Source organism: Musa acuminata, chromosome BXJ2-7 (genome assembly GCF_036884655.1).
Source record: "Musa acuminata AAA Group cultivar baxijiao chromosome BXJ2-7, Cavendish_Baxijiao_AAA, whole genome shotgun sequence".
Classification (NCBI taxonomy): Eukaryota; Viridiplantae; Streptophyta; class Magnoliopsida; order Zingiberales; family Musaceae; genus Musa; species Musa acuminata.
The window spans coordinates 32074757-32146430 of NC_088344.1; the positions used below are offsets into that span (position 1 = coordinate 32074757).

Sequence of the window (71674 nt, forward strand, 5' to 3'; positions counted from 1 at the left end):
GAAGTCGTTAAGCCTGTAAAATAATTGAAATGTTGGATATGGATCGATATTTCGGATTCATATTCGGATTTAAAGCATAGGCGGATCTGGATCCGTTACCCGATGCTTGGCAATTGCGCCTCCAATCAATTATACGACGGTTCGATAAAAGCCTCTCGTGTCGTGCAATATAAATGCATGGCTCGTCGTTTTGACTCAAAGATGGAATGGTCATTCATGACATTCCAAGTTGATGATTGGTCGAGCTTGTATCAATCAACCTGGCCGGGTGAATGTTATATAGAGTTGAACCGGGTTCAGAAACAGTCGATACGAACCGGTCCAAGGACGAGAGAATATATATATATGTCTTTGGTGTCGCCGCCTTCTCATTCTCCGCAAAACCCTAGCACCAAAGCTCAGGTTCTCTGCCGTCGCCGCCGTCGAGATGCCGCCCAAGTTCGATCCGACCCAGGTCGTCGACGTCTACGTGCGGGTTACAGGCGGCGAGGTCGGCGCGGCGAGTTCTCTCGCGCCAAAAATCGGTCCCCTGGGGCTGTCCCCGAAGAAGATCGGAGAGGACATCGCCAAAGAGACGGCCAAGGACTGGAAGGGCCTCCGCGTCACCGTCAAACTCACGGTCCAGAACCGGCAGGCCAAGGTCACCGTCGTCCCCTCCGCCGCCGCCCTCGTCATCAAGGCCCTCAAGGAGCCGGAGCGCGACCGCAAGAAAACCAAAAACATCAAGCACAACGGAAACATCTCCCTCGACGACGTCGTCGAGATCGCCAGGGTCATGAGTCCCAGGTCCATGGCCAAGGACCTCAGCGGCACCGTCAAGGAGATCCTCGGCACCTGCGTCTCTGTCGGCTGCACCGTCGACGGGAAGGATCCCAAGGATCTCCAGCAGGAGATCTCCGATGGCGACGTCGAGGTGCCGCTCGAGTAAGCCTTAATTATCTTCGCATTCGGGTCAGTATGCTTTGAATTGATGCTTGTCATCTTTATATTGCTCGTTTATGAGACTTCAAGATTTCTGCATGTAGTTTAGATGCACTATATTAGCTTGATCGAGTCTTGATCTGGTTAAGTATGAAAACATTACGGCTATGTTTGTAATCAAAATGACATTTTTTAGCAAATAACAATATGCTTATGTTTGCCACTTCGCTTGAATCTATAAATCTATAACATACTCAATGCTGTTTGTTAATGATTGCTTTGTGAAATTAGAATTTTGTATCAGACATTGCTCTTTAGCTAACATGATGTTTTTGAGCTATTCTAATGCCAAGCATGTGTGAAAGATGCATAACATCTTGCCCACAATATGATGGATGGAAAAGCTTCTTGCTTAACAAAAATTGGATCTATTTAGTGCTTTCATGCAAAATCTGATATTAGAATTTTGTATCAGACGATGCTCTTTTGGTAACATGATGTTGTTACTTGTTCTATCAATGGATTTGAGCTATTCTAATGCCAAGCATGTGCGAAAGATGTATAACATCTTGCCTACAATATGATGGATGGAAAAGCTTCTTGCTTAACAAAAATTGGATCTATTTAGTGCTTTCATGCAAAATCAAAAGTTGAACTGCTATTGGTTAGATGAAGCAGTGAGATCAAACTGTGGTGTGTCTCAGATTTATGCTGTTCCTTTATCCTTCCGGTTATAGCTTTATGTTGAGGAATTGAGGAGAACTCTCACTGATCTTGGTCAATTACAAAAGTGATCCTTGTTCGTGACTCCGAAAGAAATCACCTTCTTTTCTCTAGCAAATTATCAGCAATGTTAACTAGCTCACTTCTTTCTTAACTCTTTGGTGTTGTCAAGAACTTCTTATTCACATATCTTTTCTATTTCCCTTGCAACATGTTGTTTCAATTTGCAACAGATTCATTATATCTCCCTTGCTGTATGTGCTTGCTTTTGTTCTACTCTCAAGCACTTTGGCTTTCCACTCACTGTCAATTGAATTGATCCAGTTTGCGAATTCCGCACTACCTTTGCTTACACGTATACAAATATGTACATGGCAGACACATGACATACAGATGTAGTAAGTCAATGATTCTGTGTGTTGTCATCATCCTGTTCTTTGATCCGGAGGAAAAAAGAAATAGGTAACGAGTCCAACAAGATCGTCTTCTTTAGAGTACGAGAAGAAAGGTTTTTTTCTTCGTGTTCTATGAACAACGATGGATTGGGCCGATGATAATATCTTCTCTCTCAAAGTTTACGTGTCCCGTAATGTTTTTTATGTCCTTGGTAATTTTTCTTCGACTAGACGAGAACTCAAGAATGATGTGTGTCATTTGCTCATTATTCAATTAGCAGAATGATGTGCGTCATTTGTTCAAGCAAACGCTGTCATGCTTGCATAGAAAATGTTAGAAAGCTCTTGTTCTTGAAACTGATCGAGAGAACTTGAAAGGAGATTGAGTTTCCACTCGGGAGGGTTTCCATCTCACTTTATGTGCTTCTCAACCCTTTATTTAGTTAGCACTCCACCAGTGTCATCTAAATCTTTATTTACATTGCATCGATTAATCAATTGGAGGAGTTTAGTGCCTCAATTTGTTTTTTTCTAGCTTATTTCCGAGTTTTTTAGTGGTTAGTGGTGGTAGAATAAAATGTGAATACGGGGGGAACTCAGAAGAGAAGTATTTGTCGGAACTTAACTAATGATAAAGAACAAACTCTATTATGTTTGTTTTTGTTGCTCCTGCAACCCATAGGAAGTCTGTCGCTTTCACGAGCGTTCCGCGGCTTCTCCCTTCATCCCCACCGCAGGGCTGTGCGCGTCTTCCTTGGGAGCCTCGTACAGCGTCACTGGTGCCTCCGATCCCGTCAGCGGAAGGCTTGCTTCGTCGCGGAGCACCGTTGTGAGGACGGCCACCACCTCGCTCATTGCCGGCCTCGCCTTGGGGTTCTGGTTCAGGCAGTCGTAGGCCAATCTCGCCACCCTTTCCGCGTTGGCATTGGAATACTGGCCTCCGATTCTGGGGTCGATGACGCTGAACAGCCTCTTGCGACGGACGAGCAGAGGGCGAGCCCACTCGACCAGGTTGTGCTCTCGGCTCGGCCTGCTCCGGTCCAACGCTTTGCGTCCGACGAGCAGCTCCAAGAGCACGACTCCAAACCCATACACGTCGCTTCTCGCGGTTAGATGGCCTGCCAAATCACAATCAATGAAAATTATAATACGAAATCCTAAATAGTAAATTAGAAGGAAAGATATTACACAATATTAACTGAAAATTAGATGAAATGAAGAGAGATGCCGCGACAAATGTCTTTATTGAGTTAAAACATTTAGAAAAGAGTTCAATTTATATTAAGTTTTAATAAAATATTACCATAGTTTATACTGTAATACTAACATTATTTTTAATTTTCATTCTGCTTTTTTCCTTTGCGGTGTAACATTTGACATACAAACAGATAATGTGCAATCTCTATGCATAATTTACTGGCAATTAATGGCCAAAACGAATGGCGTTTAAGATGTAAAGAGCGAAATACCACATGGTATGGATTAATGGAAGGTAATGCCGAGCTCAATTTATTGCTTACCAGTCATTATGTACTCGGGAGCTGCATAACCAAAGGTTCCCATCACCCTGGTGGAAACATGTGTTTGCTCTCCCATAGGTCCCTCCTTCGCAAGGCCGAAGTCGGAAAGCTTTCCATTATACTCCTGCATAAAGAAAGGGTCTTCAAATAATCTGAAAACTCACTTCAGAGTTGAAATGCATGACTATTTCATTATGATCAGTTGTCTTTAATTAAACAGAAACTGACTGTGTTCTCACAAACACCATCACAATCTTTTGCATATTTCCAGTACATATGTTTTATCATTTCTTCACTAATTCATCTGTTACAAATCAATTTAAAATAATTTTGATAAGAACATAAAGGAATAGCTTCAAGTTTAAATTGAACATACAGTTTCTAGATGTGGCACCATCTTTTTTGGATACTTGAATTCTTATACCAAGAGACAAACCTGACTTGCCAACTTACTATAATCGAAGCTTGCTTAATTGTATAACGAGCTAACTGGTTAGATTCTCGAAACATGAAGGCCTTTTTATGCTCCTTTTGCAAGAACAAAAACTGTATACAGAGAAACATAGTTAAGAGAGGGTGGAAGAAGACAAACCGAATCAAGCAAGATGTTTGATGTCTTGAAATCACGATAGATGATGGGTCTTTCAGCTCCATGAAGAAAGGCAAGCCCATTTGCAGCATCCAGAGCTATCTTCATCCGAGTCAACCATGTCATGGTAGTGCACCCCTCTGACGATGAAGTTTAAGATGATACAATAGTCAATTATCTTCGTCCTGACTTTGAGAACTTGGGAAAATTCATTCAGTATCTAAAAATAGGACATTTAGCTATATGTTTCATCCTTGACCTAATTAATAGTCACTGTTTTCTCAGAACTAAGTGAATTTGTGAATACCAAAAGCATGCCAAGTCAAACATGGTACCTATTAGACAAAGAAATCAACTTAACGACGGAAAATGTATATAAGAGCATATGAGATCGTCATCATACTTTTGAAGAGTTTACATTCTAGGCTCCCACAGATCATATACTCATAAACCAGAAGCCTATGTTCATCCTCACAGCAGTAGCCAATAAGCTTGACAAGGTTTGCATGACTGAAGTGCCCAAGATAGTTGACTTCTGCCTGACAAACAAGGAAGAAGCTGATGAACTACAAACCCTCCGAATAGACCATTCAAACTCATCATATAAATTGGTTTACTGTCTGAAACTATATATATATATATATATATATATATATATATATATATATATATATATATATATATATACTTTTTCTTTCAAGATCAGACATAGAGAAAAAACTTTATCAGCTAGAAGTAAATGAAATGATGATTTGCCAAGGACTCCTATTGGTAATTGAGAAGTGGAGCGACGGCTCAAATTTTCTCTATGGTAATGGCAGAGTCTATGCTAAAGCATGGAGTAAACTTGAGGATCAATTATCAGGGACCCTATTGCTGAAGCATACATGAAATGATAGTAAATAGAATTAATGTTCATGAGAAGTGAAAGAAATGATATTTACCAGCCATTCCTTGTCTCCCTGGTGTCCATCTGGATTAAGCCTTTTAACAGCAACCTGAGTGTACTCAAAACCTGGCCTGACATTATCATCTATAGTACCTTTGTAGACAAGGCCAAACCCGCCCTCACCAAGTACTAAATCTGGACGAAAGTTCTTGGTAGCCAGCCTCAATTCTTCATATGTAAATGTTTGGACATTGCCATAGCCAGGCATCTGTCGGAAGTCTTCCACGTCTTTGATTGTCACAGGCAAACTCACAACATTGTTGGTCGCCTCTGCAACATTCTGTTCTCGGGTAGGAGCTGATGCTAAAGAAGCATTACCAATTTGAACCGAGGAAGGTTTCAGTTGATTAGTACTTGCAGTTACAACTATTTGCAGCCAAAAAAATATGGTCATCGTTGAGTCCACTCATACTAAAATCCTTTAAATAATTGGAAGCGTTGATCGAATTCTATCTAAGTCTGAACAGCCTAAACTTCAGGATGCTCATAACATAATAACTACAAAGAGTCAGCCATGAAGGAACGAAACATTTTGTTTATTCAGTCTTTCATGGTGAAATGTAAGTAGTTGTAGATACAAGAAGTACAGCTACCAGACTTGCAGAAGCAATACATATGTAACACATCTACTTAGAAAAGTTACTTATTTATCCAGAGATACAACATTTGTTACCAGATATTGCACCATAATCTGTACCTTAACATATATATAGAGATTGACTAGACTAAGTGATGTTCTTTATTTCTCCTTTAGAAAAGCAGTAATCACCATATTAAAGCTCGGAATAGCTGTGCTGAAGGGTTTATGTATTGTATCCCTATAATACTAAGTAATCTCCCTTACCAATTAGGTTGTATGTCCATTGTTCATGGGATTTCTTCAAGTAGAATGACACTACAAATCAGGTTGTGTGCAGATTATTGAGATTAATGGTTGCTTTTCATGTTAACTTGATAACATATACGCTTTGGTTTATATCAATAAAAAATTCATTATATATTGAATCGTTAAGATAGTAACAAAATACCTCCTCTCATTACTAGCTAGTTCAGGATCAACTCGAACTGGCTCCATAGTAGCTCAAATACAAACAAACAAGTTGAGTTTGAATTTGCTTTTCATGTTAATTTGATACATACATACATATATATATTGTTTGTATTCCAATAGAATAATCGAGTTTTTACTTGACGAATTCAAGTTATTCGTAAATTGACCCACAATGAGAACAGAAATCTTGCTACTATCTTAACTATCAAATATATATTAAATAGTATATCATCTATTAATGTAAACAAAAGCTTATCAAGTTAACATGAAAGGCAATCATTAACCACACAACCTAAGTTCGTAATGCCGTGTTTCAGATTCTACGATGGACTAAGAACGAAAAGGAATTGATGTGTGATTAAAGAGGGGAAGATCACCTGATCCGGCCTGGTTAGGGGAATAGGGGTCTATCGAGCTAAGGCAGCTCCCCATGATCCCCCCCCCCCCCCCCCCCCCGGCTCCCTCCTTCCCCTGGGAGCGGAGAGAGAAAGAGAGCCTCAACCCCGTAGGTCCATTCGCCCGTCCCTGATCCGATGGCCTGCCTTCGACGAACCCCGGAAATCCCCTGCTGCAGCGGCGTCGGCGTCGGCGAAGGCAGTTACGGTGGAACTCGGAGGCGATTCGGTCCCTTCTAATCGACGCGGCAAAAGAGGCTCTCCGGGTCGCGAGGATTGTGGGAAGGGAAGGGAAGGGAAGGGAGAGAGAGCAAGAGAGGATAGAGGAGAGGAGCGAAGCGGGAAATATGATTCGTTTCGTTTCGTTTGGTATTTATTTCGAGGAGGAGGAGGATACGAGCAAGAGTCGGCGCCGGAAACGGTAAAACCTGGTAATAAACACCCCCCTTCGGAGGACCTGCATGTCGTTTACCCGTACATCTGATTGCGTTTTCTATGTGGGACCCACGCGTAATCACATTAGCCTCTGTCCAGGCAAGCATCCAACCTCGTAATACGGCAATGCCCATAGACATTCAACGACACCACGAAAAAGCCTCGCCCAGTGTATATTTTTTGCTGGGACGTATAAGTTATCATCTTATGTCACAGAATGCGATCAGGGATGACATTGATATCTTATTGGCTTCTTCGTCTTCTGAGAGGAGATGCCATCGACGGTGGAGAATCCAAAGCACGTCTTGGAATGCCATGCCGCTTGTCTCGGTCTCTTCGCCCCAGCTCGGAGATCGCTGTCCAAGGTTTGCTTCTGTATTGACATTATGAGCATCACAACGACATGGATCGCAACCAGAGAGCGGTCGAGAAGTTGCTACGGCTGATACTCGGCGAAGAGCACGACATAATGTTTTTATTATATAAAAATTTTAATATTAAAAATTAAAATGTAATAATATTATATTTAAATTTATGATGTATATTTTTCATATTATTTAGTAAGTTTTTATTTGATCTATGGACATATTGTTGTCGGATTATAATAATGTCGACATGCAAAGAGAATTAAACTCGTTTACTCTTCTCTATATATTATCACACGATCGTTAGAAAGAAGATTTGTAATATCTCATTAATATTAGTTAGTTCATGTGATAGTCATGTATCCTCATCTCATATTATCTATGTATCCGTATATCCATATATTATATTTTTAGTTCTTAAGTTAACTATTTATAGGTGAGAGCAGAGGGTTGAGATAAGTAATTAGATGAGTCCCTCCGATCAAGATCAACTCATAAGAAATCCTATCATAATTGAACTTTCTTTCTATTGATCAATAATTATAGTCAAAATTCAATCAAATTTATAATATATCTTGCCTAATTAGATATAGTAATATAATATAATATTTTTCCATTTGACTAATTAATTAGTAAGATATAAAAAAAATAAAATCAAAATAAATAAAATAAAATTTTATTTAAAAATAATTTTATTTATTTGGATTCTAAAACTTTGAAAAACTATTTTACATATACATATTAATTTTATGAAATAGTTCAATAAGTTCAATAAGCATAATACTATATTAAATCTTACTATCAATGTAAGTTATAACGATTGTATGTCATCAATATCATACTTCTTTTGTACCATAACACTATAAACCATTTATAATATAGTCCAGAATGACCCATGTAATTTATCTTATCAAGATAATTATATTAACATATTCAACCATTATATATATATACATAAATATAAATAAGATAGTAAAAATAAATAACTTTAATTACATAAATAAGAATATCAATTATAATGTCCACTTATATATGCATCATCATATCGTGTTACTCACAAACCCAATTATAACAATGGATATAATCTTGAATTCCTCAAATTCTATATTTTGATCGGTTCTTTCATTAATATATTAACTAATGATTTATTAACAAATTTAAATTAATCTTAAAATATTTCAATACACTAGTTGTATAATATAATGAAGTCTAAATATTATTAACAATTATCATAAAATTGAGTCTTGTAAACCTTTTTGGATCATTTATCTGAATTATTTATTCTACATAATTTTTCAATAATTAAGTATGTGATCCTTTCGACTAGTTTAAGTAAGATCTAATATACACAATGTAAATTACATATGATCAAACAATTTATAATAATTTAATCTAAAAAATATATGAACACTTATCAATATACAAGGAAGAAAGTATCACTATAATAAAATAATATAATATTAATACTTTGAGATTTTTAATAAATATTAAACTATCAATATCATCTCTGTTTCACCTTTAGATAAAATTTCAAGATATCTAATGTTCACATATAAAAATATTTATAAAGAACTGATACCATCCCTATGGAATAGTATTACTACAATTGGATATATAACCATAAACTATAAAGTTATCAAAAATAGTATCATTTCTCTCATCACATAATTATTCGAATTAGATTTTTTTAAAATTATTTAAATATTTTAATTATGTATGCCATTATGAATATTATTTTTTAATATAATTTAAGATTAATTTCTTAATATAATTTTATAAGTTATTGGTCTAGGCTATTTTGACAATTACAAGATCAATACAATAATATAAAATATAATTTAAAATATCTTATAAATGATAAAATCTTTATTGTAATTCACATCCAAGTTTACCATCTTAAGCTTCTGTAGCAACTACCAATTAGATAAAATATACAGATATGAGTTACAAATAATATTCACCAAAAAATTTTAATCTAATTTATATTAAAATTATTCAATCATAATAAAAAATAATAACTGTAATAATTATCAAACATTAATCAACATAAAAAACTCATATGATAACTATAATCATGGTAAAACATAAATAATATATTTATGTGAAAATAAATACTATTTTATAATTTCAAGCATATGCATGTGAATGATCAAATAAATATCTAAGAATAATAATTTTTTATTTATTATATGCAAAATATTATCAATATGTCATATAAGAAAATCATAAAAAATATAATTTATATAACTTTTAATTTTGTATGGAACCTTTATACCAGTTAACCCTATTAAATTGGATAGATCCAAAATGAAACTACTCAAATTGGACTCATAGATTTGGGTCAACCATTCGCCCAATTAGGCTCATTAATATTAAAATTGATTAAAATTAAAAATTAATTAAAAATTAATTTTTCTTTGAATTTGATCAAGACTTAATTAATCGAATCTAAATCTAATCAAATAATCACAATAAAGTCATGATCAAAGCATTCGATTAAAATAAATCAAATTAATTAATTTTATAATTAAGGATATGAGTCAAGAATTTTTAATTTCTAAAGGGTAAAACTATACTTTTAATTAGGATTATATTAATTTTTTTTATTTTTTAATGGCATAATTGGAAAGTAAACTTGGGGACACATATTGAAATTATTTGATTTATAAGGGATAAAACTATCCTTTTAATTAAAAACCCTAATTGTTACTCTCTTTCTGTGATCGTTGTGCGAGGCATAGTCATTGCCACCGTGGACAACCATCGCTTGCGTGTGGCCTCCTCTACCCACATGCGACTATGTGCATATGTCGCTCATCGATCCCCATGATTGCCACGATGTGGCTATACATACACACGTCGCCTAGCAACCCCGTTGGCCTTTGGCATTCAGTGACGTTGACTACAGCCAGTAAATGCCATCGCAATGGCATTATTGCAATCGTTAAACGCAACAATAGTGGCCAAAGCTATCACACATACAATAATTGCATTTAGACTAGTGATCACGAAAGGCCATTGCCTTTAATAATATTATTATCAATAGAAAGCTGTCGATGGTGGTCCATCAGTCAAGCACAATAAACCTCGCATTGCCCATAAGCAAGTGACATGACAGATTAAATAGAAAAGTAAATCGATAATGTAGATGAATCATTCATGTATAGTAAATAAAAACCAAATAATACCTTTTTACAAGCAAAAAGTACTAACAAATAGATCTAAAATATTTGATTTCATAAACTTAGCTCTAATACCAAATGTGATCATAAAAACTATCCTTATGCTTTAGTTATGTGAAAAATTTTATTGTCAAAATCTGAAATAAAACAACAATAAATCTAAATTTATGTGGTTTAAAAAACTTTTATTTGACATGCGGACGTGTCGTCATCGGATCTGAAAACTATAATGATGTTGATCTGCAAGGAGTAGATTCATATTTTCTTATCTTTCTATCTTTTATAGGACTATTGTGAGTAATGGATTAGGGATAAAGGAGAGATGAAAGAAAATACGTAATCTCTCATTGATTGATTCACGTGACTAAGGGGAGACGAGAGAAGATATATAATCTCTCAATAATGTCATGCATCCTTATATCTTCTTATCCGTGTATTTGCATATTCACATATCCACACATTGTATTTTTAGTCCTTAGGAGATTTTATTTATTTATAGATAAAAATAGAGGGTTTAGGATAAGAAATTAGAAGAGACCTTATCAAATAATAGATGGGACCTATAATCTAATATGAACTGCTGCGGTTCCTTCTGCTGTTGGCTTCCTTAAGTTGGATTAAATCTACGTAGCATAAAAATGATGGGTGGAATTCAGAGTCATTTTTCCATGTTGACAGTTCCAAACCAACTAGAAATTTATTAGAAAAGGCTCGCGGCTTTGATGCTGGATGATCTAAAAATGTCCTTGCAAAGGAAAGGCAATGTGTAACAGTACATTAACCTAACCAAGGCCTCTCTACCAGAGGCAGGTTCAGGAAACAAAGACTCATCTGTGGCATAATGCACCAAATCTAATTGACCAACTCATTGCTGTTGATCCAAGTTTGTGAAGGTCAATAAGTTTAAATAATAAATCTTTAAATCTTTGGTACATGACTAAAGGAAAAAAAAGAACAATTAGGAAAACATTTATATGATCTCAATAATACATCTTTAGATCCTTGTTGCATTGTTGGTGCATCACAGTGCACTATAGTTAATTTTGTCATCTGGATGATTAACCATCCCAAAACAAATGACTGATTGCCGTACCAATCAAGGCAGTGCATTCATCAATCACACTATTAACAACTACACGACCTTTTAAGAAAATACACGACTGCTTCCTTTTTACATTCGAGGAAAAACAAAAATAAAACATGCATCAGGACAGCATGGAGATTACACAAACAACTGAACACTGGAGCAGTTAGATGTCCTGAGAGACCGGACTTTATAGCAGGCTGAAGAAGGTTTATTGATGAAAATCAACCAATATGTCTGGTCTTTCGATGATCTGGTCTAAGTTGGGCAGACTCAACTTGGCTTGACTCTGCTCCATTGTTTATAAGCTTCTTTAAAATGCATGCCATGGCCAGCTGGGTGCCAATGTTAGGGCGGCGTCGAGAAAGGCAAATGATGCCACCAAGAAGCAAAAGCCCGTTTGCTATCCATTTCTTTGAAGATCTAGATGGGTTTTTCTGTGAAATATCCACTCTACTTTGACTGCCGAAGTCACTGCCTGATCTCTCTTTAACTTTCTGAGTACTTGTCTCAGTAGCATTCGTTTCCAACTCTGGTGGGACCTGAGTCAGGAAAAAACATCGACTTCAGTTTTAAAAAATTAGGTTCTTTTATGATTTCATCAACTTGGAACTTAAGGAAATTGTTTACAGATGCATAAAGCAGCATGTCTACATAGACCAACAAACCCATCTGTCTTCATTACAGCGGACAAGACAGAAGAACTCAGTGGTGGTGCTAACAGGTTTGACCATGTCTTGACATTGCATGGCACGAATCTTTGTAAAAGGGTTTTGAAAAACGTCTAAGCCTTTTAAACAACTGCAGTGGTATTCTGATGAACTGAACAATTGGCATAGGTGCTAGCAAATAAAAGCCACCACAGAGATGGTCAAGCATGAGCCTTCAAAGCATGCAGCTTATTAGGCAGGAGTTCATGTTAATAGGGGAAAAAAGGGAACCACATGGATTCCAACAATTGCTAGTCATATTTATCTTATTGAAACATGATGAGGAAGGCATTTTGCTAGAAGCAAGAATATCAAACAATACCCACCTGTTGTCAAGGATGCCAAAGAATCAATTTATTGCATCATATATTACAGATAATTAGCTGCAACTGAATTTTAGAATTTCAGATAAACATAGATCTATTCAAATGCCCTTTTCTAGACAATATGAGAGACCAGGGAAAACTTCTGATTATTTACAACAAGTAACACTAATTCAAAAAGAAACTTGCACATAGATGACCTAAACATTATCTAGGTAAAGCCACATAACAATGCAGACAGCAAAGACCAGCTGCATTTGAGAAATATATCTATCTTCCTTGCTTACATCTACACACACCCTTATTTTGCTAAGATTAAATGGAAGACTTAAATGGTGAGAATCTGATTCTCTTTTATCCCTTTCCATCAAAGAACTATTAAGCAACTTGAAGTTGGACTACTAATGCTGACCTTTTTAGTAAGTCTAAGAAGAATGGGGACCAATATTGAACGACAAGGATGGGAAGAATATTGATGCAGTGCACTATTCATCTTAGACACATAGCTCCATATTCCCTTGGCAAATGCCAGTTTTGCCATCTCAATATTGAGTCCAGCATCTTCTTGGTGCACCATTGTTATCTCACATGCATCCCTACCAGGAACTGCAACCGAAAGCTTCATCCAGTCACCACCAGAGATAAAAAGATGAGAGATGACAAAAAAGGATATACAATTGACAAAGAGCTATGCTGATGAATAATTCATGTTCTTTGAACTTTATATAACTGCTAAAATCAGATTTGTAGTGTTTTATCTTTATCAACTATTAAAAGAAGATTTAATATAATCAACTAATAATCTGAATGCATAGAATTCAGAACCAAGCTCAGGTAAAAAATAATACACTACTGTTTTCAGGCTGTTTTGATTATTCTATTGAAGTATCAGATGTTACCATATACTGATGATTTTGATATCAAGAGGGAGCTTGATTTTGTACAGCCGATCACAAGTAAACTTTTCCAACTTGTTTTACAACCGTGACACAACAACAACAATAACAATAATAATAACAAAGCCGTAAGTCTCAACTATTTGGGGTTGGCTACATAGATCTTTTACCACCATTGAGATCTATAAAAAATCATATGTTTAGTTAAGTTCAAAGTACTTAAATATTTATTTATATTAAAACTTTTTAGGTCTTTTTCTGCCTCTCTATGTACCATTAATATTAATTATTTTACTTCTTTTGGCTATCACATCCTGCGGTCTCCTCAGCACATGCTCATACCATCTTAAACAATTTTCTCTCATCTTATCTTCTATCAAAGTGATGCATAGTTGTTCACAAATAAAAATATTTCTTTTCTATTTTTTCTAGTAGCTCTATATATCCATCTCAATATTCTCATCTTGGTAACATAAACTTTTTATATATGTTTTTTCTTGACTACCCAACACTCATATCCATAAAACATTGTTAGTCTCACAACTGTCATATAAAATTTTTCTTTTAATCTTAAAGGTATCTGATGATCACACAAAACTTCTGACTTCCCTTGTCATTTTAACCATACTGTTTTTACTCTATGAATAATATCTTCAGCAATCTCTCCATTTTATTAGATAATTGATTCAAGATACCTAAAGTCTTTTCTTAAAAAGACTTCTTGTCTATCCAATTTAACTATATTATCTTATCTATTTCTAGAATCACTAAAATTATATTTTATATATTTGGTTTTAGTCATAGTTAATTTAAAACCTTTGATTTTTAAGGTTTGCCTCCATAGCTTAAGTTTATAATTGATTTCACTTAGGCTCTCATCAAGTAAGATAATATCACCAGCAAATAAAATACACCAGAGAGGTCTATCATGTAAGTGACTAGTAAGTTCATCAATTATCAATGTGAAAAGATTGAGACTTAATGCAAATCTTTGATGTAATTCTATGTTAATAGGAAACTCACTAGACACACTCCCTATAGTTCTAACACTAGTAGCTATATTACCATACATATATTTAATAACATCAATATAATTAGTGGATACATCTTCCTTTTCTAAAACCTACCATAATAAATCTCTACGAACCCTATCATATGTTTTCTCTAAGTTAATAAAAACCTTACATAAGTCTTTCTTTTTCTCCTTATATTTTTTCATTAATTATCATAATAAATAAATAACTTCTATGGTTGATTTTCCAAGCATAAAACTAAATTAATTTTTAAATATTTTTGTTTCAAGCCTTATCCTACTTTTGATAACTCTTTCCTAAAGTTATATAGTATGGCTCAAGATTTTAATTCCTCTATAAACAATTTTATATGTCATTCTTATTTTTGTAAATTAATACTAAAAAACTCTTTCTTCATTCATCAAAATATTTTCAAATCTCATAATTTTGTTAAATAAGCTATTTAACCAAGCTACTCCCTCGTCCCTTAAACTTTTTCAGGCCTCAATAGGGATATCATTAGGTCTCACACTTTTAGTTATTTTCATCTTCTTTAATGCGGCCTTTACTTCATTAGCTCTAATTTTATGAATAAATATATGATTATTAAATCTATTACTTTATTTATTGTTAATTCTAAGTCCTAGTTTGAGATTGGAGATAATCTTTCAATTGTGATAGGATAATAGAAATATTTCATGCAAGCATGGTTTGAGATTGGAGATAATCTTTTAGTAGAATTTGAAGGCAAGGGTTTCATTGCACATTAACTGACATTAATGGTAAATTTAAAGATTATAAAATTTTATTATCATAGACTACAACTATATAATAACAACGAACCAACATTATGTATATTGGAAACCATGAACCTAGTCAAACCATGCCTTCCAAAAAAGCAAGAGTAGTTGATGCTAGCAACTAGTAGAGCAATTGTTAGATGACACGTTACTCAACAACAATGTTATCATAAACTTGATAAGAGAAGTTTCTTGCCTTCTCTTATACACCAACCCGATCTGAAAAAAACAACACGAACATACTTCTTTTCCCGTGGAGCTAGAGGATGTTCACAATCCTACAAAAACAATAAAAAATATTTTAAGTTTTAGAGAAAAAAGACATCAGAGCAAAGTTAGAAAATTAAAAAAGCGATAATTCTCAATTTTTTTCTTTCTTTCTTTCTGATGAAAGTTAAGCTACGAAAGCAAAATTTGATCCCAAGACATTGAGATGTATTATTAAGTTCTTCATAGCTAACACCCTCATAATTCTTGAAAGGCTGCGAGATATATAAGAATAAGTCTTCAGAACTTGACTACTTTGGGTCAACTATTTCCATCATTTTGTTTTTAGCAAAGACAATGTCCTCAATTGATGAGCACAGCCATTTGAGATGACTCTGCATGCCTCATTTACAAAACCGTGCACTTGAATAATTCTATTGTTGGCCATATCCTGATGATTGAAAATGAGTATCCGAGATTCAGAAACTCTGAGTGGTAAAATAAGATATTTCTATTTCACATCTATTTTCTGTAATAACATCCGCTACTATCAGTTTGCCCACCCTATTTGCAACAACATTAGCAATAGGCACTAAATTCATTTATCAGATAGGTGACAATACCTTGAAATGTGGTTCATCTTCAGTTATCATTATTTCAGTTGTAAGATACAATATCTGGGTTTCTTTCATTAAACTAATGTGTATCCTCAAGTTTGATGTATTATCAGAAAAAAAAAATTTGATGCCATAGACCTAATGGATGAACCTAGCAGTATCTCTTACTCTAAATTGTCAGTTTAAAAGCAAAGCTTGGACGATAATAATAAAAGATATATTATGCTGCATAAACTCCAAAAGATTTCAGAAATAGAAGATATACCATCAATTGAGAATGATAAAGCCACTATATATGTGTACAATTATCTCTGCAAGCTTGCTGGCTGATAAATATTTGTTTACATTACCTTAATAAGGCAAAAGAAAGTTTTGTCTTTTCCTTCCCACACACGCCATGCTAACACATATTCTCTTGGGGTCAGGAATGGAAACTTTTTTACAGAACGCCCAATTTCTGTCCCACTATTTTCATCAACTTGCAGTTGGTCATGCTGAATCAAAATCTTGTCCCACTCTTTTCTGTACTCATTATCCATATAGAAATCTCTTAATAACTCTGCCGAACATTTCTCGAATGTTGTAACACTAAGGTATTTAAGGGGACCATCCTGTGAAACCATGACAGTAAAATTCAGATGAAAGTTTTGAAGTACATGTCTTCCACAATTTGCTTAAATAGAAGATTGGATTGCTCTACAAACACTACATTGGCTGAAGTCTCTGCAGTAGTCCACCCTTAAAATAAAGAACACTAAGATACAAATTAAAGAATGTGACATTTAGGCAACGCTAAAGTGCAAGAGTTGAACTAGACTTGATTTACAAGAGCTGTTTGAATCTTGGAATTGCATGAAAAATCAGGAAAAGTATCTAAGGAGGCACAATTTTTTTCATCCCTTGAGCTATACTGCAGACCAGGGAGTTGAACACAGTTACGTACAAAAACAATCAAGTGTTATAGCTGGTTAAGGTTATCGATGCAACAAAACAATCAAGCATGAGAAAGAAGATAATCTCTTGCAATTAAGCAGGTGTCAGTTCTGACTAGATTTCACAAATAATTTCTATAAAACAGAGGGAAGCAATGATCATGAGCATCTGATTGATGCTTTAAGCAAGAGATGTAGCCAGTTCCCCTGCCAAGAGAGGGGGGAAAAGGGACCATAATGCCATCATGAAGTCATTTGATATATCACTATCCCTGTTAAAACAGAACGCATTACAAGCCAACATGCCACTATCCCTGTTAATTTTATATATCGCTTCTAACAAAATAAATAAATAAATAAAATAAACATAATGCCATCATGAAGTCATGAACAATTGATAAAGCCGTTCAAGCATTCATAAGAATTAAGTGTCTAGCTTGTCACATTAGAAGCTTTAAAGAAATACCATATTGAGATTCGATGAGTCCATTTTGATGTCTGAAAAAAATGATGCTGTAGCAACTGGTTTATATGACTGAATTAGTGAATGATCAAACGCTTAAAATCGCACTTTATGACAAAACAATAAAGTGCCAAAAGCCCAAAATTCATGCGTGCGTAACAGTTTCGTCTTAACAAATTAGTCAGAAGCATACTTTTGGCCGGCAGCACTTCGCTTTGTAGGATACAAGATCACTGCATTTCTCAATCACATCTTCCCATCTCTCATTTTCTTCGAGATTCCCCTCCAAACTAACCATCAAGTCTCTCAGATCAGCATCAGTTATGAGCTTAGATATCCTGCAGAAAGATCCACGCGAACCTTATTAATCTAAAATAACACTTTTATCAGTGTCAAACCGATACCAACCGCAACAAAACAAAAAAAGAGGGATCGAAATCATGAGATCCTGGACAAACCCTGCCGAAGGACCTCCTTCCAAACTGCCCATCGTGGTCGAGGCCGGCGACGATCCCGCAGCTACGGAGGCCGCCCGGTGGCGACGGGAGAAGAAGAGCCGCAGGAGCTGCCACGAGAGAAGGAGGAGCATGACGACCGCCGTCGCCCAACCGCCGCCGGGGTTCTCCCGCCAGAACTCGTCTGAATCGGGCAGTGCCCTCGCCGAATTGGGTGGTAGGGTTCGGGGCTCGGCCATCTAGTCGGCAGAGATGGGAAGGAGAACGAAGCGGAGAGGCGTGCAAGCGAGTGAGAGATGGATTGGATTCGTCGCTTCATACTCGGACAAGAAACAGTGGGCGGGTAATTTTGGAGTTTTGTCATATTAGTCCTCATGGCATTCATTATTCGGCGATTTTCCTAAAAAATACCTATCTCTTCTCGCTTTATTATTTTTTAAAACCGTACTCTTAATTAAAAAATATCCAAAATATTTCTAAAAAATTTCTCATTAAATTTTCACTCTTATTTTTTTTTTTACAAATTTTAAACTATTATAATTTTTTATTTGGCTTGTTTACCGTTTATAGTATTTTTATTGAGACACTAAAAATACTATAAGTGAAAATATATTAGGTTTTTTTCGTTTAATCATCAAAATATCATATTTTTAGGTTTGTAATTGGCTTAATAGAGATTAAGAGTTTATTTTTATTATTTAAAAATATTTTTTAAATAGATTTTATAATATTTTTTATTATGATGATCAAAGCACTATAATAAACTAAAATTTTATTTTTATTTGGGTGATATTAGTCGTAAAATACTTATTTAAATATGATATATCAAATGGTTTCTAACATATTTTAATTCTATTTGACTCCTTTATTAGTATTTTTAAGAAGGTTTTATAATGCTTTAGTTACCATAATAAAAACATTATAAAATAAAAAAATTATAAGAATTTTTTTTTGAGAAATAATTTAGATATTTTTTGAATTAGTATTGATTGAGAAAAACTAAAGATGAGATATTATTTAAAAATACGTAAAATATGAATTTTTTAAAGAAAAATCGTCCTTTACTATTTACAAATATCAGAAAACATAATACACATAAGAAATCAGTAATAATTAATTTATCAGTTCTCATGGAAAAGAATAGCCTCAAACATGTCACGTGAAAGTGCTGCATATATCACCATGTCCTATCGTGATATATCTCCGTCTTTGTTCAATTAGATTTTTTATGGAAAAATATGTACAACACAAAAAGTCTAGTCTTCTTTAATTATTATAGATTATATTGAAATTTATGCGGCATAAGAAGATAAGATCCGGTGAGTCATGGTCTTTGTCTTCTATTTCTTTATGAGGGTGGATATGGTTTTTGATGCTGTATCAAGACTTTGTCAAGAACAAGACAGACAATGAACACTACTTTTTTTTTTGGTCAGAGATTTGTATTTAGGTGGACTGATTCAATCCTGCAGAAATGAATGAGATTTATAGATGCACATCTTTCCATATCAAATTCGTGAAAAAATAATTCCACTGGGAATGGTTTTTTAGGAACAATTTGATCCACCTGAAAGACATATATCTTACCCTCGTCATCTAGCATCGTGTGAATTGGGTTACTGGTCAAGTCAACCGTTGTGATTAACAAGACCCCATAGATCAATAAGTATCATGAATTTTAATTCCGGTGATATAATCTTCATGCATAAGATCAATGATGCGAATAAAAAAGATGCACACCAAATGAAATCATGTCGAAGAACATTTGGCTAGGTAACATCATGGAAGCCCCAAGACATGATGCAGTATGGAAAAGATTGACATTATAAAACCTTCACATCATCAGCATAATCAATTTTAAGCACAAAATTGAAGCTTGAGCCAATTATGTGAATGTTGACTAACCATTATAAGGTGCAAATAACCAAACTCTTGTTATCAAAACTAGTTTTCAAGCAACACAACAGGGTATCTCAAACAATTTGTCTACTAAGAAATTGACAAATCACAATGTGCTAATTAAAGAAAACTGAACTTTGAACCGCATGATGATGTAGACTTCCCAGGCAACAAATGACAATTAGCTCACTCGTCCTCCTGACTACGCAACCTTGCTAACTTGTTGGTGACAACAATGTCAAGCTGTGCGGCACGCTCAACAATATGCTTGCGCTTCTTTGTCGAGATGTTGTGAGCAATTTCAGCACAATAAGTCCTGAAAGAGAAATTAAAAACGATAATTAGAACAAAGGAAGTGACAAATAATGCATTTGAATTGCCATATGAATATCTAACCCAGATGCGAGATTCGTAGGGGTTTACCTGTTGTGCATCATGAGCAACTCCAACTCAGCAACATTGTGAACCACAAATTTCTTAAATCCATTTGGCAGGTAGTGGCGTGTCTTCTTGTCGGAACCATACCCAATATTTGGCATTAAGATACATCCTTTAAACTTTCTTCTTACACGGCTATCAATACCCTTAGGTCTACGCCAATTTGTCTGTCACCATAATATTCAAATTGTGAGGCAAAAGGAAAATAACCAATCAATGCAAGCATTAAAGAAAGTAGAAGACTCTGAAGATAGCTCAAATTTATAGGTACTACCACAGCCACAGAGAGAGGGATCTGAAGATGCTAGCAACATTGGGTAATGTTACGAGAAAATACTATCATTTTCTGACTAAAATCAAAGCATTTGAAATCTGCTGGCTAAAGCTGGCCTAACTAAAGCACAAATCAAAATTCTCAATCATAACACTTTTGCACTAGTGAAATTACAAGACTGACCATCAGTTCCTTCAGTAAGAGAGAGAGAGAGAGAGAGAGGAGGGAAGAATATAAAAGCATGACAAAATTGTACACCTCCTTGGGAACAATAATTTAACCACGTAGAAGACTGTTTGATAGATAATTTCACAACAACTGTAATCCTTAACAATCACAATTCTTACATCAGCACACTGAAGTGACTATTAACCCACGCACGTTACAGTTTTCACTTTGTCTATGGATACAGAATGAACATGTTTTAAAACAAATGTAACTCGATACAAATGAAATTGGAATTCTAACTCCTAGGACATTTTACATGTTTCTTGAAGGCCACCTGTTCAATCTGACATCTATAGTTATAACTAGGACTCCAAGACCTTTACAAAATATAGCAATCTTCCTAATCAGTCACATGCATCTACATTAAACTCAGTAATTTATTTTGTGCTTACAATATTTATAGATTAATTATGAGAAGTAAATCTTCAATATTGCTCCAAAAATTATTGTTCAGATTACTGCAACTATCAACTTCATTTAAAATTTAATATCACTATGCTGAATTCAGGCATTAAGAAAAGGAGAAGAATAAGTTAATCCTAGCAATTATCTATAATTCGATGAAGCATTTGGATGATGGTGAAGCAACTTATAAAGTATTACAAAAGATGATGTCAATTTTTTTCAATTTGAATAAAACAGTCTCTTATTAGTCAAATGGTAATCTATGTGGATAAATGTTCACAGAAGCCTCTCTTCAGTCAAACAACTCAGCCAAAATTTAAGAATCCAAACTAAACTTCCATAATCATTTTGTGGATGATCGACAAAACTTAACAAGTATGCATAGAACAAGAGCGAGTTTTCACCAAACCCGGCTGACTCACATTTTCATCAGTCTACTTAACTTAAGAGCATCGTGATCAATCGATCTAATGTAACTATGCATAAACTTACATATTTTACCACATATCATCATTAAATATCATCTGCTGTGAAAACACTAGGAAAGAACGTATACAAGTGACAATAACAAGACATAGAAACAAAGACAAAGGCAGTACCCCTTACGACAGAAGAATCAACCTAAGAGGGCGACCTATGAATCGACTACAATGTCAACAGCTTACAGCAAAACCAAGTACCCAACCATCAACAAATGTAGCATAAGAACCAAACCTGTATAATACATTTAGGAAACCAGGAGTAACAAATCAATCCTACCTTCACGCAGATCTTGCGGTCGCTCTGGGGCCTCTTGAACTTCTTGACGCGCTTCTTCACGATCCTCTTCGTGAGCAATGGAACCGCCATTTGTTCTTTGCGAGCACCAAAAAATAAAGAACCGTTTTTTCAGAAAAAAAAAACCACCATTATAATTCTTTTTCCACAAAGCATCACAAGAAGCAGAAAGACAACAGGACATTCAGCGTCAAGAATCGGGCAGAATTACCTCACAACGGCTCGAAGACCACCGGATAGAGAGGCGGACTGCACACAGAGAGATCAATCGGATGAAATGTAGTATTAATACAACCGATATCGAGAACCCTAACCCTCAAACGAGAAAGGGCAAAAGAAGGGCGGCTTACCTCGGCGTTCTATCTTATCAACCCGCAGCCAAAGTCCTAACCCTAAGAGACCGACGTTTATATAGGGACGCATCTGGTGTGAGTTCGATCCACCGTTGATTCACTGCCGCGGCTTCCATCATCGGACCCTGGACTTGAGCGGATGCGTCAACCGAGGAAAGTTTCTGGGTGATGTGGCCTGCACGTCACGCTATCTATCTGTTATATTTCAATGTATTAGTTAGTATAATATTTTAAAAACAATCCCCGTGTTAATGTTATGGGTGAGTCACCAATTAGTTGTCAAAGGCATCGTCTTCGGGTTAGGCTCATCCGGATCAATCTCGATCCGGTTCTCGATACTGAAGCGTAAGTAATTGGATCATTATTGCGTCAATTTCGATCCGAGTCCGCTACGAACTTGATCCGATCGATCAGTAACATGATAAGTCGAGTTCCCATCAGAGAACGCAGCAGTAGATCTCGGCCGTCCAAAAGACCCAAGCGAAAAAAGTAATTAATATCCACCTGCAAACAAAGAATCCTATTTCCTCTCTCTCTCTCTCTCTCTCTCTCTCTCTCGCGTCAAGAACGAAACCCTCGAGTCTCTGATGATCTCCTCGCTCATAGATCTATCTTCTCGTTGCCTTGGCTTTGATTTGCTTTTGTCTATTAGATCGAGAAGAGAAGTTGCACTGTGGGATAATTAAGCGGGCATTTGAATGTTTCTACAAACTTAGATTTGTTGTCGTCTTCTGATCAACAGGGAAACAGGATGAAGCTAGCGGGAATTGTAGCACAGTGATGCATGGTATCACCCGAGACATAGGAAAGATGAGCTTACGTCAACAGTTACTGTACAAGTAGAGTTGCATTCACACAATAGACTGTTGACTAGGAAGAAAGATGAAGTGGACAACGACGACCGCAAAAGCAATCGGTGGCGACGATGGCATTTTCTCACGGCTTTTTCTTCATAATATATGGATTACTTAAGAAGAATAGGATTGAGTTGGACTTTCTAAGGGGTTATTCATGGGCAGCTCGCTATAGAATGGCGGGTAGATAGGAAAGGACAAAGGAATTGCACACCCCACGGACAACACTCTTCTCGTTTCATCCATCGTATGGTCCAAATCAACGTCATAGTCCTCGTCGATCGATGTAAAAGTAAGTTGTTGGAAGATTTGGAATTGCAACTCCATCCTCAACAAGATGATGTGCCTCGCCTGCTGCATGGTATAACTCACCAAAGCATTCAAATGCTAAAATAAAGAACCGTAGATGTTAATAATTGGTTGATGATAATTATGTTGTTATGTTTTAGATAGTTATCATGTTCTAGTTCTAAATAGTGACTCATGATCTAAGAGTTAAGGGGGTAGTATTTACACTTCCTCAATATTGAGGTGATATGATTCTATAAATAGGATCATAATTCATGAAACGAAATAGATTAAGGATCGGACCCCTCTCGACATTAACCCCCCGGCCAATGTTAAGGGATCGGACTTCGGACATAAAAAATACCCTCAAGTCGGGAATCCCCCTCTTGACATTAACCTTTTGTACAAGAAGGCGGCACTAAAGCAAGAATCCAAGCCCCTGCTCTATCTCGGGACGATCCAATGAATGATGCTTCGACCTGACCCGACATCGACCCTCTTGCCTCAAAAATCCACGTGGATGATCTTGTGTTACATGGATCAATCGAGCTGAGCCATGCTGACTCCTCGACCGTGACATGAAGTTGCACAATAGTAGGTAACGATGAAGACTTCGATATGAGCATCCTAGGTAATTTCCAATAGAAGGGCATCCTCGTAGCTTTTGATAAATCAAACCGATGTTTATATGGATTTTGATATGGAGGATGTTAGATCCAAAGGTTTGGAAAAATAAATGTATAATAAATAGTAAGAGACATTAATAGTTGGCTTTGAAGAAATTTGTATCAGGCTTAGTGTAATGGTTAATGGATTTCAATTTAATATTTTTAATCATGAAGTAAATGCTTTCTCTTTTATTGTTATGATGTTGTATTTTTCATTCGGTTTTCAAGAACGTTTGATATCCAATCTTCATGATCTTTGTAAGAATTATACAGTCATCATACGTACCTATCAATTAGAAATTAGAAGCAGCATTTCAAGAATTTAACTTCAGGAAGCAAATCCACATTTATAAATTTCTTTAACTACAGGGAAGTTTGGAGAAAGAAAAAACATGTCATCACTATCATTGCCGGTATACATTTACATCAAAATGATGATTTAGAACTACTATCTGTCGAACCAAAAAAAAAGAAAAAAAGAAAACTCATAGAGCTTTACAAGAGGGAACGATACTGCTGTAGGCGATGATCTCAGGTATTCTTCTCCAGAACAGACAAAGCTGGTGTCAGGTAGTTGTTTGCTTTGTCAGGCAAATGTGCTACCTGCAAAAGCAGCAAACACTTGAAATGATACCCGAACCACAGACTAAACAGTCTCATCAAATTAACAGGGTTAGATTGAGATCCATTACCAGTTCGTAAAGCTCATTCCCTTGCTCTGCAACATACTCATAGCACACCTGTATGTAATAAGAATGTCAATGTAAGCCACTCATCCAACAACAACAATAATAATAATAATAAGATAATTTGAGAGGTTATTAAATGAGTCTCACATCAAAACTCTTGTTTCTTGCCGTTGAATCATGCAATGCCTTGACACAGATATCTGCTACATCAGCACAGCTGATACCCTGTGTCACAAATCAATGTCAGGGAATTCTTGTGGCAATGGCATCGTGAAGTTATCAGTGTCGTGGCATGTTGGGCTCACCTGAGAGATCCTGTTCCCTTGATCAAAGATCAGTGCACGCTGGCCACCAGGTTCTTCCTGAGACACAACTTTATAATTGGTCAGGAGGTATTTGCTAGGAAGTAGATAGATTTAAATACCATTCTTTCATAAACAAACTAGGGGAAGCTTATGACCTAATGCAACAAAATCTAATTGTATTAAGAATGCAGAGTGGTGTAGACTACGTGTGACGGGGGGTATATGCTGACATGCTTAAATTCATAAAAGATAAGAACATGAACATGAACATCAAGATACTGATGGTTACCTGCAAAGGACCGGGGCGAATGATCGTATACCCGAGGCCTGATCGTCTTAATGCATCCTCGCCAGCCTGAAAAGGAAAAGACTGAGAAACAAGTTGAGCTGATGGTACAAATGGCAGCAATATGAAGTACCTTCTTGGCTTTGAGGACCTGGTCTCTTCTGCTTGATTCAATACCAGATCCTGTGCATGAAACCAATATGAAGTCGGTTTCAATGCCAGTCTGCACAAATCAAGGATTAAACTCTTTGATGATGACATTCATAAATTAGTTTATTTAAAGAAGATATGAATCAACTTATAGAAAGAACAATTACTTCTAAAAGAGAGTGTTGTTGGATGCATAATGAATGGCCTTGCAGATTCTTTTGAAAAATGGTAAAAATCTATGCAACATCTCACTGTCTGGTCATAATTCAGTTCCCTTTAAACATTTTACTGCCTAAGTAGATTAGGCAGCTTACGGTTTTGAATTCAAGTCTCGTTAATGATACTGAGAGAAATTTAGCTAAATCCTCCTTTAAAGGATTGCAGTGCAGCATATTCATATGATATGGGAACTCACAGGTAAGGCTTTTATGTATTCCATTATCAATTTGAAGCTTCTGGGATCCTGCTTATTTGTTCCAGGTGCTTCAACAAGTTTCTGCAGGATGCATTATTGCATACACCTCAGAAGAAAGATTCCATCACATGACTACAGAAAAATGAAATAACATTGAGCTCTAAACTGATTCAAAGTTCAATATTAAAGTTAAACCTGTCTTCTTGGCTCAAATCGGATTGTCAATGTATGCACAAGGAAAGGGTCTAGTGGAGGATCATCTGGTTTTACTGGACGAAAAGATGAAAAGGGTACTCTTACCTGCAAATTGCAGTGATGATGAGGTACTTAAACACTATTATTCCCAACTGACGTAAAAGATGAGTTAGAAAAAATCTTAGAGACAAAGTTAAGCTAATCCTCACCCTGCAGAAACCCACTTTTGTGTTTATTCGAGCAAAATACAATTTGCTTTGAGAAGTATCAGCTAGTGGGCCAGTCTCAAGTATCAATATATATGACTTCCCATTTCCACCAACAGATAGAAGCAAACCATCATATCTGACCATGTGATTGAACAAGATTAAGTAGTGGATTGTGTTTAAGCAATACCATCGATACAGAAAACAATGTAATGCATCAAACCACACTAGTGGGAGATATAAAGCACCTGTCAAGGGTTGAACCCAATGGAAGAGAGAACTTTTTTGAAAGTTCAACATATCCACCTCTAGTGAAAACATATCCTGCAAAAGGAAAGGAATTAGAGAAGATACTAAAGATTTTTTTTTTACGCCATTCAATATGAGGATGAAATTTCATTGTTCCAGTAGGGATATTATAGTCAAAATGGAAGATTAATTGCTTGATTTTGAATTCAAGGAAACGGATAGATGAGTGGTACTTCATTACTACCAGAAAAGACAGCATCACCAGTCTCTGTAAATTCAAATTTTGCATCCATTCCTCCGTCATATTTGGCAGCAACTACATCCTGAAAGTAGGTTCCCTTGCGAACTTCCCAACCTTCTAGTGACTCAGCAGATTTAAACTTAGCAAGCAAGAGTTTGCTTTTGCTGCTCTTACCAGCTCTTAGCTGTGCTAGCTGGTTGTTATAATCCTGCAAGCATAAGAACTCCAATGACCTGAGACCTCTGCTGCACTACCTATGAATATGTAAGGCAAGAAAGCCACTATGACAAGTGAAAGATGAGCAAGTAAAGATGATCAACAGAAAAGTACCTGAAATGCTTTGGTGACATTGCAGACTCCTTGGTAGTCAACTCTGTTTAGGTCCCCAGTAATAGCAGAGCGTGCAGTTGCACAGTATATTATTTTATTGCAACCTTGGACAGCTGCTCTCAGTGTTGAAGGTTCACCCACGTCACCAACCACTATGGATACAGATCTTGGAAGCATATCTATCACTTCGGGATCAGCTTTTCTTACTAAAGCCTGATAAATGATTCAAACAAATAAGATGACTTTCAACCTAGATGGCAAGTAAATCAAGCAAATTCTGATTTAGCTTCTTAGTAGGAATGTATCTATGAGACTAGCTTCCTCCAATTGTTACCATTCTTCAAGAGAAATCTCCCATGTGCAGCCAAAGTAACATAAGTATTAGTATCTCAATAAGATAATTATGTACTATTGGAAATAAAATTGCAGCAGCCTTTCCTTTTTCAAGATTTCTGGAAATTAGAGGAGCATTGATTATGATGAAAATATTGTATCTTGCAAAGATTATAATATCAGCACTAAGGAGGTGAACTCACTTGATATATTGCTGATATGTAACTTCCTTAATTGCTCTAGTAATTGATGGCTATATTTATGAAAGCATGTCATGTGTATATGTTTATATGAAAATGTTAGTTCTGAGTATATATCTTAAGTCCAGATTTTGGAAACTTTACATCACTAAAGGCTTTCTTTGAGACTATCAATGATACATTACATTGATTTTTTGGCAACTAAATTAGCACCAAATCATTTAGCTACTACGGCAACAATACACAATTGATTACCAAAAATTAGTCAAATTTAAAAAAGCTTAGACCAAGAGTTTCCATGGTAAAGTTCCATTTCTAAGATATTAGTCATTTTCTAATTAAAAGAAAGCATAGAACACATTGCCACAAAAGTATTGTCATTCTTACTAATTGGAAAACACACACTTCAACTTTTAATGGGTTGATATGAAGACTGTAACTTAAGTCAGGCACTTAGCAGGTTGAAATCTACAAACCTTTTGATAATTGTGCTTTGTTGTATTTAGTAGGTTCATTTAGTAACATGTTTTGTGAAACATACAATTTTTTAATCAAAATATGAAGAATATCCATAAGCGATATTCTTCAATAAATTTATGTTATACCAATTGAAACATGAAATAATAATTATTTTCAAATTTAAGGTCCGTGGTAGGAAGGTGCTAATGCTTGTCATTTAGTAAGGCCATGGTCATCCACATGATGTTGAAGATACCCTAAACTAATTTTCTGTAAGAATTTGTCAATTACATGTATACACACACATGATAACTTGCCTGGTATAAAATTTTAAATATTCTCTTATATATTTTTGTTGAGACATCTGAGTTACTTAGTGCATTGTTGCACAAATGATAAGTCTCAAGTTTCTCTATGTCAGCGTCATATACATCATTTGATATAATAAAAATTTCTTTCGATTTTTGAAAAAAATTTCTCTTATACAATTAAATGGAGTCAAATATCATTTGGCATTTACTAGAAACATTTTCATGGGAATTTTGAACTTTCAAGATAAATGTTCAATGTGGCAACTATCTACCTAACAAAAGAAGAACTGCCAATTGACAAAGTGTTGACATACAAGCAACTATTGATCTTAGAATCACAACATGGTAAGTCTTCCGTAATTGCAGCAAGAGATAATCCAATGGCCATGCCATTCCCTATCTTTGTTTATCTTACGAAACTGTTTTCCGATTTAGTCCCACAGGAAGTGGGTCAAGAGTAAGATATTTGAATCAGGACTGCTGTGTGGAGTAATAACGGGTTTTTATTGTGATTGATTTCATAGAATGCTTGTTGACCCATCAAGAAATCCTCCATTTTGTATCCACCATAAAGTTACTTTTCCCAATTAGCGAAAGGCCATGGATATGGATATGGTCAGGAATTCGATCGTACCTTGACCTTGTAGCCACGGAGCATGAGCTTCCGGACGACGATCCGGCCGATCCGGCTGGTGGCGCCGACGACGAGGACGGTGGTGTCCTGGGCCTCGGGGACGGTGAACTCGCACATGGGACCGCGGATGAGGAGGAGGCCGTCGTCATCGTCGGTGAGGGACCGCGAGATCTGGCCGAGCCCGGAGAACTTGCGCCACACCTCATCGAAGATCTGCCGCGACCGCCGGCCGAGCCCCACGGGGTTCACGTCGTCGAGCGTCACCCCCTCCTTCCTCCTCCCCTTCTTGGCATCCCCATCGCCCTTCTCCGCCTTGCCCTGCTCTTCGCCGCCGCCGCCAAGCTCGCTTCTTGGCCGCGCTAGCGGCAGCGCGGGGGAGGGCTTGAACCGGAGGCGGCCGGGATTGGGGACGGGAATCCCAACGAGACTGGATGAGGAGGAGGGGCGGAGGCCGGTCTCGTGGTGGTAGATTTGGCGGAGCGCCATTCTGCTTCGCGCGTGAGATGTGAAGAGGAGAGACGAGCCATGTAGCTAAATGGGGTGGGAATTTTGGAGCGCAGCTGACGGCAGCCACAAATATTTGCGTGCGTGCGGTCGGCGAGAAGTGAGAGCGAGGATCAGTTATCCGCCGCAGGGCAGCTTTTATTGACGTGCGAGGACGTGGCACGAAATTGTTGGCCTTTTATGAAGCAGGCCCACAATCTTCAGGTGGGCCTTCTGCCCAACTAGCCTTGCCACGTTGCCGGAGGGGAAAAAGTCTTTATTCTGGTGGACAGCTGACTCCGTCCCTGTCGGACAGGGTGTGCTCGCGGGTTACGACGTGGCTGTCGGGTGTTCACCTGTTTGATTATGGCGCCGTGGATTTCCCTTCTCTCTCTCTCTCTCTATATATATATATATATATAACGTATTTAAACATATTGTGTTGGAGTATAACCCAGTGGCTATCCCTTGAGATTTAGCCCACAGGATAGAGCGGAGTTCAATGGATATGTGGGACCAGCAACCGCGTGGAAGATATGTTGAACCGATGCAAAGAGGGAAAACAAGAGAAGAAAAGATGAGAAAAGAAGATCGATTCATTTCTGTTGTTGCTACCATATCCACGTACTCATTTTTCGAGCAACCAAGAGTGCGTTGACGCGGTTGAGGTACGTTATCCTCACACAAAACTTGTGGAGATGAAATCAAATGGAATTTTAAGCGTAAGATATTTGTTTATTGGCCAGAAATAATATTTCGAATTAATTTCATCATGATTTGATACTCTTGGAGTTGGTATTTTCATCTACTACCTCCTATCACGCGATCACAATACAATGCAATGCAATGCAAATTAACATTTACAGGAAGGACTTCATTAATATTAGTAATGCATTAATGTCTCTGCAGATACTTTTTACCTATTCAGAATGTGGATCCCCCCAACCGAGAGAGAATCACTCGAGAAGCATTCTGCGGACCTCTTTTGCCAGTAACATGAATTTTTTGGGACAAAAGGTAAAAAGTTGGCAAAGAGCTTCCTACTAGTTTCATTTTCAAGGAGCAACATTCTACAAAATGGACAGGGTAAATAAAAGCACATTGGTCGTGCAACCCCGCTCTTCCCCAACTCCCTCCAGCTAAAGACACAAGGAGTAAAGAAACTGATTGGAAACTAAGAATGGATGAATCAAAACATCTATAATACAATTATCATCCACGAATGATGAACTTTACTGCATGAGAATAGAAGAACCGCCTCCAGCTGGTTTACCTTCACAGGTCGGAAGGGCACGGTTATCGTCTCGCAGATGAACTTTCTGTTGCAGTGACACAACAGAGGTGGAAGTCCACTTTCCTGTTCTATCAATTGGGTCATGTCATACCACTGATTCATCAACCTCATTTTGATCTGTTAAACCACCGTTGGCTGTGTATTCAAATAGTATGAATATGTGGTGTGTGGAGGCTAGTCTCCCGTCAATCCTTGGCTAACAATACCCTTTCTGTACATTTTGCTAATTGGTATTCGCAGCAACCTCAGCAGCACGCTGTCTCATCATCTCCATGACTGCAGCCCTCCGCCGGGAATCAGATTGCTGCTGCAACCTTCTCAAATGTTCTTTCAGATCTCTGGAGAAAAAGAAAATAAAATTTAAGGTCAGTTTTTCAAGGTGGCAACAGAAAAAGCATCTTAAAATAATCAAGAAGAATACAATAGATGGAATAAATGAAGTACCTGCATCGCGGTACACCGCAGTCTGATTCTTTACAAGCACGAGAGTGTATTTGAAGGAGATACCACATCTTTTTACACAGAACACAACCGCCTGAAGCACGTATCTTGCACTGTATACCATGCCGGAAAAGACCTTTAACTTTACGGCAGTTAGGATATTGACATTGAGGAGAGCGACATTGCGAAGCATGGACCAAAAGATCTAGCATTTTCCTAAGCTGCAGCACAGATGAATTTGTGTGAGGACATCATAGCAAATAGTTATATTTGCCAAATTGTGCAGAACTTTTATGGACTTCAAGAAAATAAACAAATCAAGACCAATGTTACATCTAGATTCTACCAAAAGTAAAGCAGCATGAGTCACATACTTTGCATTGCATTTAAAGTGAAAATTTCTTCAATAAAGATCCGTTGCATGAAAACCTGAGTCCATAGCTACTAGGTTCTAAGAAATTGCATGAAAAAGATATCAGCATGAAAACCTGAGAGCCCATTGTTACTATTCTAAGTATCAACATATGATGTACAAAAGATATTAGCATCAGTAGAAACATTATATAGACTGAAAAATCTAAATTGTTATTTATCAACCAAGGCTGGTGCAAGTCATAGAGGCTAATGGTAGGAAACCAATTTTACTAAGAATTTGACTAACATTAATAGTAGAACTGGCCTTCAAATTGAAGCAATACACTTTACTCCACATGATCTGTTTTTTGTTTCTGAGTAATGAAAGTCAACCTATAAAGGGAAACAGGTTTGTGGATCTTGAGATCTTGAGCAACAAGTATTAAAAAAGAAAAACTTCAGCAACAAAGTCTATTTTACACACACATACACAGGATGAGCTCACTAATTATGAGCAAATTTTGGATCATAATTATATAAATGCATATTGCAGAACTAGCACAAGCAAAAATACTGAATATGCAGGACTTTAATGGATATAGCCACAATATTATATGCTAGACTAATAATGATGGAAAGAATACCAATCTTGTGCTTGGCATGCTCCTGATAGACATAAATTCAACATCATATAAATTATATAGTTTGTATAATGAACAAACACAGAAAGCGAGGAACACTTAGGGTCCATGGATAATCCCTCGTTGGAGAAACCTTGATTATGTCATCTGTGGCAGATTAGACTACTTAACTGATGAGCAAAGGAAATCTCTAACTTCCTAAGCTAATTTAAAATGCATTGAAGGATTCTGAGTTTTGGGGATGAACCAAGATTAAGATGGCACATAGACCATTTATAGGAGCCTTACGTTATATGAGAAGTTGGGCAACTGCATGACTCTTAATATTCATTGTGTTTGCTGCATATTTCTGTTTATAGCGTGCAGGTATTTGTGTAATCTAACATATATGAATTGTCAAAGAACAGAACTATTCATAATTTGCCAAAGTAAATCCAGTACATATTATTGTAATGTTTATATGGTTTTGCTTTTGTTATTGTTGTTTGGTGAAGGGAGATACAAGGCATACACAGGATATATATATGAATTTTGGATATACTTATTCAAACTAGTCAGAATTTACTGAAAAAGCACAAGTGATGACCTTAATCTTGTATATTCATCAACATGTAAGATATGGATACAGAAAAAGGATCAACATGAAATATGTAGGACAAGCACCCTGATAACCTTCACACTTATTTGATCAATCATCTGGAGTAAACTGTCTTGAGTTTAAGAAACAAATTAGAACATTATATCATATAATATACAACTGTTTGTTTCCTGAAAAATTGTAGGCAACTGACACCAATCTTGCAGCTGTTTTTGTTTAAATGCAAACTGGAAGGTCTAGATCTCAAGTGCTAATCATATATATCTTGACCAACTAATCTACCTCATATTATGCATAATAGACATGTTTAGCTTCTCTCTCACCCACTCTCTCTCTTATGCATAATAGACATCAATGCACATATCTGTTTTCCTCTGATATGCTGGTAATCATATTATGACAAAGCAGCAAGCAGTTCTGAGAGTTTGCTTGACTGTAGTTCTAGACTTTGCGCCTTCCAACCCCATCTTGTTCCTCTTCCCTGAAGTTCTTTTCATGGCTAGGCTAGATGATGTTTATAGGATTCCTTGTGTTCTCCAGGTATCACTCAGTCTGACCATCTTGACCAAGGTGTTCAAGTTCTATCCACGAGTCCAAATCGTAATCCTACAATCTTCTCTTTTCCAATTCAGTCTCATTTGTCCACACATCTGAACCAAAGTCTAGAGGCACAACCACACTGAAACAAAGCCTTGTCATCCAGAACTTAATTAGTTTATGGACACCATAATATCAATTTGGGTTTCTTTTTACATTTCCAGTAGATTTCACCATAAAAAAGCTCCTTTGAACAAATCTCATAAGAACTGTCATGTCTCAATTGCCTATATGAGTTTGTTCAATGATTTATCATCAACAATTATTAGCTATTAAAGAAAAGTTACCTTGATGGCTACTAAAACAATCAGGCACATAGACCACCTCTTTTCCATATTGCAGATGATGTGATCATCAATTGCACAAGACCAAGTTACAAGAATGCTCATCTGTTCTAGTCATTGTAAGGATAAGCTACTCATATTTAGATCTAATATACTCGGACTGAAATGAACCTTTTGGTGATATCTTTCTAAAGTAATTGAAACTTGGTGTTATTAAGAAGATAAAGAACACTACTGGCATAATTACACAAAACAAACTACATTAGGAAGATTAGTTCTAATTTGCAGGAGAGAATTTCCATTCGTAACTAACGATCAGCAAGGTTAGGACAACAAAGTCATGTTAAATTTCAACAATTGCTCCCTGTTTGAATGTGGTAAAATGAAAGAGTTTATTATTTCTTATGAACTACAGATTCAATACAGGTTACCCTGGTAAAACCAGTGTTTGACACACTGCCTGAAATGATACGAAATGGACAGTATGTACCAGTCTATCGGCTGAACCAAACCAGCCCATTTCGGATAGTACGTGAAACAATAGGTTAGGTATCAATTGTTATGGGTGATGTATTGACTGATGTGGTTAAAACTAATGGCGTATTACCTAAGATCTGTCGGTACTGATTGGAAGTTGACTGATACCGATCCAAAACACCAACAGTCAAACTGATCATTGAGGTCTCTTTTGGGGCTTTAAATCTCCTCCCTCTTCCCTTTTTCACTTTCACTCTCCCATCTCACTCTCACCCCCTCTCATGCACTCTCTCATTCTTACAACCTAGAATTCTTATTCATTTATGTAAGGTTCGTTATGCCGACCTCTGGTACGGACGGTACATACCAATCTGACAGAGACCGGTACACGAATCGCCCTCTATCAGGTGGTACCATTATATAACCCTGTATCAGGCAATACAGGGTCTATACCAGATGGTAATAATCAAAATCTGATCGTTACCGACCTGTGCCAATCAGTAACGGTCGGATTTTGACCGTTATCGATCAAGGGCTGAGATTGCCCTTTTCAAATGGTCAAATTGACCGTTTGAACAATAGGAAAGGGTTTTTAAACCCTTTCCTCCCCCCTCTTTCAACTCATTTCACTCTCTCAATCTTTTCAACTCTCTTAAAGTCTTTCTCACTCACATCTCTCTCTTATTCTCACATTTTTAGTCTCTTAAACTCAACAAAGTTATGACTTGTGGATTAGATGAAATTTGAGAAGCCAATTTGGGGGGATTAAAAGGAAGAACACTCTAATCAAGAGGTATGTATTTTCTTGCTAGATTTTTATTGATTTATGAGGAAGAACACTCTAATTTGGGAGGCTAATTTCTAGTTGAGTGGTGGCTACAATTTGAAGGGGACGCACTAGATTTAAGGAAGGTTGTCGTCCGTGTACTTTCACATACAACGACATCTAGTGGTCGCGAATGTAATTGGTCAACGTTTGCATTGATTCATACAAAGATCCACAACAGACTATCGCATAGACAGTTGGAGAAACTGGTATATATCCACTATAACATGTGGCTAAGATTGCGGTGTATCCTCAATGTCCTTTGTGTTTTCTCATCAAGGTAATAGAAGAAGAAGAAGCAAATCCCCAACATGAGGAAGATCCCCCTCGGTCAAAATATGGCGAAAGGAGCCAGACAACATCAAGTCAGACTGCTCGAGGAACTAGAGACACCCAATCGTCACAGTCGTTCACCTAGTTGTCATGGACTTAGGTGGTGTTGCCTAAGTTGTGCGATACCCTTGCGTGTCCGTTCGCAAAGGGTCAGCCTTCCTGAAACTTCTCATAGTCTCTTAAGGAGCTACAAAAGAGAAGACAAATTAGAGGAAACATTTAACTTGGGATCCCACAAGCAGCCAATTCAACAAACACTTAATAGGCAATATAAATTATAACCATAGATTTTACAAGCTCTAAATGGTCACATGACAAAGGGTTTAAGGTGGTCCGCTGTAACCAAAAGTCCTCATAAGTGCCCATAAGATACTATTGCGGAACAAAGCAGCAAACCAACCCTATACACTACCCCAAAGGCCCATTCAGCCATATGCCACCCGAGTAGCTCCTGGGTGCTATGCTGTCTGACACTTCACACCACTTTACGGAGCTAAAAAAACCCCAAAATGACTACCTGGATGGTCTATTTCTGAGTAGTTTTCCCTTTGCACGATGACTATAGAACTTGCGTTTATAAGACTCAAAAAACCATGAAAGCCAACCAAAATGGGGTTGCCAAGCTTTTTGCAAGCCTTCTATATGTTGTGCAAAGCTTGAACAAAACTGAAAGATCACAAATATACACAAGCATTACATCGAACACCCTGTTTACTACTTTGTCCGTGACATAGCGTACAAAGGCAAAAGCAAAGAGGAAGGCAATAGCATCAGCTGCACCATTGGAAAGAATCGAGTCGGGCGACGAGACACCTTCCCAATAGCATTCAACAACCCGCTCAGTCTAGAGACATGGCAGCGACGTGAACAACAATGCCTCGACCAATGATGGCGATGACGCTGGGGAGTCGATGGTCTTGTCTACACAATTTAAGGATGGTGCATGGACCAAGGAATAGTATTTTACATATGTCATCCAAGATTTAGATCATGGAACTCGACAAGGTATTGGTCAAGTTTATACACAGAAGGGAAAGACAACAGATGATTTTGAGCAGATACGACAGAGCGTAAATGACATAAACACAGAGTGAAGCTCATCGTATTTACAACCATCGTATTATGAAGAATCTTACGACCAACAATAGCACGATGATAGTTGGCCATACTTCTTCGAGTAATAGTACGATAATCGATCTTACGATATGGAACAATAGATCAGTAGCGAAAGTAAGAGTTCTAACATTTTCCATGCTTTGCATCAATATATGCCACATTCGTCTTTGCCTCAAGAGCTGCATCGGACACATGTGATTCACAACGATCAGACTACAACCATCACCACATTAATGCACCAATGACATACGATGTATTTGTACACTATGTCATGAGACCAATTTTAGGATTGAGTCCGACAAACATATCAAATTGATATATAGATAAAAAGGTAGAACTAGGTATATCCATTGATCGATTACTTAATTTATTTGAATCTAAAAGTTTAAATTGTTTAAAAAATAATCTAACAATTCAAATCATTTCTTTGTAGACAATTCAATATTAACGGATGGACGATTTGCAATGCACTACAAAGCTACTCCAAGCCCGAAAAAGATGTGCTACTATTCTTATCTAATTTAGATTTTTTTGCTAAAATTATACTAAATTTATATTTATTTCTAACTTAAAAACCTTAATCTAATTTTTTTTCTATTTTTCAGGTATTTTTGGCGTACTGATATACGATATGTTGATGCATCTCGGTACGTACCATACTAACCACTGGTTGATACATCGGTACGGACCGATAAGACGAACCTTGTATTTATGACTAATATACACTTTATTATTAATTAAATACAATAAGATTATCATTAAATTAGGATAAAAATGCTAAAATAGGATTTTTTTGTGAATTTCTAACCATTTTTTACTTTGTTTTAAAATCAGGTATATACCAGCACACCGACATATGTGTTAGGATCCCTTAAGATTTCTTTATTTTCTAAGCTTTTGAATAATGTTTATTGAGTTTGTTTAGTTTAGTTAGAATCAGATAGAGATTTATTTAATATTTATTATTAGAGTCCAAGTCCTGGTGGACTCTGGGTGGAACTCTATAAATAGTGATGTAACCGTTTCTTTTCGGCAGACAATGAAATATTATTGTCTTTTGACAAACCCTAGGAGGCCGATCCCCTCGAAGTGATCATTCTCTTTTCTCCCATTTCTTCCATGATAAAACCCTAGGGTGTTATCATTTGATATCAGAGCAGCGATCCTCGACGTTCTCGCTGCGGTTATCATCCAAAAAGAGAGAGAGAGAGAGAGAGAGAAAGAAGAAGAAGAAGTCGTAGCCTGCTTCCCCTGCTTCCGGCCAGCCCACCCGCCACTGTTGCTCTCCGGCCAACAACCACCATCGCCCCGCTTCCCGGCCAGAGCCCACCGCCGCCCATCGCCTCCCACTCGAGCCACCACAACTGCCAGGAGACGATGCTGCTAGTGTCCCATCCCGCCGCAACCCCGCTCCCCTTCTCCACCACCACCGCCGTTGCAGGGCAACCCATTCTCCACCGCCGCTACTGCTCCCCAGTCACCAACCTCCCCTTCTCTAGCACCGCCGTTGCTTCTCGGACAGGGCGACTCACCTCCCCATCGCCGCCTCTGCTTCCCGGCAGCTCGCACCCCTGCTTCCCTTCTTCCCCACCACTATTGCAAGGCAACTCCTTCTCCACCGCCGCTGCCGCTTCCCAGCCGCTCGACCACCATCGCCGCTGCTCCCCGGCCAATGGCCTTCCCTCCCCATAGCCTCATCTCACTCGAGCAAGAAGGGCCATGGCGGCTACTTCGCAGCCAGCGGACCACCCCTCTCGTCGCTTCTACCGTCGGCGATGCTGCCCCTAGTCGCGACCCTCGTTGCCTCCTCCTCGACCACTGCCGCCGCTACTCCTCGACCAGCGACCTTTCCTCCTCACATCTTTGCGCCGCCCTGCCGCAACTCCAGCAACGCACGCACCACCGATTCCCCTTCTCAACCCCGACCGTTTTAACGCTGCCTCCCTCCTCATGGCAATAGAAATAGGGCAGCAACTCTTCCTCCTCGGCAACTTCGGGTCGACATCAGAAACAAGAACTGGGGATTATATATTTGCAGTCTTACGCAATAGCTACCGATAACTCGGTGAAAGCACAAATGGAAGCATTAGAAATCAGAATTGAGAACCGACAGCAAGAAACACTTAATGATTTCAAAAAGAGCATACTGGAGAGCCTTAGCAACTTGCAACAAGATGGGAGCTCAAGTTCTATGTTGAACAGATCTAGAGATACAGGAAAAGAGCCCCAAAATTGTGACACAAACTACCCATGCATTAAGGTAAGATTTCCGAGATGGGAAGATGAGGATCCGACTAGTTGGATCTCTAGGGCAGAAAATTTTTTTCGCTTTCACAGGACCCCAGAAAAATCCAAGGTAGAAATAGCCTCAATCCAGTTAGACGAAGATGCAATCCAGTGGTATGATTGGTATGAAACTTGCCATGGAGTTCCTTCGTGGGAGCAATTCAAGAGAGGGCTTCTTGTTCATTTTAGCCCATTTGAATACAAGAATGTTGATGGATAGCTCGTCAAAATTTGTCAGAATTCTAATGTGTTGGAATATCAGAGCAAGTTTGAAAGATTAACAAATCAAGCCAGAGATTGGCCTGAACGACAACTTGTGTGTACATTTATTGAAGTACTTAATTCAGATATCCGGTGTGAAGTTAAGGCTCGTCAATCCCGCACTATGATAGTTGCGATCTCATTTGCACACTTGCATGAGGAAAAAATCAGCAGGAAAAATCGTCGAAACAGAAGTAACCACAAACAGATGACCAACAAGCCACTCGCCCCATCTATTCTCAACTGGAACCCTAACACCCGAAGACTAACACGAGAAGAACTCAAGGAAAGATCAGTGAAGGGTTTGTGTTGGCACTGTGATGAAAAGTGGAGTAGGGAGCACCGATGTAAACAAGGGCAACTTCTTATAATTGAACCAATTGACGAGGAACCGGAAGCTAAGAATGTGGACTCCGATCATGAAGGTATGGATTCTAATGAAGATGTTGGACCTATCATACATATAGTGCATTCATTAACCAGCTACTCTAACCCGCAAACTATGAAAGTTGGAGGAACTCTGGAACATCAGCATGTTATAGTTTTGATTGATACTAGTAGCACTAACAATTTTATGGACAATAAAGCTGCTGACCGATTGACCTACCACATTGAAGGTTGTGACAGATTCGAAGTAAAGATCGCTGATGGATGGATTTTAACTTGTGATAGCAAATGTTCAAAGATAAAACTGATTATACAGGGCCAAGAGATTCTTACAATGATTACTACATTAAAATGCTGACCTATTGCTTACACTATCAAAAAGTAGAGACCATACTTACTTGATCAACGGGTTGTGATGCGCTGCAGATAGCCTATGACTGAAGTGCTGAAAGAGAAGCTCCCCGAGTTTGATGCTGCTCAGCCTTGAGGACAAGGCTGATTTGAAGAGGGAGGAATTGTTAAGATCCTTTTATTTTCTAAGCTTTTGAATAATATTTATTGAGTCTGTTTAGTTTAGTTAGAGTCGGATAGAGGTTTATTTAATATTTATTATTAGAGTTCAAGTCCTAGTGGACTATGGGTGGAACTCTATAAATAATGATGTTACCGTTTCTTTTCGGCAAACAATGAAATATTATTGTCTTTTGACAAACCCTAGAAGGCCGATCCTCTCGAAGTGATCATTCCCTTTTCTCCCATTTCTTCCATGATAAAATCCTAGGGTCTTATCAATATGGCACACCAGTACCGATCGGAAGATACCGATCCATCCACGGACTGATACCATCGATCTGCATGGTATGACTATCCCTGGGTAAAACAATTGTTATGCAATCTTCATGTTATCGAATTCAATACAGGGCTATATCTTTTGACTATCATTTTGATAACCAAACTAATTCATTATCTGTATTCTTCCACAAAAAGAAAACAAAAAAAAGCTTAAGAGTTATAGAAATTCTTTATAAAAAAACATAATAATGGTTCTGAAAATGTTAGAAACATTCTAAAAGAAACAAAAAGGACAGCATGACAATGACTAAGAATTAACACGATACTATGCTCAATGAATTGGTGACATCCAAAATAAAGTGCAAATTTTATTCAATAAAGTTACCTGTAAGACTCGTTTTGCCCGAGCTTCTTTGTTTTGTGCATCATGATCAACCATCGATGGATGATTAGTCAACATATGAGGATGATCGATACCACCTTTTTGATAACAAGCATTGCATACATCAAAATCCGGACAAATTTCACAACGCCAGCCGTGACCAGATTCAATATCATGATGGCAGACAAGGCATGTGCTCACAAATGCAGGCGCAGTAGGATTATGGAGGTGATATAAAACCATCATTGATGAATGCTTAGCACGGCGAAGAGTATCATATTGATAATGGTTTCCTTGACAAAGACTCAGAAATGCCTGCCTGGTGTCAAAAAATTCACTTTCTAAGATATCATCTTTGTCTTTTGTATCCTGAGCGACATCATTTATTTCAACCTACAGGATAAAAATGTGTACTGGATCAAAGTTTTGGTAATATACACAAAAAATACACAATAACAGTAACTCAGCCACAAGCATGCAGGTCTTTTGTGAAATGTATACACAGACACACAAAAGAAGATAAGATTGGAAACACAAGAATGAGCCTTCCATTACAATAACTCACTGGATACAGAGTATGCTTTTCCCTACTATTAGTAGGATGTCTATCCCTTTCATCAACTCTTTGTTCTGCTTCGTGGCACCTACAAGTCAATAGAAACAAATCAGTTCCAGACTCCAATATTTTCAGCTCCTCTTAGAATAACACACATGGATGTTTGAGCAGAATAAATTCATTTAGAAGCAACATAGGACCAATGAGGAAAGACATTTAACCAGAGTAGTCCAAAGCAAAGTATGCAATTTCGTACCGTACCGGAGTTTCGATGTTCACTCGGTACGGTATGAAACTGTATACCGAGCGGTATATCGTTCGGTATATATATATATATATATATATATATATATATATATATATATATATATATATATATATATATATATATATATATATTTCATTCCGTCCGGTAACGGGCAGTCTATGTACCGGTAAGTTAATGGACCGGTACATACCGTCCGTACTGGGCGGTATTATTCGAAATTGCATACCTTGGTCCAAAGTTCATGGCTGAATCACTTCAAACTACTTACACTAAATCTTGTATGTACTAAAGTATGCAGTTATTCTAACATTTCTATATTTGTAATGGGCAAGAAACTTGATTAGGATGCAAACCTGCTTTCAAGCTAGCTTGTATTCCTCCTTTTGAATCACTTCAAAGTTCAAACTAATAACACTAAATCTTGTATGTATTAAAGTATTCAGTTATTTTAACAGTTCTAATTTTGTAATGGGCAAGATGCTTGATTAGGGTGCAAACCTGCTTCCAAACTAGCTTGTTTTCCTCCTTTTAATCCTTTTTCTTTTTACCCTTTAACAAATAAAACAAAGTTTCTTCTCAACCTATTATAAGATTATATATACTTTACCATGGTTAAGAAAATTCATATGAACCTTCAAAGCTGTTCTCAGTGTAAAAATAGTTGTCATTTATGAAATCTCTCTACTCATTACACCATGAGGATCCACCCAAACATAATTAATAGAGAATTGACTACATGGATAATTAATTATCAACTATTCGAAGCAGAAAGTAGTAGCAGAAGGTAGAAAACCAATACCATAGTGATGTAAAACCAAAACTAAACTGCATCATTTTGTTTTAATTTGATAGTGATCTGTCCCAATGATCCTCCAGTGGTTGAGTAAATCTTCCAAAAGCCAATGAAACCTAAAAATTTGATGATGTAGATCTTACCCTCCCAGACCCCACATTGACAAAAGCCTAGTTCACAAGCCCTCTCCAAACGGAAAGAGACAACTCATTTGCTCAACTTTATTGTTTCCAATAGTGACTGGTTCAAAATTGGAGGACCATCAATGATCCATTTGAACAAGTCATCAAGAGGCAGCAACAATAAGAGACGAGATTCACCTAAAAGTAGGTTGTTTCGAAACAGAAAGCCAGAAAGCAGTAAAAGACTTTTAAAAGGACAAGCAGACTTGAACTTTCCTAGATCCCATATTGGTGCAGGAACCTCATGCACCTGGCTGCCTATTGCCAAGAAATAATTATATAGTCGAGTTTAAAGTCCACCAATTTGGTAGCATGCAGAAAAGTCACTAAAGTGGAACCAAGTTAAGCACTCCTAGACTAGTCAGTTTTGAACAAAAAAGGCCCAAAAGCAGTAAAATAACTTTAGATAATCACTTCGCTGAATTTTAAGGAATAGCACTACCATATAAATTTAGAAGCATCAACTAGTCAATGATGTTCAGTACATTTACTTGATTGCAGTTATATAATCTTCAAACTTATAGCCTATCAGAAGCAATTAGTCAAGGATAATTCTTTTAAAAGGAATGAAAATAAATCATGATATTTAAACCAAGGTTCGCAATACCGTACCATACCGGTATTTCGACCTGGGCTCGGTACCGGTATGATACAGTATACCGAGTGGTACACCCAGGTGTGCCGAGTACTGTAGCACCACCACAGTGCTACAGTGCACTCGGACCGGTAACAGGCGGTCCGCGTATCGACAACCTATCGGACCGGTACGTACCGCCCATACCGGGTGGTACAGTTCGGTGCGATAGACCCTGATTTAAGCAATCAATGCAGAGTAGACAAAAAAAAAAGAGTATGACTTGATAATTAGAACCATATTATTTATAGGTGATGTTATAGCTTCAAAACAAAATTTCAATAATTGCTTAGTTGCTCTTCAATTCATTTGTTTTGCCATTTGACTCATCCTTTTCTTCCTTGTAGAAGTTCAAAAAGTAGCGAATAGAGAGAAGATGAGACATGAAGAGAAAGGGAATTATATTCTTTAAAAACAGTGCCTCCTGTTGCTAGAAATAAGAGCAAAACATGTTTGAGGACAAGCATGTGAATAAAATAAGTAACAAAACAATACTAGAATGAAAGACATCATATTTTTGGCATACCTACTGGCATCAGATGACCGAATGCCATAAGGTACTTGCAACAATTAATATGGAAATAACCAATTTACATTTGACATATGGAGAATCTCTATCGACGCCCCTATCAGCTATATTCCATCAATTGATACCATCTATCGATCAAAGATAATTAGTTTTTGCCTTTTTTGTTGTTGATTTTCATGATATTTTAGCTCTTCAAAAATATGAGAGTGCTGCCCTTTAGAAAGATACTCACTTGTCACAAAGTTGAAAGTTTTTGCATTGACTGCAGACCCATCGTGTCCCAGATACCATAAGTATGCAACAATGGGTGCAAGCATACTGCAAATGGACCATTATAAAATCTTCCTTCATAGGGCATATGGTTTCACCAAGCTGTATAAAGAAAACACATATAGTTAAGTTAACTGGACATAATGGACTCAGGAAAATTCTCAAAATAATTAAGAAATAAGCAAGACACATGATCAATTTGGCTCCATCAAACAACCCAGCAAATATTCTACAAGACTGTTATAAGATGATATGAAGATGAAATTCTCAGTTACTAAATAATGAAGACCCAAGTAAGAGAAAATACTTTTTGCATCAACAATGCATCCTTAGAAGCGTTTCCAGAAAGATCAGTTTGACCAACAGCTTTTAAAGCCCTTTTCATAATAGTCTTTTTCGTTTTTCCTTTCTTTAGTTGTTTTCTACAATCTTCCTCGTGGCGAAGTTGGGTAATCATATCCTCAGCAGCACCAGGCCAATAATCTCCATCAAAATATGGCAAACGAGCTGCGGTTACTTTAGCCTTGCTCTCCCCCATAGTTACAAAGAAATGATCATACAAGTTAGTCAGGTCAACTGCAATATTCTCCTTAGCAGCTTTTCGAAGCATAGTTAAGTACCTGACAAAGTTTTAAAAAATAATGATAAAAAAAACGGAATCAAGAAAACAATACTTACTGAAGGAAAAAGATGACTAGAAGCTTTACCATTCCCTGAGTTTGTCAGATTTTGGGGTCTTCTGAATCTCAGGGTGGCAGTACAGTATGTAGTCTTCACCCTTCAAAGGAGGGCAAGCCCAAATGTAACAACTGGTGAACCCCCGTTTCTTGCAATATTCAAGATATCCAATCTGTAAGGGCACATAATCATTTATCACTCATAATGGGACCGAAACAGGAGACTCAAATTACACCTTATCATCATTGCTTCTGGAGGAAAAAACATGTAATCACCAAAAAAATATGGAAACAGATTAATTTTGAGAACATCAATAAAAAGGCTAAAGAACTCCAAGTACCAGAATTTCATGATAAACAAAAGTCCGTAAAGCTTCCCCAGTCACTGTTTTGATTTCAGGCCTGAAGTACTTGACGGAATCTAAATATGAAAGATAGACACGCCGTTGGTTAGGGAAAGAGCATTCTGAACTAAATTCTTGAACATACATCCCAAATAGGCATACTTCTACACCTTCTATCTTCTGAAACAACAATATAGCCTGAAACAAGGGTCAGTTAGTTTAGAGTCTTTAGACTATGTAGATTTCATCATAAACTTGGAGCTACTTCTTAAGATTTTTTTGAAAGTTTGGTTAATCTATTTCTGCAGAGTAGGACAATAGGAATCATGCATTCCATGGTTTATCAAGTATGTAGCTTTTGTACCTTGGATTTATAGGGAAACTCTTTAGGGTAATTTTCCTCCTGAAATATCTCGAGAAATTGCTGCTTTACTTCCAATTTTTTGTCAACAGATGATACAACCCTAACTACAAGCCCTTCAGCTGATGGCACCTGATATATGGAAAAGAAGTAATAATTTTAAAACTATAATGAACAAGAATTTACCATTTCTGTTTAGAAACAAAAGAAGCTAAAGGAATATAAAAGCATGATAAACTTGCTTACTAATGAGTTAAACATGTCTGTACATTAAATTTAGTTGATGACTAAAAACTCAGGACAACAATAGTTCAATTAGGTAAAACTCCACTATTATTAATGGCTGATGAGATCAGCCCTAAATTGATATGCTCATATATAGGCCATGAGCATAATGAACACATGCATCATTCTCATTGTCTAAGACTGATCCTACAGAAATAAAAGCATGTGATTATATGAAGCAGCTCATGGATAGGTCAAATGTGGCTCTTGAATATGCTGAGTTATATCAAGAAAGGGAAATCATTGGTTATGTACCTAAATTAAAAGTGAAATAGAACTTAAATAATTAATCCATCAAAAGGTGAGGGCACAAGATTCATGCCATTATTGGTTTGTAACTCTCTCCATAGTTAACATCATGGCATGTGAATAACAGTAAACCAATTTCAACATTTTCAGATTAAGTAATGTATAAATAAGACTTAACTAAGACCAAACAGAGAGTATTAATTATGATATGCAAAGCATAATTTATGATTGCAACACCAGATATTTTTTATTGGTCTCAGTCCACAATAAGGTTACTTCATTGCTAGTTGGATCATTCTTGGGTTTTGATGAAACAAGATCTCTGCATAGAGGTCTCAGGTTGCATAAGTTAAAATTCCTAGACTTACACTAGAGGAGTCTTGTGCAATGTGCATCATATTTGTAGGACTGGGACAGGTTAATAAGACTTTGGCTTTTTTTCCATGATCTTTGATAAGTGTTCTCTAAAATCTTGGAGTTGTTTTTAAGTTAGATAACTAGTTGTAGATTTAAATTTTTGGATATAATTCCGATTAAAGACAAAATAGATAAGATGTTCTGATCTTATATAGAGCCCTAATTCTTCTGATTATGTCAAGTTGATCAGTAAAGGATTCAATGATTCATGTAAAAAGTGTACCAAGAACACCTCGTGTCATTCTGCAGATCTCTTCCTTCTCACATATAATGTATGGCAGGAACAATTAAGAGTTCCAATGGAACTCATATTTTAACTAGCATGCAATGCAAATTTGAAAAAGTAGGGCAAAGATAGAAAAATATAGTATGGGTATCAGAGATGAATCTGATCACAATAAAACCTGATGTTTTACTAGAAGCTCAAATACTAAAATGCAGGACTCATAGAAGATGGTTTATGAAGTGAACTATAGGTCCAGAAGTTATCAAGGTTCAACCAAAGTTATCTGGATTAGACATTTAAATGACATTAGAAATTACAGCAGGAATAGGAGAAGAAGAGAAGCAATATACGGAGAATAGAAGAACAAGGAATCCAAGCCACTGGTCAAACGGAGGTTAGTAATGCCATAGATGTCTGATCAAATGGAGGTTGTTTGGCACCATTTATGAACTATTACTAAAATATGTAGTTATACGATTTTGGCTATAGTTCCTAGAATGTCTTTCATGTCCATCAGAAGTGCAGACCAAACTGCAATTTGTAAAATTGAAAAGGACACGGAAACGAATCCCACTAACCTCATCAAAAGTTTTCCCAAGATGCCTGGATCTCTCTTGCCTCTCCTGCTTAAGCCGTTTAAAAAGCCGTTGTTCTATGTGATCACTGAGAAAAGTTCTTGGCAAATCTTTTGCACCAAGAACAGCACTCTGGGGCAAGGGCTTGCGTTCACCACTTTCTATCTCCTGCATGTAGCAACTAGGGCAAGTGTATTCGGCTTCTCCATCATTTCTTCGACCATTAAATAGAGCACATATTTGATGTTGCCAAGTTTCACATTTATCACATTGCACCCACTATTATAGAACACAGATGACAAATCTTTAAACTTTTGCATAGTAGGCTCTAAAACCCAAAAAAGATAAGAAAAGAAAAAGAAAAGGCCAAAGAAAAAACTTACCCATTCTTCAGTTTCCTCATCATTTCTCTTCTTCTCAAGCTTTGTCTTTAAGAATGTAGATCCTTCAGCTTCTATAGTGTCACCTCGAGCCTCATTATAGCATGGTGTACAAACGTAGAGACGGGTTTCACCACTTCCAATTGTATAATAAAATGCATTTCGCTTTATTCGAGCACCACATCGAGAACAATATATTGGAGGGGGCTCAAAAATGAGTTTTTCCACTGCACAAAGCTGGCACGAGTTCTCAGTCATCAAGCGCTCCATTGCTTGATTCCTTTCAGCTTTGGCCTTACTCTGCAGGAAAAAGAAAAGAACGAACTAACACTAGTTAGTTGCATTGATTGACATGAATAATCTTACATGCATTTTCCAAAGAAATGAATAATCTGATACACACCATGTGGCATACGTGTAGCCAACAACTCAAAAGAATGATACCTTTGAATAATGCACAAAAAAATAAATAAGCAGTGACACAGGCCCAAACCCCATCTTAGTTTACCATGTATAACTTCCTTATCCGTTTAGGAAAGCCTTATTTGATTGAACAAATCTTTTCTTCCTTATTGTTTTTTTAATCTGCATACGTTATTAAAAACTTACAAACTGGATGAGGCCATTGTTGAAAAAATGGGAACCTCTAAATTTGGCAAATAGCTACGAGGGTAGAAAAATTACATCCCAGGTATAAAAGGACAGTGGAAGCATCATTAAAGACTTGAATTTTATTGACAGAATATTGAAACAATTAGCTTCTACTCTCCAATTTCTACAGGAATTTTGGTATGAAGTGTTGTTGACACTTAATGATCATAATTATCTAATGTTAATTTGAACTACAGGCTGTACAAGTTATTAAAAAGTTATCATGAATATGAGACAACCTGATAAACATAGATATTACGTCAAGTGAGTGTACATCAATATATTAAGGTGTAGTAGCCAAAAGACTTTTGATTATGTTAAAAGATGTTAAAATATAATTGGTTCTGCTAGTTGCACACAATCTCCTGATTTGTCCACACTGGCTATTAAGATGACAGGATATCAGATGGCATATATAATCAGCACCTTGTCACGGACATGAGAAAAATGCACATCACTGTTTGCCCCAAGAAAAAAGAAATATCATTAATAGACTTATCTAATAGCCTATTAATTTGGGATCACTACTATCAAGTTCAACCTTCATCATATTTCCAAATAGATGGTCAGTGGGGAAGAAAGATAAATTCATGTACCACTGGCTGCTGCAATTATCATAATTTTATAAGGATAATGGTTCTAATTATTGGATTGAATAATTTTGCACAGCATATTTACAGTAATGCAGCCCAATACTTGAAGTGCTACAGAGTGCCATGCTGGCCCACAGACCAGAAAGCTATCAACATGCACCATGCTAATTTATGTTGGAAATACTAATACATGTCCAGCCAATTAGCCTTTGCCCAGTGGAACCATATTTGGCACAACCAGTTGCCACAAAACTATAAGCCATGATTAAAAAATATAACAAAAAAAATCCTTTCTACCAAAGATGAAGGCAGATGCTGAGTTTTCTAATTATATTTCAGCATGAACAATGTGGTAAAATGGAATTAGTAGATGCAACAAATGCACCGAAAAAACAATGTAAAATTTGCCAAACAAACATGCCCCAAAAGTTAAAGAATTTGTTCGTATTTATTTATTCAATGGTTCTAGAACTGACAGCTTATCCTTTAACCAATTATCCAAGATATAAGAAATACTTTTGAGTCATGGTTCAGAATACCAATTGGACTAGCATGTACTAATGCAACCAAGCACCATTAATGGACTATAAGTGCCTTTGGGAACACATTTACATTTTTAATGTGCATTTTAAGAATATGATTTGAGTGAATGCATAATTATAGAATGACTTAAGTGTTTGATAAACAATAGATGAAAATTGTATTCAAATATGCATTAGCATAGGTGTTGTTTGGTAAAATTGTTTTTCAAAAGTCCATTGAATACTTTGTGATAAATTTACCCTTCTAATATTTTTAATATTTATTCAAAAATGAATACATATTTTTCATTTAAATTAATAAGTAAATAAAATAAATTAAGTAAATGAATGAATGTATGCAATCTTATAAAAAAATTATTGTATGACTTAGATATATAATAAAGAAAACTATATAATCATATATATGGATGCCAAATAACCTTTGAAAAGAAATAAATAAAATTTCACCTTATCGAACACATAAATCATGTTGGTTAGGGGAGAAATCGAGAGAAGGGGAGAGGAAATGAGGGTTAGGATTTCTATTATATAGTGATAATTTTTTATTTTAGGGTAATTTGGGAAATTGAAAAAAATTCATTAGCATCCAGCAAATGCTAAAATGCTAATGTTATCCTAGGGTAGCATCAGAATTTGGGCATTTGCAATGGGGCCAAATGTGATTTGAGAAAAAATTATCAAACATCAATTTATATTTAAAATGTGCATGGGGCCCTCAATGAACATTTTAAATATATCCCCCAATGCACCATATAAGCTCAATACCACTCAATTCACTTTTTTTTCAATAAGCAATGCAGATCAATAGACCACTCGGTGTCTTGGTAACATATGAGTCTGACCTTTCACTGAAAGCGATCTAAGACCAGTATTTAAAGCTTTAAATAAATATCTTTAAGAAATCTCATAGACTCATACAACTGACAATCAAATTGCTACAAAAAGTCTTCAAAGTTTTCACTGTTGCATTTCAAATTCAACAAACATGTCTAGAGATCAACCAGCAAAAATATGAATTATATTGAACATCCAAGTATCCAACAATTTCCATTTAACGCAAATACACACTCAAATATGTGCTCAACATTTAAGACTCTCTATATGCAAGTGTAAGACTGCATACTGATTTTTCACATACCCCACATAGACATAGCTGGAAGCCTTGTGCACTCCACCATACTTATGTAAGCTCAACATCTTCATGTTTTTAAATTGACAATTAAAATTCTATTTAAGGCAGTAAACTATATCACACTCATCCAAACCCTATTAGTGCAGGAATTCCGAACAAAATAGTTTAGTAAGGCCAAAGGCATTTCAATAGTGATACAAACACACGAGCCCTTTATAGAAGTACCAAACAGTCAACAATGTTAAGGCTTAAGCATAAAAAAGATATAAGCCACTTAACTAAAAGAAGTAGAGAAACTATTAAGTGAAGAGGAACAGCAAGTAGTTATCTTAAACAATCATTTAAATAATGGAGAACATAAGAATGCTGTTATGCAGATACAAGGGTATCCAAAAAAGGGGAAAATCCATAAATGGGCTTTGCCAAGCTAAAAAATATCTTTGTCAGTTGAAATATGAAAAAGTAACACAAGAATAATATTGAGCATGTCAAAAACTTAACCTGACCAATCCATTGCCTCAGACCAATTATATGCTCCTTAATTTGTTCCGGAGTGAACAATTCAATCAACGAGACTCCTTTGATCTTTGGCTTCCCTGATTTACTTACAGTTACTTGGTCTGTTGATTGGTTATCTGGATTCTGCTTGACTCCAGAGGCAACCTGATCCAACAGCATATCAACTACCATAGTTTCCTGCTTGACATGAGAGTTGACAGGGTTAGAAACACTGTTGTCCTTTTCACAGCTCGTAAAACTCATATTCTCATTGATATCACTGCCAAAAATTGGTAATTTTTCTTGTCCAGGACCAGAAGGTTCTTCCATTTTAACAATGACCTCAGAATTAGCAGATATCTTCACAATGGTTTGTTTGCACTCTGGGGCCTGTGCCTCCTGGAAATCATATTGCTCATTCCCAGAAGGAACACAGACTTGCAAAGCTTCACTGTTAGGAAAAAGAGATATATTTTGAATCTTCACGCGCTTAGATGCAGGCTGACTGTCCTCGGAATATTCAGGAGGAATTGTATCTGTTTTTATTCCATTAGCACATATTTTTATTTCACTCATCAAAACAGTATCAGACAAAGCACAAGCATGTGCCTTATAGTTTGCTGCTATACGATCACGTACTGGAATGCAGACAGGACAATCAGCTGCTTGGCAATTACGGATATGCTCGACAAGTTTCCTAGATTGGAAACAACGTGGAAACTTACACTGCTCACTGTTACAGATATCCATATGCACAACTAGCTCCTGAGCTTTTGTGCAGTTAGCTTCTTTACACAGTCCCTTTATTGATGGACACCTGCGAGCATGATGCAGAAACAATAGCCACCTCATTTGTTTCAAATAATTATGTTGCCTCATAGATTTGTCACGTCTATAATTCACTTCTCTAGCAGAGAGATGAGATTGCGGAGCTTTATCTTGACCTGTTCTTCTTTGATGAAGCTCCTCCTGAAGTTGGCATGATGGTTTATCTGGCATTTGCGCTTTCTGTAATGATTGAGGATGCCACTGAAACTGCATGAGTTCTGCTTGCGATCCACTAGATATCCATCCAAAGTTATCCAAAACACCATCAGACTGCAGGTGTGGATGCAACAACTGCTGCGAGTCCTCTGAGACAGAAACTTGAAAATCTTGACAGCTGGGCAAGTAACCAAGAAATTGAGCACTTTTAGAATGACCTTCAGCAAAAGTATTTGGCTGGTGTCGAGTCTGTAATTCTGAAGATTGGACCTGTTGAGCTGCTGACAGACTCAAAGATTCAGAACAGGCCACATTCGCATGAGCAGCCACTAGCTGCTCACCAACATTTGAAGTCATTGAAGACTTTCTCAAAGGACCATTCTTTAGTGTTAGTTGTTGGTTCTGCATGCTTTGCTGATGTCTCTGTGGTAGTTGGAGCTGGTTATGAACAAACTGTGCATAAGCTTGATTAGGCTGCTGTGGAGATTGCTGCAAATGCTGTTGTGATTGAAGCAGAAGCTCCGTGGTAGATTGGGATGACCGGTAATTCGTTTTCTCTGAATGATCAAGCAACTGAGGTCTTGTATTCAGAGGAAGTTGCATAGACTGTAAACTTGCATGATGATTTAGCAACCCTGAGTTTGCTCTTGACTGTAGATGCAAACTTACAGAATTCATGTTGTTCATAACAGACAAACCAGATGAATCAGATCTATGAAGGATCTCATCAGTCGTCTTCACTGTATAATCATCAGTAATCATAGGTGATATTTGTTGCGATAATGATGCTGCAGCAAAACAAAGCTACATCCTCTTAAGTTTTGTCATAAATAGCAAACTTATAATTTAATGACAGACAAAGTGAATTAGCATTAGGCTATGGTATTACACTTGCAACATCATATATACAATGGAAACTAACTACGTGAGTAGAAACTAGAGAAGCAAAAATGAATCGACAGCATTGCTTATCCTTAAAGAAGGAAATATTACTTGGCATCCTTGAATGGTGATGTTGCCGCTCAATGTTCTGCTGCAGAGGCTTTGGAGAACTAGCATAAATATTTGGGCTCAGGAAACTCTCAGATGCTGCAGGCCGACTTAGTTGCATGTTGTTCCCAATTAATCCTAATGCACCATTTACAAGTCCATTTGAGAACCCATAAGGGGAACTCTTGTGCAGAACATTGGACCTCATTTCAGCACCAATTTGAGCACCAAGACTATGCAATATATGGCTGCTTTGACTCGCAAAAAATTGCTTTTGTTGGAATGACCGAAGAGCCACTGTAGACTCAGTGCTATTAAATCCAGCTCCATCAGAAAACTCAGAGTTTGCAGATACTGCCTTTTGATTATCAATTGCAGGAGTTGGTATCATTTGACTAAATTGTCTTTGTATGCTTGTTGATGACATTACACTACTTGTGCATGAACCAAGACCAAAATTGGCAGCTTGGTGCTGGTAACCATTAGAAACAGTTCCTACAACAAATGTACATTCAATCGACAGGAACAAAACCCCTAGGTTAATAACAGACTAACTAGACAAAAATTTACCATCTGAGGTATTGAGGGAAGCGTTATTTCCAGCATCAGTTGGACCATTTGTAGTTGATATTAAGTTTCCCATGTTTGCTGTGGTCTGAGTTGCAACAATAGTGCCGGTGGCAGTAATTGTAGGGTTCTCTAATTGAACTGAAGTTGCAGCATTAGTGCTGCCATTGTTCAATATACCAGGAGTTGGACTCGTTGTACTACTAGCGGAAGATGTGATATGATGTGATAAGGGCCGATTGTTGTTGAGAACATTCTTTATTACAGAGAATAAATGGTGTTCAACTGGTTCCAGAGCTAAATTCAAATAAATATCCTGATCACAGATCCATTCATGCATCAGATGGGCCATGAAGACTAGCACAGAAACAGAAACAGCTTATAATATAAGGCTGCCTCTGAAGACAGCCTTTTAGCTAAAGATAACTCAAGGATTTAAGCTTTTTTAAAAGTACTTTAAGTAAACTAGTGTTTCCCAGGCTTAAGTAGCAAGCAGATGAATGAGAACTTGAATTCATAAGAGTTTCCATAGAGATGCAAAGAACTATTGGTAGAATAAAGTTACCCTTGTAGAATCCTTGAAGATGCGTTCCTCCAAACGCCTAACAACTTCTGGTAGCCTACGTACCCATTCTTCAGAAAGTGCTTGAGTTCTTCTTTGAAGAATTTTGTAGCTGGAACATCCAAGCATTTGTAATTGTCATAACAAAATGAAAAAGCACATATGTTGACAGTTAAGAGAATGCTAGACTATTTCAACACTAATAAATGAGACAGTGAATGAAGCCTACAATATCAAAATCTGTTAGCATCCACCATAATTCAGAAGAAACTTTCCAACTCTATGAAACTGATAGACTATATGCTCCAATAGAAACTGATGCAAAAGTATCTTATAGTGACTAGTTATTAGATTTCATGATACTCTACTTCCTAGTCACATTGCTTCAATGTGAACAGCAATAAACTAAGAACCAAGTCTACTTAAAAGCCAATCACACTGACCATATGGTCCATGCCATGGCATGATGCACAAATACCACTCTTATGGGAAAGTGCATATTTCATAACAGAAGTGCATTAGGACAAAATTTACAAAGCTCAACAACATTTGCCATATCATCCCACGAGTGAATTTCTCAAATTTTTGAGGTACAACTGCCATGTAATCTAAGAGGTGGTATTTTCTTTTTATTCTTAACACTACCAATTGGTATTACATGTTCAATACAGTGATTTAAAAAACGCTAGGCGCAAAGGTCCCAAAATGCTCGAGGTGTTAAGCGTTCACTTGAGTGAAGCGAGACGCTCTAAATTATTAAAATATAAAAAATATAATATAATTAATAAATATAATTATTTAAATAAAAATATGATATTAAATTAAAATATTACTGTTAACAGTACATTACTTACTATTAACAGTAACAGAGGAGTATAAAAGGCTCATTGATAATATAAAGTAGAAATCAACAGTGAAAAATGACAACAACAACGATGAGAAGCTGGCAATGGTAGTGACGGGGGATTAGTTTAAGACAACTATGGCAGCACTGCAAACGGCAACGATGGTAGTGGTGGAAACTCCAGAGGGCGTTTGTTAGTTACGGAGGAACCTATGGTCCTTTCCCTCAATAGTGGAAGGAACTGAACACATAGTAATGGCCGAAGGAAGCTACGGGCTATTGCTAGGCCATCGAACCCGTCCGTCGGCAATAAAGGAAGGCTCGGTCCACTGTGTTTGCAGTGGAGGCAATGGTAGTAAGCATCGGCAACGAAGGCAAAAGCAACGCTAGGGTTAGCTCAAGGTCAAGCGGGCATGAAGGGTGGCTCTTGAGGGTAAGAAACTACGTTACTAACTACTGTTGAACTGAACCAAACTTAAGAAGTCTAGTTCGAGGCATATCAATACAACTTGTACTAGAATAATGAGAACAATATTCATGAAATTAAGCTTCTGTCTCAGGTAATATAATCTCTTATATTAACTATGCATGGTAAGGAAATAATACATATCACAATAAACAAAGAGAAACTAGAAAATAAGAGACAAATAGTAAGTATCCAGATTAATATCAGTTTCTAGTGATACTTAAGATGGTAAGTACTTGTTATTCTTGATATGTAGATATTTTACTTTAATTTTGGTGAGTATAATGTAGCAACAAGTCTCCATTAACACAATTTAATATGTCAAGCAAATAGATGCCTGCTTATGAATAATAAGATCCTATCATCTGAACGTATCACAGAGATGACATGAGTAAGGCAAAAGTGAGTCGAACAACCAGCCATATTTATGTTACAAAGTGTTATAGCCCCTAAGCTAGTTCCAGAAGATTATGACAATGGAAATGCCTGGTAAGATGCCAAACAATGCTAGCTTGTAGTTATTTCATGGTTCACAGTTTCTCATTTTCCTCCATTCCTTTTTCTTATTGCGGTGCATCTCCATAATGGCCTTGTTAAAGCATTCCAACATGGAATGACACCCTCAGTTTCTAGAGTCAACTCGTTTCACTGCAGTTTACCATAGCAACTACAGCAAGGTGCCTAGCTCACTGGTTCATATGACTAGCTCTAACAAGCCAACTCTGTTCCTAGTGTAGCTACCCTGCTTTAGCTTAAATGCTCAATATCCAAGTAGGCTTATAAATTTGATCATGACCGAGTGCTTTTTGGATTGTCTCGTTGGCAAGATAAAATGCTGGATCGACATAGGTAAATAATGGAGATCCCCACAATAATGACAACATAAAGCTGGATGTTTATATCCATGGTAACAGAACTAGCAATTTGTCACCTTGACTAATTGGCTTCTAGTCTAATGATTGATGTTATATACCTCCTATATAAGATCTATGATATACATGCATAAATTTATAAGACACAACAAAAATATTACTTATGTCATATGTATGCATGTGATCAGAATATAAATACATCAGGAACTTCCTTGCAGTTTCTTTAGGTAATAATAGATCAGCATCAAAACAGATCAGACACATAAGTCATATATTGCAGAATTAAAAGTTGTGCTAAAAGGGAAGTTTCTTTGAAAAAGAATGTATTTTCTATTTACTGATACCACAAGGTTTTTCATTGAGCTGAACTGAACTCAAGATGTACAGTCAATAGCCAGGCAACAAAGTGAGACTAGATGTCAAGATGCATGCCAGCTCTAATGCTATGTATTATTTATCTTCATTTTGAATTTTATGACAACTTTGTTAGTTTATAACATGTGTACTGGAAGCAAAAAACAAAAACTTGACTATAACTAAAACCAACCAGCATTGGGCTGAGAAACCAGGTAACATATTAAGCTTGGATTGGAAAACACATGCTAGCGCAATATTATGTTCTAATTCTGACTTTGGTATGAATTTTGAGGCAACCTGGATAGCTTAATTCATGCATTTGTTGAGTGTCAAAATGTTTCTTTGCTGGATATAAGAAAACACTTTTATAATGGGCACATAGACCAAGGTTTAGAGTCAAGGCCCACCAAAAGATCACTGTATGTCATGTCTGATGAAGTAGTATGCCATATCTATGTGTGCAGTCTGGTCTATCATACAAATTAGATACTTCTTTGAATTTCTTCATGTAATAATAAATTGGTATATGTAATAGGTCAGAAACATAAGTTGTATACTACAGAAAAATGGTGTAAAAATGTAACTAAAGAAGCTCTCATCTTATAAATGACACCATAAGAAGTCTTCCATTGAGATGGACAATCAAGAAGCCAAATAATATGCTAAGCCTATATGGAAGATGCAGCTAGCTCTAAATCTATTCTTTAATTTTTACAGTTGGTTTGACTTTTAAGATGACTAAGTTATCTTTGCAATAATAAAAAAAATTCTAATAATCAAAGGAGGATGGCCAGAAGCAAAGCAACATGTTAAGCTTGGATAGAAGCAGACAAAGGATACATATAGCAGGGAAACATTGCACCAAAGGGTAATTGGACAACTGATCCCTTGAACCGAGGCAAAAATACCTCCAGCTGAAATAAGATGCCAATTAAAGTTGATGAAGAACAATTAGTGCTTTCTTCCAAGTTCATCACCAAGGAACTCCTAGTCTAGGCTACATCATCACCTTAAGACACCAAGGCTATTGGATGACACTGAGAATGCATGCCCCATAGTGAAAAAGAAAGAACTGCTGAAACAATTGCAAAGTTGTAAGATTTGCTTACATCTTCTGCCGCATGCTAGAGCGAACATTCTGAAGTTCAGAATCCATGGGTCTTGGTCCAAGACTCTGCATCTGAGGCATCATGTAACTTCCAAGCTGCTGGGATGGGACAGACACTTGTGTGCTAACTTGGGTAGACATCTGGGTGGAAATCTGCCCAGACAAATGAGCATGAGCAGTCATCTTCCTGCCTTTCGGTACAACAAGCTGGAAACATTCAAGTGCCAATCATAACAATAAAAACCATCGGAGATGAAGGAGCACGGGACTTTTGCTGACGATACAATATTCTCAAATCCCAATACTTAGTGGAATAAAGGCAGTTAACAACATATTTGCTGAATCCATTGAGACCCTGATAAGCAATCTGCAAAGTGATCAATTTCAGCATAGATCATGCATGAAAGTAAATGAAAAATGTTGATAAGTAAGTTGCCTAGCGATAATAACATGCACATAAAATGAAAGCAATAAATAAACTACTTCATCGACACCATACGCCTTTCTAGTTCTGAAGTGTCTTTCGTCCACACACAGCTCATCACAATCAAAAGTGCAGCTTAAACAAAAAATATGATCCTAAGCCCTTCAACTTTCCAACCATCAAAAAACAAAAAACAAAAAAAAATCTACACACGAAGAAGAAATGTCTGGGGCATATCAATGAGCCCTAAATTGGATAGAGTTAAACACCAACGTCAATGGCTCACTGCCACAGAGGCTCAAACCATACGCTAAATTCCAGAAGGAGCTCGATCGCAAAAAGTTACAAATTCTCTTTCCACGATCAAAATAGGACGGTCAAGAGAAGCAAACTCCACATTTGTATCAACGGCCCCAAACCCTAGCTAGCGTAGTATCGATTAAATTAATGCTCGATAAAAACCTACAGTATGAGGCGGCACCGGCGACCTCCGGTACCATTCGTCGCCAGTGCATCAGCCGTGGGACGAATTACGGCGGCGGCGAACGGAGGGGAAAGCACGACGCCGAAGATGGTTTGATGAAGAACAACTCCGACTCCCGTTCCAAGATCCAAGGAGCCGGACGAATTCAAGCGAACGGGAAGGAATCGAGCAGCTGCCCAACCGGCTGAATTAGAATAAGTTAATGAGAACGCGAGGCAACCGCTCCTCTCCTCTTTTCCTCGCTCTCGATCGATAAATTCGATCTTTCGAACAACGCTTCGAGGAAACCTCGAATTGATAATTTCTTTAATTCTGATTTGGAGTTCTTTTTATTTGTTTATTTTATTTATTTTTATTTATTTTATTTTATTTTATTTTATTTATTTATTATTATTATTATTATTATTATTATTTTGGTGGGCGAGTAAAAGAACTTCCTGAGATGAAATGGATTAGAACTAATATTTGGCCTGTGCCCGTGCTTGTATCGCATGGTGCTTAAATTATAGGGTATTTTACCTTAAAAGAGTCCCTAGTGTTATGTTTTAATGATGCTCCCCTGTTTATCTCGGAAGTATTTTTATTTAATAAAAATATTCCTCCCCCTCAACCAGAGGCATTTGATGGTTGCCAATCGCTTTAGTCATTGAGTGAGTGTCCTCAATGGATGAAGAGTGAGGACGAGAGTATTATCCGAAGTTAGAACATTAAATTTGATGAGTCGATACATATCTTATAATTTCGTTAAGAACAAAGATGAACATTATATGTACATGAAGGTAAGTGGAAGCGTTATTACCATCTTTGTGCTATATATAGATGACATTCCGATCATTGGGAATGATATAGGAATACTCTTCGAAGTAAAAACTTGACTATCTAGACATTTCTTCATGAAGGACTTAAGAGAAGCATCATATATTTTAGGAATTCAGATCTATAGAGATAGAACCAAGAGGATGCTTGACTTATCTTAGTCCAGGCACATAGATATCATTGTCAAAAGATTTGGCATGAAAAATTCCAAGAAATATCTCATATTGATGAGACATGTGATATCGCTTTCTAAGAGTATATCCCTAAAGACTCCTAAAGAATGGGTAGACATGGATAGGATACCCTATGCCTCAACGATAGGATCTATCATATATGCTATGCTATGTATTAGGCCTGATATAGCATATGCTTTGAGTGTCACGAGCAGATATCAGGTGGATCCAAGCTTGGAGCACTAAAAAGTAATAAAGTATATTCTTAAGTACTTGAGAAGGACTAAGGATCTTTTACTAGTATATGAAGGTAGTAACCTCAGTGTTGAGGGTTACACAAACTCGAGTTTCCAATCCGATGTCAATGCCAACAAGTCTAATTCAGGGTATGTGTTCACCCTGAATGAATGATCATTATGCTAGAAGAGTTTCAAGCAAGATATAATGAAGGATCATTATGCTAGAAGGATCACACAAAGAGATCGTGGCCTGAGGAGCTATAGTAGTGGAAAGAGTTACATCCCAAAATAACATTATAGATCTATTAATAAAGTCATTATCTCATATCGTCTTTGAGCATCACAAGGGTTTATTGGGGATCAAATACATATGTGATTGGCATTAGGTCAAGTAAGAGATTGATATATATATATATATATATATATTGTGATGTGAATGGATTTGTACAATGGGAATCGAATCATGATGAAATCACGATAATGAGACTGATTCACCTTTAAACACAAACCCTAAATAATCTTGGTCATAGGTTACTCGAGAAGAGATAACCAAATAGACTAGTATGCTGTATACCCGTCCATATGATGGAGGACGTTGATCTTATAGCAGCTCGTGTGGGGAAACTAGTGATACAGTGCAGATGCTCATTGGAGAATGAGTTCACTAATTGATCCGCTTATGAAATGTTAGATGGTTGATGATGCCTTATTATCAAACAATGATTCCGTTATCCCAATGTACCAAAGATGTCTTGTATGAGTACTTATCTCTTTGATACCAGACTTATAGATCTAGAACTTTCATATCTAGCACAACTAATAATCGATAGTGATAGCCAACCTTACGAGGGTTATTGAGTGTCAATAGAGGATCATCATCTCTCGATGTCATGAGAGAAATATCATATATGTTCTTGCTCAAGCAAGTCCCTAACTAGGGTCATTTGGAATGAGAGAGAAAGAGTTCTCTAAGATAATCTAATTAGAGTGAGACTCAATTGAAAACCGTATAAGCCTGATAGAACATGTCAGAAATATAATCTTTGGGATATTAGATGGATGAGGGACTATAGATACGTGGTAATTGAGGACAGACAGTTCCAAAGGATTGAATTCCCTTGTATCATCTAGGGACTGCAGCATAGTGGCATAGTATGTCCGTAGTTGATGAGATGAGTGAATTATTATAGAGATAATAATTTACTGAACTAAAAGGAGTTCTGACAGGTATGACTCATGGTCAGCTTGATATTAAGCTTAGAATGTCACACACATATGATAGGTGTTGCGACGAGTAGAGGTTCAGATATGAGATATCCATCGGAGCCCATATTTTATTGGATATTTAATAAGCCTATGAAATATTGGATCCTATAGATAAAATTCAATAAGAGCCAATGAAAGACTATTGGGTAGAGACCTAATAATCTAAGAAGCTTAGGTAGTTGAATGAAGATCTAATAACCAATATGACAGGATCCATTAGGGTTAAGTTGATGGAGGACCTCTATAAATATGAGGGAACTAAAGGGTCATGGGCTAGTGTTTTTGACTACCATCTCCTATTCTCTTCTCTCCTTCTCCTCCTCAACCTATAACCCTTATTTGGGGCGTGTGGACAACAAGAAGGGGCAGCCCCTTCTTAATTGTGTGGTGCGCGTGAGGAAGAGATTTGAACAGCGATTTAAGGAGTGTCTTTGCAGCCCCTATCATATGGATCATTGTTAGAGAGGAGGACAGTTGGCCTCCTTCATCCTCTCCTATAGATCTATAGGTTTTTAGGGATATACGATCTCCCTAGATGACACATCTTTCTTATATACGTAGTTTTTGATTTCGTGGGTATTTTCGCACTACTCTTCGCACGATGATGAAATTTTTTTATGGAAATCTAAGATTTTTATTTTCTCTTCCTTCGCTGCACATGTGATGTCACCCTAGATTTCTTAACAATATTCACATCAATATATATTTTATTTTTAAGAAAAATAAATCAACTACTTATTAAAATGATATAAATATATATATATATATATAATATTATTCAGTAAGTAGAATATGTGGTATACATTCGACAAATAGCTAACTAGTATTTATCGAAATAATTTATAATAATGAAACCAAAACCCACACCCATGTAGGTTTCCCTCGTATAGTTATTTGATATATAATGATTCATTATATGGCATATATCATGTGGTCCTTTAATAACATAAATTCTTAATTAGGATATATGCCATCTATAATCTTGAGAAATATGCAACCTACATAAACTAAACTATCCTCAAAATCCATATGTTCATGTCGAAATTGATTTTTGATTGATGTCAGGTAGCCAAATCGACAGGGCCACTAGCTAAAAGTCAATTGACCACTTCCGACATAGAAATAGATTTTTAAGATGGAGGATACTCCTTTAAGCTGAATCCTCAAGGAGAATCACTTAGATCATAGATGTCAATTGCAAAACTAGCACGAGGTTGTACTAATATGATTACTTCAATACTCAAGTTAATTCAAAGTCAGTCCAAAATAAGTTTTTCCGATCACAAAACCATGCATCATAGATTCCTATTTATAGAGTGGTGAGGGAATATTTAAAAAAAATAAAAAATTATTCTCTCCTCCAACTCATATTGATGGGATAGAGCTCTATTTGTTGGGTTTTGATTAGTATGGAATATTGAAAATATCATTTGACCCTCAATTATACTTTAGAATAATTTATTCATAATGGAGTGTAATGCATGTCATGCGAACTTCATAGTTGTGTTTACATCAAAAACTTGGTTATGGATTATCTTAGAAGTTCATACTTGAGGCGGATGTGTCAGATGTCAATGATGCCTCAATTATTTGGCTATATCGAGCATGTTGTATACTTTATACAATTAGGTTGTATAAGTGTGTGGAGATATATTTGGAAGGCAACTTCAAGCATAATATATATTTTACATGATTAGGGCACAAGCACAAGGGATGTGTTGGTCGTGATGGTCATATTGGGCAATCAACATGTTGTTGGGCATGTCGCATGCTTTACACAGTTAGGATGCGTCAAGTGCATGGATATGTACTTGGAAGGTTACTTCAAGCATACACATGTTTTGTGTAATTAGGGCACAAGTACAAGAGATGTGTTGGTTGTGATGATTGAATTGGGCACATCGAGCATGAGGAGATATGTTGGAGTGTGTCCACATGGTTTACCTATTAGGGAGCATGGAACGTAAGATATAATGTTGTGTGCTTGAGATATCATGAGTGTTTTTAATATATATCATGTTGTCATGGCGAAGTTGATGATATGGTGAGCACAGAAGTTGCATCCAACTTAAAGATATAGTGGACTAGGGATGTTATGAATGATAATTGAGAACTTAGATAAAGTTAGGGAAGATGGATGAGGCCACAGGTGATAGTTTAGGTTGCGGACGACATACGAAGTTGTACTCTCAATATTGAGTGAAGCCATAGGCATGACACCAAGCAAAGCCTAGAGTAAGACATCAAGCGAATCCATGGGTGTGACATCGAAGGGAGTTATATATGGGACATCAAGCAATCAGTGCCAACAAGATATCATGTGGCCATGCTCAAACTCTTTAAAGCATCGCCCAACATTTGACATGCCCTAACTTGCCCAAGCATGTAATTGCCTGAGTAACTATTGTGGTCAATATATCTTCTCATGCTTGATATGCCATTATTGAACAAAATGTACAATGTGCTGATGTAGCCTTCTTTATCAACATATTTTTAAGCTCTTGACATGCTCTAACTAGGCCAAGCATGCGACACGCCTTATCGGGTTTTTGCGGCAAACACATTTCCTCATGCTTATCGCATCCTAATCAAGCAAAGTATGCAACACATTGTATGTAATCTTAGCAACTTACATGTCTCCCCATGGTCAATGTACCCTAACCACACAAAGCATGTGACTGACCTGATGCAATCTCTATGACCAACTTGTCTCCTATGCTTGACACTCCCTAATTGCACAGAACGTGTGAGACACATGGTGTGGTCTCTTATAGAACACATCTTCTCATGCTGTACTAAGTAAAGCGCGTGACACATCCAATATGGGACTTCATGGTCAACGTGTCTTCTAGCACTTGATGTGATCTGACAAGGCAAACTCTTCAATGTGTTTGACACGACCTTTGCGGCCAACCTATCTCTCCATGCTTGACGTACCATAATCGAACAAAGCATGCGACATGTTTGAGGCGATCTTTATGCTAAAGTGTCTCCTCTCACTAAATGCACCGTAATCGAGTAAAACATACTACCTACCTAACACAATCTTCACAACCAATATGTTTCCCCATGCTTAATTTGCTTTAATTGAGCAAAGTGTGTGATATGTCCGATGTTGCCTTTGTGGCCAATGCACTCTCTGTGTTCAATACATCATAATTGGATAATGTGTGTGATGTACCTGATGTAGCAAATGCATCCTACTTGAGTAAAGTATGTGATGCACCTAACATGACCTTCGTGGCCAACATGACTCCCTAACTTCTACATGCCCTAACGAGACAAATAGCCCAAGGTTATCAACATGATTTTTTGTAGCTAATGCATCTCCTCATGCTTGAGGCACTCTAATCAGGCAAATTGTTTAATGCACTCAACATGGTCTTCATGGCTGAATCATCTCTACACTTGACATGCCATATTTGGACAAAGCATATAACACACCTTGATACGGCCTTCTTGCCCAAAACATCTCCTTAGGCTTGATGCACCCTAATTGGGTAAGCATGTGCTATGCCAATGTGGCCTTCATGGCCGTTGCATTTCCTTATGCTCAATGTACCCTAACTAAGCAAAGCATATGGCATATCCTATGTGGTATTTGTAACAAACATGTCTTCTCATGCTCGATGTGCCCCAAATGGGCAAACTATATAATGTGCTCGATGCGATTTTTATAGCCAATATGTCTCCTCACACTCGATGCGTTATAATTGGGCAAAGAGTATAATGTACGCAACATGACCTTCATAACCAATATATTTCCTTGTACTCAATGTGCCTTAATCGCTCAAAATAGGAAACGTTCTTGATGCAGTGTTTACAAAACACATCTCATGACACTCGACGTGCCCTAATTGGGCAAAGCTTGTGATGTGCTTGACATGGTCTTCATGATTAATATATCTCCCCATACTCGATGCACTCTAATCAGGTAAAGCATATGATATGCTCAATGTAGCCATTGTGACCAACACATCTCTCCATGCTCGATTGCTCTAATTAGGCAAAGCATGCGATATACTTGTCATCACCTTTGTGCCCCAAGTGTGTTCCCATGTTTGATGTGTCATAATCGAGTAAAGCATATGTTACCTTCTCGATGTGGTCCTTGCAACCAATGTGTTTGTCTCCACTTGATACATCATAACTAGACAAAAGCAAGTGCTACATGCCTACTGCATCTCCCCTTGCTTGATTTGCCCCAACCAAGCAAAGCTGGATGTGCCCAATGTGACCATCGCATCTCCCCATGCTCAATGCATGTGATGCGGCTTTAACGGCTAGTACATTTCCTAAGGCTGGAAGTGTCATAACGAGTAAGATTCATTAAAAGGAAGGGTGGAGGAAGTATCAAGTACATCCCTTAAAGGATCTCGTCCTTTGCAATGCCCTTGTGCCTCCTTGCATGCATTTGATCGTTTGACTTATTTCATATACAAGTGCACAACAAAAAAATTGATACTCAAGTATATTACTATTGAATTATCTTTCTAAAGTGATTCATAAACATTTGCCATGTTTAAACTTGCCCTCGAGTCCAAGATCCAGTGATCTTAAGGCTAGTGTTCTTCATCACCTAGCTTGAGGATAGCTTTTAATATTGCATCATTTTCTGCACCTCTAATAACTTGTATCCAATAGAGGCCTCTCTTATGTTTTCTTGTTTGGCGAAGGGAGGGAATGGGCTACTGAAGGTGTCAGAGACGAGGCTAAGGTAGCCATTAGCATGCTTGGGGCTGCGTTGGTCTAACATCATCAAGAAGGCGAGGCCATTGCCAGAGGGGTGAAAAAAATTGACTATCTTGATTTTTTTAATTAATAGTGAGTATGAATTTATATGTACAAAAATGATTATAAAATATGATAATTATATAATTTTTTTAACTACTAATAAATATAAAAGATTCATGTAAATCATTTCGTAATAGAAGAGATCATAAAGGAAGATTTAGTGAACCGACCATTGATGCAACCAATAAGCCCATGAGCAATTGTTTGCTTTAGACGATGAGCGTACTCATCATGGTTTTGCCCTTTCGAAGCTCGTGAGCTCCAAAAAATATATTTAAAAGTAAAAGAGACCCGGATAGCTTATGAGCCTTTGGTTCATCTATTCCTCAACCAATGTGGGACTAAATGACCTTATTAGTGCTCTCTCCTGAATGAGAGCTAAGGGCTCAAGGGCCCCCCTTCTAGCACCAAAATGATAGAGCCATGAATACCTTCGATCGGTGAGTCAACCCGGTTGGTTCAAAGGTGCAGGCTCATCCTTTTGTCTCCTCCTTGCTAATATGATGGACTAATGAGGGAGGTCTATTGGGGTGATGGTTCATCGGGAGTGATCTAACCTTAGAATGAAGAGGCCAGATAGAGGATCGGGGGTCTCCCTTACCATGGGGTCATCTCTTGGCTGTCAATAGTCTTGCATAACAGGTCTGCAGTGGAGGCTTCTCGGCTCAACCCCTCCGATGCTTAAGTCAGTGCAAGGTGGAGGGGGAGAATGATAATATTATGAGCTATGTACATGAAAAAGTAGAGAATAGATATGTTACTGCTTGCCTGACCTCTCAGCTTGGCTTAGGGCGTGGCTTCTATACCTGGGCACCGAACGATGGAGGCCTTAATTAGAGCAACTTGCTATCAGTCATTAATGTAAATGCATGACTTGAAATGTTAGCCAAGAGGTGTCTAGGGAAGTTGAGGTGTGCTATCCTTTGGTTCCTATGTCTTTATTGTTAGTCCACATAGTGGAGGGAGAGTTGGAGGTTGTCAATGTTATCCTTGTCAACTATCGAGACAAAGACTTAGTAAGAGCATCTACAAGTTGAGTAAAAGATGAGACATGAGAGATACATAGCTCACTATTTTAAAAGATGAGACATGAGAGATACATAGCTCACTATTTTAAATTGTTATGAATAAAGTGAAAATTAATAGCTATGTGCTTCAAGAGTGAATACATGATTATCACATAGATATGTTGTTTTGATATTATCACAATATATAGACAGAGGATAATAGAATATGACAAATAATTCATATAACAATAATTGAATATAATAAAGTTAAACAATTGTAGAAGCAATTGCTCGATAGTTAGCTTCTGTAGATGATCTTGCAATAGAACATTCTTGGAACTCTAAAAGATTAGATTATGACCAAGAAATACGATATAAGCACTAGTAGATTCCATGTCATCCTTATTACTTGTCTAATTGACATCTAAAAATACATGAGGCAATATAAGGGAGTCCTTTCGAAGAAATAAACTGTGATCAATAGTGCCTTTTAAGTACCAAAGACGACATTTAACAAATATCTAATAGTTGAAAGTATGTCTATACATAAATTAAGATAATTTATTTATTATATATGTAATATTTGGATGAGTGAATATTAAATACTATAGACTGCCAACAACTTGACGATATTTAGTGGCGTCACTGAGATTAGCACTATCAGATAAGTTAAGAGGAACACTATAGAGATTAGTATAGTAATAGTATTTACTTCAAGCATTTTGATACGATCAATAAGATTATAAATATGCTTCTATTGAGAAAAAATAGATCATTCACCGTATGAATGACTTGAATACTAAGAATATATCTAAAGGACCCAAGATCTTTAAAAGAAAATTTATTTCTAAGCTACTGAATAAACTAATTAATTATTATTGGTTTATTACCAACAATAACTAAGTCATCCATATAAACTAGTAAAAATATGATTATGTATTCATGAGAATAAATGAATAATGAATTGTCATATTAAGAATTATGAAATTCAACTAAGATTAGATATGTTTGAAGTTCATGATACCAAGCATGAGGGGTCTGCTTTAGACCATAAAGAGTTTTGCGCAACTTATATACATGTTGAGAAAGATTGTGATCAATAAAACCTAGAGGTTGTCTCATAAATACATCTACAAAAATATAATCATAAAAAATATTATTCACATCCAATTGTCGAAGTCCCTAATTATTAGAATAGACAAGGTAAAATATAGAATAACATGAATTATTGTTAGCTTCACAACTGAGTTAAAGGTGCTATAGTACTCAAGGCTTGGATGTTGATGAAATACCTTTCTAATAAGTCTTGCTTTATACTTATTAATGGACCCATCAAGATTTCGTTTGATAAAAAAAAAAAAAACTCATTTACACCATAGAAGGTTTTGACTTAGATTGGATGAGACTAAGTCCCATATACTATTATGTAATAAAGCATTATATTCTTATATTGTTGCTCATCATTCAATAATTTTTAAGGCTTGGTTGATGGTAGAAGGCTCAGAAATAAAATTTTAAAATTATTTTATGAAAATAAAAAAATATTTATTTAGATTAAATGACTTGATTTTTTAATCTAGTAATCATCAGATGAATTGGTGAGGGGTCAATGACATCTCTTAGACATGTTTGAACATGAAGAATTTAAAATAAGGGATACCAACCAAATCTTATTGTGAATTCTCCATATGCATAATACTCTCATAAAGCAATATGGATGAGATAACATATTTTATTGTGCACTATTGAGGAAGGACTAGTGGGTTCTGAGTAGATAAAGTTTTTGGATTAATGGGTGGGATTGTTGTTTCAACCTGAACAAAAATGATAATATGAGGTGGCTCACGAATTTGGAAGACCCAATCAACAAAGTTATTAGAAGTTAGTCTAGGTAAAACAGAATAAGTGATTTATAAGGAAAACATATTTCACAAAATCAACATGGTGAGAAATGAAAATTCTTTTGGTTGATGGATCAAAACATTTAAAGGTACTTTGCGTAGTAGAATATCCAAGATCAACACATTATTTTGAATGAGTTTTCAGTTTATTATGGGGGTAAGGTTTTAACTATGAATAATATAGACAACTAAAAACATATAATTTACTATAATTAAGAGTGGATCCAAATAACTTTTAAATGGTGAAACCATGTTGAGAACTGGAGTTGGCATGCGATTAATAAGATAAGTTGATATGACAAATGTATGATATCAAAATTGAAGAGATAAGAAAGCTTGAGTTAGTATGATACTAGTTTGGATAATGTGTTGATAATAACATTCTGCGACCCCATTATGTTTAGGATTATGTAGAGGGGTGAGAAATTGAGACATTTCATTGGTTTTAAAAAAGTTATGAAGCTTTTAAAATTCACCATCATTAAAAGAACTTCTCAACAATAAGTTTCAACTTAAGAAAAATGATGAATACTTCATATTTTTACTTCATGGGAAATAACTATATATACTTTATAAAATGATCAACAAAAATAAGATAGTAGTTAAATCCATCTTGAAATTATATTGGAGAAAGCTCCCAAAAATAAAAATATATAAGTTCAAGAGGTGAATTATTTGTAAGAGAGGATGTAGAAAATAAAAGCTTGGGCATTTTATTGCATTTATATGAATTACATGAAAAAGGATGACAAGATGATGATGATAAAGATAAATTATAAAAATAAATAATATAATTTAGAATCTTAAAAGAAGGATACTCTAAACGATTATATCATTCTTGAAATGGAGCCTTGTTAGTAGTCGAAGCAAAGATGGATTATGATAGAGATGGTACAATAGTTAGTCACTCATAAACTCCATCTCTATTCATCCCTCCATAAGATATGTCCCCATATTGAGATACTTCATAATATATGAAGAGGATAAGAATTCAATAGAAATATTATTAGAAAAATATAATTTAGTAATAAATATTAGGTTCTTCTTCATATTATTATCATTTAGAATATCAAAAAGTAAAAAAAGATTTTAAGAAAGAGGGAAGGTTTGTAGCAACTTGTATGAGTTATTTTGATACATTTATCATCACCTATCATGATATCATCTGAACTATCAAAATCTGAATAAAGAGATAAATTATTTAAGTTAGACATGATATGATAAGAAGCCCCAAAATCAACAAGCCAATTTGATGAAGGTTAAAAGGATTGAACAACAAAGTAAGCACGCGACGTGGTAATAAAAACCAAGTACATGGTGTAGCAGGATATGTAGAATAAAATATGCATGAAGGCTAAAACATCCACAAAATAGAAGCTTGTAAGTGATGACATTTCTTAGTAATATGGTATTGCATATCACATATTTGATAGGTGACTTTGTTATTGAATTGTTACCCGAATTTGTTGATACTTTTGTTGTGGCATTGTTGTATGTTGCTTGTAGAATGATTGTTTGGATGATTACCTTATTGGTTGTGGATCTTGCATTTATTTAGAATGAGCTTTGTTAACAAAATTGGTAATAATGGAAGCAGTATCAAAAGGTGATGACTCTCTCTTAAGATAAGTTCATAGTTAAAAAGCTTATCATGAAGTTCTTTAAAAGATATAGGGCTATCATGAGCATGAATTGTAATTGAGATCTCCTTATACTCTGAACCAAAATCATTTATACATGAAAAATAATCTCTTTATCATCAAGAGGTGTATCAGGCATAGCAAGAATGTCCACATGAGTTTTTATAACTTACATGTACCCAGAAATAAATTGTATACCCTTAGAGAGCTTGAAGAGAGTTTCTCGAAGTTGCATGAGGTGACCACGAGATTGATCGACAAACATTGTTGTAAGCTTGGACCATATTTCATGAGAGGATTTGGTGAAAGCTACATAGGAAATGATTTGAGAAGAGATAAAGGAAATAATAGCACTTCTAAGAAGATAATCATAACGGATTAAAAAAAATATTTTTAGGATTGAAAACTTCAAGATTATTCTCTCTAATTGTTTGTGGAGAGTAAGTGATGGTGCCATCCACAAAACCCATCAGATCATTTTAAATATAATTTTTAATAAATTTGGAATCTTCTACAAAATAGAATAAGTGATCCCATGACCGACACTTCTTCTTAATATAGAATCCAATCCAAAATCTTCTCCTTTCCATCCCCTCATGGTGTAGAATAAAATAGAGATTTCCAAGCAAAAATAGTGAACGTGAAATAATAGTAGTGGTGGGCATTGCAGCTCGGATAGGAATGGTTGGAGATGGCACTCCGGCAAGCCCTTGTATCCATAAGTAACACTCATTCCTCGTGACAAAGGAAGAGTCCTCGTTCTTCCGTCCTTTTCAGCCTCCTCTTGCTGCGGTCGTCGTCGAGCGGCCGCGTTCCAAGTGTGACACGGTGAAGTTTTGAGGTGCGAGGAAAGTCTAGAGTAGCTGTAGAGAGTAGGAGACCTGACGAAGAACAACAGGGCGATGAATCGGTTGCTGAACGTGTGCTCTTCGTCTTCCTGTGACAGCGAGGCGGAGGAAAGGGGCGTGGTGGAGGCGTCGAGATGGAATGATGCAAGCGGCATCGTTACCTGCCTCAGTGTCAACACAAGGAGGCTGCTTTCCGATCAGTTTTCGATGAGGGAGACGAAGATTGAGGTCAAGTGGGAGAAGAGGAGGCAGAAGATACTGCTCAGAAGGCGGATAATAATGGGAAGCGACGGCGACGTAGGAGGAGCGAAGGAGGAGGAGCAGGAGCGCGAGGGAGAGGAGATGAGGCCAAGTGCAAGGACGACGAGCTTGACCGACGAGGATCTCGATGAGTTGAGGGGATCCA

At 36.8% G+C, this 71674-nt stretch overlaps 7 protein-coding genes across 10 annotated transcripts in view; 2 read left to right on the plus strand and 5 right to left on the minus strand.

The window, feature by feature from the left end:
• Nucleotides 1-357: 357 nt before the first annotated feature.
• LOC103992306 (large ribosomal subunit protein uL11) lies at nt 358-1144 on the plus strand. Its single transcript, XM_009411953.3, has one exon. The coding sequence runs from the start codon at nt 428-430 to the stop codon at nt 926-928; it is 501 nt and encodes a 166-aa protein (XP_009410228.1). The 5' UTR covers nt 358-427; the 3' UTR covers nt 929-1144.
• Nucleotides 1145-2634: 1490 nt separating this feature from the next.
• Nucleotides 2635-6589, minus strand: LOC103992327 (probable serine/threonine-protein kinase PBL17). The gene is made up of 6 exons (XM_009411971.3): nt 6526-6589; nt 5093-5400; nt 4552-4687; nt 4152-4288; nt 3560-3683; nt 2635-3157 (listed from the first exon to the last, which is right to left on the minus strand). The coding sequence occupies exons 1-6, from the start codon at nt 6578-6580 to the stop codon at nt 2736-2738; spliced, it is 1182 nt and encodes a 393-aa protein (XP_009410246.3). The 5' UTR covers nt 6581-6589; the 3' UTR covers nt 2635-2735.
• Nucleotides 6590-11483: 4894 nt separating this feature from the next.
• LOC103992307 (uncharacterized) lies at nt 11484-18353 on the minus strand. Its single transcript, XM_009411954.3, has 6 exons — nt 18029-18353; nt 17764-17908; nt 16526-16786; nt 15548-15629; nt 13055-13248; nt 11484-12151 (listed from the first exon to the last, which is right to left on the minus strand). The coding sequence occupies exons 1-6, from the start codon at nt 18262-18264 to the stop codon at nt 11834-11836; spliced, it is 1236 nt and encodes a 411-aa protein (XP_009410229.2). The 5' UTR covers nt 18265-18353; the 3' UTR covers nt 11484-11833.
• Nucleotides 18354-19910: 1557 nt separating this feature from the next.
• LOC135584528 (large ribosomal subunit protein eL32z-like) lies at nt 19911-22456 on the minus strand. 2 transcript variants are annotated; one of them, XM_065118003.1, is made up of 5 exons: nt 22397-22456; nt 22258-22295; nt 22029-22123; nt 20348-20529; nt 19911-20240 (listed from the first exon to the last, which is right to left on the minus strand). In XM_065118003.1, the coding sequence occupies exons 3-5, from the start codon at nt 22116-22118 to the stop codon at nt 20111-20113; spliced, it is 402 nt and encodes a 133-aa protein (XP_064974075.1). In that variant the 5' UTR covers nt 22119-22123; nt 22258-22295; nt 22397-22456; the 3' UTR covers nt 19911-20110. The 2 variants fall into 2 exon arrangements, with proteins under 2 accessions (XP_064974075.1, XP_064974074.1); XM_065118002.1 differs by having other exon boundaries at nt 22258-22422.
• A 2080-nt stretch (nt 22457-24536) lies between these two features.
• Nucleotides 24537-29756, minus strand: LOC135617606 (protein HIGH CHLOROPHYLL FLUORESCENCE PHENOTYPE 173, chloroplastic-like). The gene is made up of 13 exons (XM_065118004.1): nt 29213-29756; nt 27276-27488; nt 26949-27153; nt 26704-26779; nt 26459-26594; nt 26250-26354; nt 26055-26135; nt 25623-25712; nt 25493-25558; nt 25204-25260; nt 25046-25123; nt 24902-24949; nt 24537-24812 (listed from the first exon to the last, which is right to left on the minus strand). Exons 1-13 carry the CDS (start codon nt 29696-29698, stop codon nt 24741-24743), a joined length of 1713 nt encoding a protein of 570 aa, XP_064974076.1. The 5' UTR covers nt 29699-29756; the 3' UTR covers nt 24537-24740.
• A 964-nt stretch (nt 29757-30720) lies between these two features.
• Nucleotides 30721-58861, minus strand: LOC103992311 (probable histone acetyltransferase HAC-like 1). 3 transcript variants are annotated; one of them, XM_009411957.3, is made up of 17 exons: nt 58567-58861; nt 57678-58043; nt 54033-54141; nt 53471-53783; nt 52904-53395; nt 50930-52698; nt 47514-47810; nt 47134-47409; nt 45382-45510; nt 45015-45215; nt 44704-44846; nt 44304-44616; nt 43959-44098; nt 41330-41408; nt 40768-41157; nt 31434-31651; nt 30721-31327 (listed from the first exon to the last, which is right to left on the minus strand). In XM_009411957.3, the coding sequence occupies exons 2-17, from the start codon at nt 57857-57859 to the stop codon at nt 31213-31215; spliced, it is 5166 nt and encodes a 1721-aa protein (XP_009410232.2). In that variant the 5' UTR covers nt 57860-58043; nt 58567-58861; the 3' UTR covers nt 30721-31212. The 3 variants fall into 3 exon arrangements, with proteins under 3 accessions (XP_009410232.2, XP_064974077.1, XP_064974078.1); XM_065118005.1 differs by having other exon boundaries at nt 31074-31327; nt 57678-57829; nt 58567-58702; XM_065118006.1 differs by lacking the exons at nt 53471-53783; nt 57678-58043; nt 58567-58861 and having other exon boundaries at nt 31074-31327.
• Nucleotides 58862-71181: 12320 nt separating this feature from the next.
• The window catches only part of LOC103992328 (uncharacterized), a 1037-nt gene continuing 544 nt past the window's right edge, over nt 71182-71674 (plus strand). Inside the window, exon 1 of the mRNA XM_009411972.3 lies at nt 71182-71674. This exon is cut by the window's right edge and continues 255 nt beyond it. Coding sequence (XP_009410247.2) covers nt 71323-71674 — 352 coding nt within the window. The 5' untranslated portion in view covers nt 71182-71322.

Bases quoted from the DNA above. Each gene is read 5' to 3' on its own strand.
- LOC103992306 (XM_009411953.3), top strand. From the start codon at position 428: ATGCCGCCCAAGTTCGATCCGACCCAGGTCGTCGACGTCTACGTGCGG.
- LOC103992327 (XM_009411971.3), bottom strand. From the start codon at position 6,580: ATGGGGAGCTGCCTTAGCTCGATAGACCCCTATTCCCCTAACCAGGCC. The intron at 5,401-6,525 runs GTGATCTTCCCC...ATGCTTCTTTAG, and splicing joins CCCTAACCAGGCCGGATCAG to CATCAGCTCCTACCCGAGAA. The intron at 3,158-3,559 runs GTAAGCAATAAA...GTGATTTGGCAG, and splicing joins TCCCGAGTACATAATGACTG to GCCATCTAACCGCGAGAAGC.
- LOC103992307 (XM_009411954.3), bottom strand. From the start codon at position 18,264: ATGGCCGAGCCCCGAACCCTACCACCCAATTCGGCGAGGGCACTGCCC. The intron at 15,630-16,525 runs GTAATGTAAACA...TTGTTTTTGTAG, and splicing joins CTTTCTTTTGCCTTATTAAG to GATTGTGAACATCCTCTAGC. The intron at 12,152-13,054 runs GTCAGCATTAGT...TTCCTGACTCAG, and splicing joins TTCTTAGACTTACTAAAAAG to GTCCCACCAGAGTTGGAAAC.
- LOC135584528 (XM_065118003.1), bottom strand. From the start codon at position 22,118: ATGGCGGTTCCATTGCTCACGAAGAGGATCGTGAAGAAGCGCGTCAAG. The intron at 20,530-22,028 runs GTAGGATTGATT...TTATGGTGACAG, and splicing joins ACCGCAAGATCTGCGTGAAG to ACAAATTGGCGTAGACCTAA. The intron at 20,241-20,347 runs GTAAACCCCTAC...TTTCTCTTTCAG, and splicing joins TTGCTCATGATGCACAACAG to GACTTATTGTGCTGAAATTG.
- LOC135617606 (XM_065118004.1), bottom strand. From the start codon at position 29,698: ATGGCGCTCCGCCAAATCTACCACCACGAGACCGGCCTCCGCCCCTCC. The intron at 26,136-26,249 runs GTTTAACTTTAA...TGCATCCTGCAG, and splicing joins GATTTGAGCCAAGAAGACAG to AAACTTGTTGAAGCACCTGG. The intron at 25,559-25,622 runs GTACTTCATATT...TTTCCTTTTCAG, and splicing joins AGGTCCTCAAAGCCAAGAAG to GCTGGCGAGGATGCATTAAG.
- LOC103992311 (XM_009411957.3), bottom strand. From the start codon at position 57,859: ATGACTGCTCATGCTCATTTGTCTGGGCAGATTTCCACCCAGATGTCT. The intron at 44,617-44,703 runs GTAAAGCTTCTA...AAACTTTGTCAG, and splicing joins TCTGACAAACTCAGGGAATG to GTACTTAACTATGCTTCGAA. The intron at 41,409-43,958 runs GTGAGTATCTTT...ATTGACTTGTAG, and splicing joins AACTTTCAACTTTGTGACAA to GTGCCACGAAGCAGAACAAA.